The following is a 67853-nucleotide window of genomic DNA, read 5'->3' as shown; positions in this document are numbered from 1 at the left end:
AATGGCCATGAGGAGGGGCACAAGGGAAAAGGAAAGAAAATTGGCTAAAACCAGACGATGGCAAAAATCAAAATAGAAAACAGAAAACAGAAACAAAAACCAAACACTAATGTATAATTCAGACTTGGCAGGCCATCGAGGAAGCCGTTTAAAAATAGAAATAGCAATATTGAGAACGGATAAGGCAAAGAGGAGGGGCAGGGAGCAATAAAGACTTTAACCAAGACACGTACACATTTTACCTTAATTTTGCGGGCCAACAAGCAACAAGCAGCTAGCAAAATGAGGGATAAGGAAGGAAAACAAACACTTAAATTAAATTGCGAACTGAGCTTAATGCACTTAAAGTAAAAAAAAAAAATGGGAAAAACAAAGAAATAGGGGGCGTGTCCATTGTCAATGTCAGAATAAGTGCGTGGCACTTTAACACGCGCCAAGGCAAAAACTGAGCGGCTCAAGGTGGGGCAGGGAGCTACTCGGAGTGGAGGGTGACAAGTCTTGACAATTGTAAGCCTTTTGCATCCTCTTTTCAACTCATGCAATGGCGCCATTAGTCCGTTTCGTAGTTTAGCCTCACCTTGCCACGCCAAACAGCACACCGGGCGCCGAAAAGTATGCTATGCTATTGAGAAAGCAACGTTTTTTTTCCCTTTTATTTCCGTTTCCGCTTGATTGCTAGAATTCTGTTTGTGCTGACAGGACTAGCGAATACGAATTGCCAATGCCAATGCCAATGTGAATGGAACTCTGAATGGAAATTACCTAATTGTTTTCGATAATGGGAAATATGTTTGCCATATGTGTGTGTAGGTGTGTGTGTGTGTGCGTGTTATGTGTTTGCTTTCATAATTAGATGGCTGCGTGTGGAAAGAAAACTAAACAACTTCTTTTTTGTACATATACAAACTGGGTTTTATTTTTGTCTTTTGCTTTTTATGTATTTAGCAGGTTGTTTTGCTAATTAAGCAAAGGATAATAAAGAAAAAAAAACATTCGTAGGGGGGTTGAATTTCCTAAGTAGGCAGCTAAATGAATTTTTTCCTTAAAATGTCTTCCTTCAAGAAATTGGGCACTGCAGCAATCTCACTTCAATGTTCTTTTTTATTCACTTGTAAGTTTGACACTAAAAACTAGCTTAATTAAGAGCAGGGCACCAAGCCCCGCTTGGAGCGAAGTGTGGGGAGTTCTTTCGTGGGGAGAGCGATGGGCACCATCGGGAGAGCGGCGCGAGGTGAAAGCTTCCGCCTCCTTTAACCCTTGTGTTGCCCGGTTGGGCATAAACATGCTCCCCCCTTGCAGGAGTGCAAGACCCAGGCAGTTTAATGGCACGCTCCGGACAGGGTCCAGCCAAAAACTGTGCGCATCGCAATCGGCCGCCCGCCAACCCCAGGTAGACTCCCTTCTAGCATGACCTCCGTGATCACATCCGCGCCCAGGACCAGAGACACTGACGACGGTCGGTAGAACGTCTCATCCGCCAGGACGATGCCCTCAAACTTTTTGGCGATCTGTGGGTCCACCGGAGCGCTTGGAGTGCGGCAGCACAAGCCATCGACCACCTTCAGGATCGCCTCCAATCGCCATCCTTCACTGATTGGGGACCGGATCACTGCTGCCACCGCTTTCTCTGCCCCTATATTGACGGCTGTCAACTTGAAGGCCGTGGCCAATGACGTCGCCATCGACGATACCGCAGAACAAGGGTCCACCAGGGCCTTCACGTCGAAGGTTTTTCCCTCCGTCTCAATGCGCACCATCGCCGTGGGCATCAGATGCGGATTGCGGTGCTGCAGCAGTGTGGTCAAGGTCAGTTTCGGATCGGAGGCTGGCGTTGGCGCGACCCTTCGTCTGGAGGACTCGGGGGTGACTCGGCGTACGACGGAGCTTGGAGTGCGTCGACGTGGCTGTTCATGGAAGTGAAGCAGCGTGTGGTGATCCTCCTCACAGATTCGGCACTTATCACCGCTTAAGCAGCTTCCTCCGGAATGTTGGTGGGCCAGGCAATTGGCGCAGTACTTATTCGCCAGCACTGCCCTCATCCTCTTCTCCACGTTCAGCCGCAGGAAGCGACGGCATCGCTTCAGAGGATGGATTCCGCGACAGACTCGGCAACGGAAGGACTCAGTTCCTCGCGAACATCTGCGCTCCTCTTTCGATGCCTGTACTGAACGCGGTCTCGGAGCCATGGAAACGGGATCTAGGTTGACGAATATCAGGAAGCTGCCGGGACAAATAATGAAGAAAGCGGATTAATGTAGGACGATAAAACACATATTACTACTGGCAGCTCGGCCCTTCTTCCTTGGGAGGAAGGACCAAGTGCTGGACGCTACTGTAGTTTTACGTAATGGGTTTGAATTCTTTCTTCTGGAGGAAGAAAGATCAACTTTGCGACGGGACGCTTCACAATACCGCGAGCGGTAAGCAGTTCGACGACGCGGACATTGCCGTCACTGCCAGGGTGTGTCTGGTGGATTCGCCCGAGACGCCATTCATTAAATGGAAGATTGTCGTCTTTGAGTACCACCAGATCGCCCACTTCAAGATTTTTAGAAGGGAATCGCCACTTATTGCGCTTATGTAGCTCCTTCAGATACTCGTCTTTCCATCGGGTGCAGAAATGCTGACTCACGGCCTTCAGACGCTGCCACCGGTTAATGATAGACGGTACCTGATCCTTGATTTCAGGTTCCGTCACGGATAGCAATGGACCGCCAACTAGGAAATGGCCTGGGGTCAAAGCTAAAGAGTCGGTGGGGTCTTCAGACATAGGAGAAATCGGCCGCGAGTTCAAACACGCCTCTACCTTAGCCAGCAGCGTAGAGAACTCTTCAAAAGTATACCTTTGGTTGGAAGTGGCCTTGTAGAACAGAGTTTTAAAACTCTTAACTCCAGCCTCCCACAACCCTCCCATGTGTGGTGCCCCGGGAGGGATGAAATGCCAGGACAGATTCTGATGGCTGTAGTGGGATAATATTTTCTGCTGGGTAGAATTTAGGAAATCTTTTTCAAGCACTCTGGATGCACCTACGAAGTTTTTCCCGTTGTCGGACTGCACTTGCTGGGGACACCCTCGCCTCGATACAAAGCGAGCGAATGCTGCCAGAAATGCTTCGGTACTCAAATCCGAAGTTGCCTCAAGGTGAATGGCTTTGGTGGAAAAGCAAACAAAGACACACACATATCCCTTTGATATGCGGCAAGCGCGGCCGGTGAAACTCTTGATGTCGAAAGGACCTGCAAAATCTATACCGGTGGTCGTGAAAGGACGTGCGAAAGTAGTTCGCTGGGCCGGAAGGGTGCCCATTAGCTGTGATTGCAGCCTTCTTTTATAAATCACACAGACTTTGCATGAATTGACCACCGATTTTACTAGATTCCGCAGTCTTGGAATCCAGTATCTCTGTCGGATGAGACGGACTACCAGTTGGCTGCCCCCATGGAGAGAGATCTGATGCGTGAAAAGCACCAACAGCCGGGACAACGGACTTACTACTGGCAACAGAATGGGGTTACGCTCATCGTAACTAAGGGCCGCTGCTTGTTGCACGCGCCCACATGCTCGGATCACACCTGATGCGTCAATGAAAGGATTCAAATTGAGAATGGTGCTAGACGTGGGCAGAGATTTCTTCTGCTGTAGACACCGATGTTCCGTCGGAAAGTAATCACGCTGAGTGACTCGGATCAACGCCTGGAGTACTTGATTGATCTCGCTAGAGGTCACCTCCCCGGAGTAATCGTTTGGCAGTTTACGACACCTTCTGCCGAAACGGATCACATATGCTATCACTCGTAAGGCACGTGCCAGATTGGAAAAACGAGATAATATCTCGTTGGCTGGCTTAGCGATCGCGACGTGGACCTTCACTACCCGCTTCTCCAAGGCAGTGTCTAGTGGGAGTGGTGTCGCTCGCTGCCAGGACTCTTGTGGTTCCCGTAGCCATGGTGGGCCGTGCCACCACAAATCCTTGTGTACCAATTCCTGCGCACTCAGGCCGCGGCTAGGGAGATCTGCTGGGTTGTCCTCTGAACGAACGTGATTCCATGGGGCGTCATTTGTTGCCGTCACAATCTTTGCTACCCGATTTGCGACAAACGTTGTCCATGTGCAGGGTGGCTTATTTAACCACGACAGTACGACGGTGGAATCTGACCAATAAAAAGCCTCCGCATTATCAACTGGAAGTTGCGGAAGAACTGCAGCTGCCAGTTCCGCTAAAAGTGTAGCTCCGCATAATTCAAGGCGGGGCAATGAAACCGTTTTAACCGGGGCGACTCTAGATTTCGCTGCAAGAAGGCAGCATGATATGCCTTGGTCATTGCTAACGCGCACGTAAATTGCGGCACCATAAGCCCGCTGTGACGCATCGCAAAAACAATGGAATTGGATGTCGGAATTTGGGTCATGAAGAACCCATCGTGGAATTCGGATCTGGTCAAGGAAGGAGTAGCTCTTTGTAAAATCCTGCCACCTGTGATGGAGTTCACTGGGCAATTGATCATCCCACCCTAGCTCTTGTAACCAGAGCTCTTGCATAAACACCTTGGCTTGAATCACAAAGGGAGCCAGCCAGCCAGCGGGATCGAATAGCTTGGCGATCTGCCCGAGGACTTCTCGCTTAGTATAAGCTGACTTGACATCTTGGGGTGAGATGACAAAATAAAACTCATCCGTAGTCGCTTTCCATCGGATTCCCAGTGTTTTCGCTGTGCTGGCCTCTTCGATGTCGAGGAAATCAGCATTCAGTAAATGACTCTTTGGAATACAACTGAGCACGCTCTTCACATTCGATGTCCACTTGCGCAAGGGAAAGCCAGCTGAACCAAGAGCGTCTTGAAGTTCATTGACCATTGCGATTGCCGTTGTTTCATTATGAGCCCCTGCCAGGACATCATCGACATACATATAGGACTTGATAATATCGCTAGCCAAAGGAAATTTGGATTGTACATCACTTGCGAGTTGCTGAAGTACTCGGATGGCTAAGAACGGAGCACAGTTAATGCCAAACGTGACGGTATTCAGCTCGTAATCACCAAGTTGCCCCTCTTTATTTCGGAACAGGATCCTCTGAAATGGCGTGTGGATTGGATCGACCATAATTTGGCGGTACATTTTTGTGATGTCGGCATTGAAAACTACTCGGAAAAAACGCCACTTGAGAATCTGAGTAGTGAGATCGGACTGAAGTACCGGACCAGGGTAAAGTATGTCGTTGAGACTTACTCCGTTGGTGGACTTGCTAGAGGCGTTAAAAACTACCCGTACCTTTGTTGTGGTGCTGTCGGGCTTGAAAACCGCATGGTGTGGCAAATAAAAATTGTTATTAGTGCCGTCAAATGGAACCTGACGCATGTGGCCCAAGTCCAAATATTCTTGGATGACGGCGTCATACTCAGTTTTTGCCGGAATATTTTTAAGGAGTCGGCTTTCGTTTTTTAGGAACTGAGCCAATGCCCCTGGTCTGGAATGACCAAGGTTGATGTTGGTTGGATCTCGAAACGGAAGTGAGACCGTATATCTCCCCGCAACATCTCTTCTTGTGGTCTTCTGGAAATTGACCTCGCAAACAGAGTCAGAATCTTCTACCGGTTTGCCCGGTAGATCCTCCACCTCCCAAAACCTTGTGAGAAGAGTTTCAAGTCCCTCCTCTCTGCTAACTGCGACCCTCGTGGTGAACGCGGCACATGAACTGACGGGGACCCCTTGCAACGGGCCTGAAATGACCCAACCGAATCTCGTCTCTTGAGCCATTAAAGATCCGCACACTTCGGTCTGGATGCCGGAAAGAGTCACCGCTGGTATTACATCAATGCCAAGGAGTAGATCGATCTTTGCCTTTAATCTGAAGGAGGGGTCGGCTAGAGGAATATTGGGCATTCCTTCCAGTGTGGCTTGGGCTATCGTACATGACGGCAAATCATCAGCAACTTGGGACAAGACAAACGCTTCTATCTCGATCTGGACTGGAGGTCCATGCGATGACCGAATGCTTATGTGACAGACCTTCAAGGTTCTATTGACCTTTCCGTTAATGCCTGTCACTTCGGCCCTGACAGTTTGGAATGGTAACTTCATGAGTCGGAACATTCTTTCGGATATGAAATTGGCTTCAGAAGCCGGGTCTAATAGCGCCCGTGAAGCATAAGTAGTGCCCTTGTGCCAAAGGTCCACGATCGCTGTACCTAGCAACTTATCTCGTGAGGACCTTGCCTCAGAGGTAAAGTAAGTCCGGACAATATTGTGCGAACTGGGCTGAGCTGGGACCGACGTTGGATTATTCTCCGGTCGGGCGTCCTTGTGCAAGAGCGTATTGTGACGCCCCTTGCACGTGAAGCAATTGTGCTGACTCGGACAATCTTTTACTTGATGTCCTCTTGCGAAACAGTTCAGACAAAGGGACTTTTTCTTTATGTATGCCACCCTCTCTGGCACCGTCATCTGAAGGAAGCGGGGACATCGACGCACCGGGTGATTCTCCTTCATACAGAGATCACAGGATTTTGGTTTGGTGGTCACCTTGGCTTCAAATGTATTAGCCTTTCGGGTGGCTGGAATCGGATTTCGTGGAGGTTTCGATGTGGGAACCGAAATAGCCATTGCAGTTGTATTTTCCACCGCTTCGAGCGTACGGAACCGCTCAGTGAGGAAATCGTCCATCATTTGCCACTCTGGAATGGCAGTCTTGTCTCCCAGAGATTGCTCCCATAATGAAAGGGTATTCTTTGGCAATTTGATGGAACAGAAAAATACGAACATGCCTCCCCAAGTGGTTACTGGCAGGCCACAGTGCTCAAAAGCGCGAATGGATGCCTGCAGAGCATTCTGATGATCCTGTAATGCTTTTCCGGACTCATGGGAAATTTGAGGCAGGTCAAGAAGTGCTCGGAATTGGCTGTTCACGATAAGTCGCTTATTTTCGAAACGCTGTTTAAGTGCATTCCATGCCGTTTCAAAACCATCATTTGTAAGCGGGAATTTTGCTACAATGAGGTTGGCTTCACCCCTCGTTTTCGCTAGGAGATGGTACAGCTTTTCAACAGGGGAAATTCGCGAATCGCTTATGTAGATGGCTGTAAACAAGTCACGGAACGTGGGCCATTTTAAATAATCTCCCGTAAAGACTTCTGTGTCAATGGGTGGCAATCGACAGCCTCGTTCTGCTGGTGCAGAGGTAGGCGCATGACGGTTCGGAGGAGTCGGAGCAGACCTTTCATGGATAAGCTCGTTTAATCGAGCCGTGCATCGCTCGTAAACTTGATAGCATTTGTCATATTTAGCTTGGATGGCTAAATCTTCAGAGTTATCGTCTTTACCATCTATGAGTGCCTCGCATTTCTCATATTCCTGCTCGACCTTCTCCCACAACGCTTGAACTCGATCACGACGGACTTGGAGCGTAAATACGCTGACCTCGGACAGTGACGTGACGTGGTTGTCGACTTCAAACTGACTTAGTTTATCGCAAATGGAACCAAACTTCTTCAAAGCCATGGTGGAAGCAGCTAAAACCCTTTTGGTCTCGGACCGAGTGACTCTTGGGGCGGTTACCAAAATCTGTGGAAGTGGTACCAATGATTTGACCTCTTTTTGGCTTGCTCGTCGTGGCTCTGACGTGGCTTGCTGAAAGGTCGTGCTCGATGGTGCGGACTTGAGAGTTAGTGGACTAGAGAGGGTCTGAAATGCTCGGGAAGGAGGAGTAGTAGGGCTGGTACTCCTCTGGCGCTGACCTGGAGCAGCAATTGAGGATTTGCTCGGGGCTGCAGTGTTCTCAGCTGCTTTCTCGTCTTTTGACGGGCTCGTGCTCATAACCCCAGAGAGTGGCGGTTATAAAGTGGTGAGCTGGCTTGGCACGGCTTGAAAATTAGCCAAAAAGACGAACTGGAACGTTTGGGAAAAACTGGAACACTACCAAACCACTTGAAGAACGGCTTTGAAACGCCTTGAAATAGATTGAAAAAAAAAAAACCAGAAAACGAGCTGGTACGTTTGGAATGACTTGGAACACTGCCAAAAAACCCTAGGAACGGCTTGGAACACCTTGGAATTCAAATATAACTACAAAGATGCGACTTGGAGCGGGTGGAAACACTTTGGAATTGAAATCGAACCAAAGATAAGACTTGAAACGCTTGGAAACACTTTGTAATTGGAATCTAACTCCAAAGATACGACTTGGAACGTGTGGGAATACTTTGGAATTGCAATATAACTCCAAAGATGCGACTTGGAACGTGTGGGAATACTTTGGAATTGCAATAGAACCAAAGATACGACTTGAAACGCTTGGAAACACTTTGGAATTGGAATCTAACTCCAAAGATACGACTTGGAACACGTGGGAATACTTTGGAATTGAAATATAACTCCAAAAAATACGACTTGGAACACGTGGGAATATTTTGGACTTGAAATGTAACTCCAAAAATACGACTTGGAATACGTGGGAATACTTTGGAATTGAAATAGAACTCCAAAAATACGACTTGGAACACGTGGGAATATTTTGGAATTGAAATATAACTCCAAAAAATACGACTTGGAACGCGTGGGAATAGAATAAACAAAAACGCGGAACACAAATTTTTACCAATTAAATATTATTCGATTTTTTTCCTCAACGTGACCCTTCAACCTATATACCCCACAAAGTGCCTGCCAACCTAGGGTATACAGCACAGCTACTTTTGGTCGTTTGCTTTGTGCCGGTCTTTGGCACATGAGCTTGCAGCTGTGCTGGTATACTGCAGTTAAGCGGTACTTATGTATGCTCGTATGTATGTATGTATATAGGCTGCAAGGGATAGCGGGATTTGTTCGCGGTGGTGGAAAAATATATTTGTGTGCGAAAAAATTAGAAATTTTGTGGAATGTATATGTATATGGATATGAATATATATATGTAAAATTTTATGTATGGAAAAATATGTATATATATGTATGTGTATGGATATGTATATATATATGTAAAATTTTATGTATGGAAAAATATGTATATATATGTATGTGTATGGATATGTAAAATGTTGGAGTATATATATATGTATTTAAAAATTTCTTTTTCTCTTTTTTCTTTTTTTTTAAATATGAAAATATGGAATGGCGATATGCAGAGGTGTGAATGGATCGGATTTCTTTATATAAATTAATGTTTTTTTTTTTTTTTTTTTTTTTAATATGATTTCTTTTGCTGTGTCTAACCGATATGCCCCCAACTTTATAGGGTGTCTGGTCACCAGAAATGTCTAAGTGTGGCTTTTATATGTGAGAGGGTGGTTCACTTTCGTTTTTTTTTTTTTAAAAATCTTTATTATTTGTATTGAAAATTTTCTTCTCTTCGTTGAAAACCACCTTTCACTGCGCGCACACTTTTCCCAGGAGTGGACTGTATTTGCACAAAACCTTTATTTTTGGATTTAATGTAGCACTGGATATGTTTGTAATTTTTGTCACATTCACACACTCTGCTTGCATATACATATATATCTTATATGTAGGAGATCACTTTTTTCGTAGGTTTGATTCACTGCATACATACATATGTGTTAATATTTTTTTGAAATTGCGAAAAAATATATATTGGAAATAGGCAAATAAAATATGGCGCCTTATATACTTGGCCTATATATGCCAAAGTGCGAGGAAAAAACTTGAAGTGGGCGAACCAATATGGCGCCTTATGTACTGGACACATATATATGTATGAAAATTTGGGGACCAAAATTTTCTCTCCTTTGAGGAGGAAAAATTTGCGCGAAAGTAATTTTTACTTGGATTAGGAGAATCAATGGCAACAATTATATGTATGTGAGTATGGGTACGGATGCTGGAGGCATGTACATGTACTCATATACCTATAATTTGCAAAAAAATTACTTAGCTTGAAATATGGATGAAATTCCACCGATGCTAGTGGTTCGAGAGGATCTTAGTATCCGGCTCGAAGGACCAAATGTATTCGTAGGGGGGTTGAATTTCCTAAGTAGGCAGCTAAATGAATTTTTTCCTTAAAATGTCTTCCTTCAAGAAATTGGGCACTGCAGCAATCTCACTTCAATGTTCTTTTTTATTCACTTGTAAGTTTGACACTAAAAACTAGCTTAATTAAGAGCAGGGCACCAAGCCCCGCTTGGAGCGAAGTGTGGGGAGTTCTTTCGTGGGGAGAGCGATGGGCACCATCGGGAGAGCGGCGCGAGGTGAAAGCTTCCGCCTCCTTTAACCCTTGTGTTGCCCGGTTGGGCATAAACAATATTATCTAATAAAATATTATTGAATTGCTTTTTATATCCTTACGGAGGGTATAACAAAATTTGTTAGTCTCCATCTGCTTCTATGCAAAGTAGTCTCAGAGTTTGTATTAAAGCTTATTATATATCTAGAGAGATCGATTTACTTTGACATATACAAATCGTACATAAATATATGAAAATAGAGAGATAAATAGTATATATAGTACCTAAAAGTGCTCTGAGCATGAGAAGAATAGTTATAGTTGTCACCAAATTTAACTGAATATTAACCAGAGGGCCGGGGCTAACTTTGACCGCGTCAAAGTTTGTATACCCTTGCAAGTTTTTTGTGTAAAAGGTGTAATGCTTGCGAAAGAACGGCTTAGGAAATAACGAAGTTATTGATCAAAGTCACTGTTCACCACCGATTGTTCCTATGGGAGCTATATGATATAGACGTCCGATCTTAATCAAATTTGGCACAGTCATTAATAGATATGCTAAACTGAGAAATATAAATTTTTATGACAATTGCGTTAAAAGTAACGAAGTTATTGACAAAAGTCACTGTTTTCGAAAGATCGTTCCTATGGGAGCTATATGATATAGTCACCCGATCTTGATCAATTTTGGCGTAGTCGTTTATATGTGTAATTAACTCACCAATATTAAATTTCACGACAATAGCTTATAAAATAACGAAGTTATTAAGAAAAGTCACTGTTCGTGACTTTGTCATTTGTATGGGAGCTATATGATATAGTGATCCGATCCGGCTGAATCCGAGATATACAACGCCTGCAGTATATACAAGCCTACATGCAAAATTTCAGCTCTGTAGCTCTTACGGTCTAGGAGGAGTTTGCGTTGATCCAGACGGACGGACGGACGGACGGACGGACGGACGGACGGACGGACGGACGGACGGACGGACGGACGGACGGACGGACGGACATGGCTATTTGAACTCGTCTCGTCGTGCTGATCAAGAATATATATACTTTATATGGTCGGAGATGCTTCCTTCTATGCGTTGCACACTTCTGACCAAAATTAATATACCCTTTTTGCAAGGGTATAAAAAGAGTTGAAAAGAGAGTAATAAGAACTTCTTCGACTGAGCAAGTTCTAGTAATAGTTCTTAACTTTGCAACGATGTGCGAAAATTAAAGCGCTTAAAGTTCTCTTCCCTTTAAACTGCAATAGATAAGGTAAGCAAGATAAGATATTGTTCATCATCATATAGGAAATGATAGTTAAGTCAATGCAAAAGGGTATACAAACTGCGAAACACTAAACATTTGCTATTGATTTTCCGCGAAGACAGGTTGAAAGAGGATTTTCCGCAAAGTATTTTCACAATTTTCATAATGAAAAACAAAATATGTCTTGTTGGCATTTCTAAAGTTTACATTCCATGATGTTTGTGTGGTAGTTTTGTTGCCCTAAGGCCACATACCGCACAAAACGAAGACCACACAGATAGATAGAGAGAGAGCACAAGTTGACTCTCATAATTTATATTAAGGAAACTTGCATCATGCCCCACTCGTTGCGGCAGCCTCATTTAGACACACTCATATATGTGTGTGTGTGGGTAAGGCAACATTAGCTGCAGTTCGGCTCCCTTCTCTCTTGCACTCTCTCTTCTATTTTTCTCTATTTTTATGTGTGTTTTCAAGGCCCTTCGGCACAAGGATCTAGCAATGAAAAAGCATTCGCCCGACACCCGCAAACCCACACACCGAAACACACACCAGCACACACACATTCCGCCATATAAGTCCACACACATGCTATTACACAACAAGTGCAAAAACTATTTGTATGCAATAACAATTGGAAAGGAAAGCCCGAACAAAGCCAGAATGACGACAGAGACGAACTTCTAATGAGCCTGACCTAGAATTTACCACCATCCAGAAGGCAGTAATGGCATTTCTGGTATAAAGTCTTTAAGCTTACCCAGTTAATAGCTAACGGTTTGCCTCTGGTTAAAGTTAACACTTTGTTTCCTTGTAACAGAGAAAAAACTGAAAGAAAACAGGGGAACAAAGAAAAAAAAACGAGAGAAAAGTTCACACAAAAGTAGTTTCGAACAATGTGAAAAGTTTCCTTTCAACACTGCGATACAAATTAAATGAAAAGTGAACATGGCGACAGGCAAGTGAAACAATCGCACCATAGCCGGAATAGGCAACAAGTTGGCCCGCATCTCCTCCACTTATGATACAGTGGGATTAAAGAGTTTAACTTGGTGCTAAGCTCTCAACTCTTGATTCAAAACGACAGCCACAAAATTCTCTATGATTGAGAACTATCTAAGCTAGTTTATCTTCTCTAATAAACAACTATAAATCGGATTACTGGAATTAAACTTTAATATTTCCCCTCTTAAGTTGTATACAGACTATTTTCGAAATCTATATCCTTAACGTTGAGGTGAGTAGCTTATAAATCGTGGTTCTAGCAGCCTTAAAATCCAATTCCATTATTCTGCAGCAGCTTCGGATTATCCCCTATAAAAGTCAATTAGAAATGCTTTAAGAACATCATTTTGAGCTTTAATTTTTCCAAAATAATCTTTTATGTAATTTTCCCGATTCCTGCCCACTGTCCATTGTGATTGTGTTGTGAAACTCATTTAACCACAGGCAGCTGCTTGAAATTTTCGCCCAGGTCTCTGTCTCTGTCTCTGCCCCATCACCCCAAAGTTGGTTGACTTGGGTGGGGTTTTTGGGCCCAACAGCAAAACGCAGCAAACTGTCATCACAGCAAACGGCTGCTGCTCCTCCAACCTCCAGCTCATCCTCCTCCGGGGTCCAAGCAGTATGCTCAGAATATCCGGACACAAACAAACCAACAACAAAAACAGCAGCAAGGGAAAAAAGATGCCACCAACATGCTGGCCAACAGTTTGTAGCTCATCCACTGTTTGGGGGTCCAGGTCTTGCTTCCGCTTCTTGTCCTCCTCCCCCAGTTCTCCTTTTGGTATCTCTGCATTTAGCGCTTTTCCAGATACCCCGCAGCAAGCGAAGCCAAAGCAACAATTTATGCTTGTTATTTTACTTTGTAAAGCAATTTATATCTCATTTTTTTGTTGTTGTTACCTCTCCCTCCCACACTCCCCCTCGAAGTAGTAGCTGTTTAACTGACACGGAAATGCGTGAGGGGAAGGGGAAACGAACCTATAACTATGCTTGCAAAATTTATGTACATCAAGTGTTACAAGGTCTTTTGCTTCTTATCTATCGGGGTGTGTGTGTTAGAATGGCTCTTTGTCTCAACTTGACGCCTGTAAATGTGCTACGGGTCAAGCTAAAAAGGCCAACACTTAAAACCACCCACCAGTAACACATACCCTCCCCCCCCCCCCCCCCCCCTTACCCCTCGTAAAAGCACTTTGCCACCGTTCTTTTCCCATACATTGTTTTACAATCTCTCTATATGCAGGTCTCTAATCCTGTTAGTTGCGCTTTTTCGCTTCCTTTGTTAAAAGGACTCCCATGGCGATGACCTCCTACTCCCCGCACTCCATTCCACCGCCATCACTCTGCCTTTATTATATTGTGTGAGTGTGTGTGTGTGTGTGTGGTGCGTATTTTATGCTATTAATTTCATTGTTGCCTTTGCTCCCTTTACTACACAATTTCCCACATCAGCACTAAGCCAATAATATGTTGGTTGGCCCCACTAATTTTTGTTTTTATTTTAGTTCCTACTGTCGAAATGGCTCTAAGCCAGACCATGACACAACAGGAAAACACATTATTTAAATTTTTCACCGACAGCTAAAAATGTATCTCAAATTGAATATGATGAACATTTTCTGGCTGAATTAAATTTCTATTAACACCTAACAACTTTTGGAATAAATTATAGACCGACTATGCAAATATATAAAACGTACTTTTGAGTTGTAAATTATGTACTCCTCTTTTCTGCTTTATCTATATGTAATTTCCAACTAGTTTAAGGCTGCTCAGTTAAAAATTTTGAAACAATACAAGGTTGGAAACATTTTCTCATATATTTTTACTTTTCACTGAACTATTAAACGTTAATTTCAATAGTTGGATATGAAAAAACATGAAGTGTTATGCTTAGATTTTTGGTTAATTAATGATAGAATTTTATGAAAAAGAACTTAGTGCCAAGATGAAATTCTGAATGCAAAAAAAACTTATATTAACCTGATTGACTATTATCATTATGTGTCTTTTAAAATTCAATACCAAATTCAATCCAATCCAAACCAATCTAAAAGCCAAACAAAGCGTTTGATTGAACAGAACAACAAAAGACTTAAGTTCTTGAGACAAATAATATAGACATCCGAACCTGCCAGTTACTTGTTTCCACTTATATAAAATAACCTATTGGGTCGCCTGAAATATACTTTTTCTACCCAAATGCAATTAAAGCTCTTTATGACTTCCCAACATAGAATTTTAGCTGCCACCCCGAAACTTGTGCTACTAGAAAAACATTCGATTTCATTCATTTCAACTTATCTTAAGTATAGAAAATGTAAAGTTTCAAGGATACATATCAGACATTGTTGTCCAATTGCCCTCGAATTTTCGAAACTATATAATTTATATTTATTGATTTGAAAGTACAAAATAAAAGGAACCGATTGCATGTTTGCCATCTGTTCACAAATCTATGGAAGCATTAACTAGTCGCACGCAATACACAAAAACACTAAAAAGAAATTTGCGCCCTTTTAAAAAGGGGGGCGTGGCAAACAAGCTGCCGCCAAACCACTTAACCAGCAGTCACATTGAATTTAAAGTATATAAAACCATTGTTCGTTTGTTTTTCGTACCTCATTTGCAGATCTTTTTCTTTGTAATAAGAAGCCAAAAGAAAAGTTAGAGAAATGGATTCCGCCGCCGCAGCAGCTGCCAAACGTGTACAAATCGAAAAGGCTCACAATTTTATGCGTCAATATCGTGATCCAGAATCACGTGAGCTCAAGAAGCTATCGGCCAATCAGTTTATGGATGTTTGGGCACATTACGACAAAGATGGTAAGAGAGCCACAGAAGGAGAAAGAAAGAGAGAGAGAGAGAGGAAGGAAGAAAAAGGGTTGACTTCAATTTTCCATTTATTTTGTGTTTTCTTAGGCAATGGCTACATTGAGGGCACCGAATTGGATGGCTTTCTGAGGGAATTTGTGGCCAGTGCCAATGCCACTGACATCAGTCCAGAGGTAAGTCACATTTGATTGATATCCATTTGATATGCATTGGGACTTCTCTTTCCATTCGACTGACAAAAGGCGGTGACCGACACCATGCTGGAGGAGTTGAAATCTTGCTTCATGGAGGCCTACGATGATAATCAAGATGGCAAAATTGACATTAGAGAGGTAAGAAGGCCAACAAAATGTTCAATAGCTTAGCCAAACGATTTCCCATGACTCATAAAGACATTGAGTTATTTATAAGTCACACTCACAATCGAAAGTCATGAACTATAAGTCATGGGATTAGTGGGTGTAGTTAGTTATTGCTTAATTAGTCATAGTTATCTTGTCACACATGTCGTATGATTAATGTTATTGATTATGTTTCCCAACCATTCGAGTTGTAGTTACGCCCACGCCTTCCTTCCAATTGTGGCCACATGTCGTATGCGTAATGCCTTTTCATTTCTCTTTAGTTTGCTTGGGGAAAACGCAATGTCTTTCGCCCATTTCAAATTGCTTTTTAAATGTCTCACGACCCTGAGACCAATCTCCAATAATTTATTTGACATTTTCCACCCCCTCGAAAAGAAAAATGAAAAAGCAATATAATGAAAAACACAAAAAAAGTTTGTAGCAAGTGGCAAAAAGTTTTTTTCTCTTTCTTTTTCTTGAAATGAGTTTTTAATTGAAGACGTTGCCAGACCTTTTGTGTGTGTGTGTGTGTGTGTGCGCGCGATTGAGTGGAAAGTACATAGAGGCCAAGAAAATAATAAAGTATACTTAAAAGCAAAGTTTATACAAAACAGTTATGATAAATGAGCAAGGAATGAGAAGAAAAAAAACGAAAGAAAAATGTAACCGAGTAGAGAAGTGAAAAAAGTTCAAGTCTTTATCACATTCATCACTCAATTGTCGAGGTAGAACACAACCTCTGACAACTATGACACATTGTCATCTGATGGATTAGCTATCGAAATGGCCCTCAAAAAGTTTCACTCAAAACCTAATTAACCAAAAATGTTTGAACAAGACTTATGTGTAAAATAATGACAGTGGAAAGTTTTTAATGAGATTAAAAAAAAACCCCATAAAGCAGCCAATAGTTGATTAAAAGTTAAAATTCCTAAATTGCAAAAGGGGAGCAAGAGGATCAAGAGGAAACTCAGAATTCAAAGTTTTCTGTGGTGCAACAAGAAACTCTTTTTTGCATCTTAAATTGCAAAAGGCGTAATGCTTCCCTCTCTTTCTCCCACTGTAGTTGTAGTTATTAAAAACTTTTTTCCTTCCTTGCCTGCTTCTCGCTCCCATAAAGTTCAACTTAATCCAATTTAAACTGAGTATAACCCAAAACACAATTCTACAATGCGACAGAAAAATAAATATATTTCTTTCGCCTCTTTTTATTTATTTTTGCTTACACTTTACTTTTACTTTACAGCTCGCTCAACTTTTGCCCATGGAGGAGAATTTCCTTTTGCTTTTCCGCTTCGATAACCCCTTGGAATCAAGCGTTGAATTCATGAAGGTAAAGAGAAGAAAAATGACCAAAAATACAATCGGAAAAAAGGTCCAGCATGTGTCCCCTTAATTAATTTTCTAAACACTCTTCCCCTCGCACTTGACTTGACTCGACCTGTGACTTTGACCCCTGACGCCTCTTTTGATTTTGTTTCCATTAGATTTGGCGTGAATACGATACTGATAACTCTGGTTACATTGAAGCGGATGAGCTCAAGAATTTCTTGCGCGACTTGCTCAAAGAGGCCAAAAAGATCAATGACGTGTCTGAGGATAAGCTCATTGAATACACCGATACAATGGTAAGTTACTAAAGGCAATTCCATTTAATTTTCTAAATGGATCAACTGAGTGCCCAAAATTAACAAAATATTAAAATAAACAGTCAGCTTATATCTATTCTCTTTAAGTGAAATTTTTGTTGATTAAACTTAAATGTAAATAGAACAATGTTTCCCTAACATTTATCTTGGTCTCAAACTTCAAATGATTGATATTAAGTACATTTTCAATGTAAAATTTCTGCGTACTTAAACAGTTTTTAGGAAAAATGTTATACACAAATTTTTTGGCTTAAAACTAAAGCCAAAACATTCAAAAATGTCAACCTTTCTCTTTGTTTTGTTGACCGTTATTAAATTGCTGAAATTGGTTGCATTTATTTATGGCTAAAATATATTGAGATAACATTTAAACTTTTTTATATCTTAGCTGAATATATAAAACTATTTTATGCTACATTTTTTTTATCTATAAATCATTTTAATTAACATTTTTTTAAAATTGGGAAACCATTATTAAAACCATTTCATTTAACATTAATCAACAAATTTTAAAGTTGTTTCTCGTATTTTAGTCAAACAATTTTATTTTTAATATAGATGGTTAGTTTTTTTTGTTTTGTTTTGTTTAGTTTTATTTAAATGCATTTATGACTTGATATATTATATGGAAATTCCATGAAATATCATTAATTTCCGTTGTAGTCTTGGTATTTAAGCTTTTTTTTATCTAATTGAGAACAAGTTTGGCAATTTGGCAGTTAGCTGTCATCCAACGAGAAAAAAAGAGAAAAGTTGGTTTAATGTGAAATCCATCCATCCAGTCTTGGATGGAATCCACTTTTATTTCCTGGACCTTGAAAATTCTCGTATTGTTTAAAAAACTAGATTTTTTAATGATGATGACAATATTGAATTCCTTACACGAAATATAAAATGCAACCCTGAACTACCTGTAATCTATTGCCTTTTTGACATGTTCTTGAATGTCACTGTAATCAGTTGCAGTTGAGTTGCAGCTTACACTACTTAATCACCATTAATGTCAGCTAGCTCGTTCTCGCTCTCGCCATCTCTGTCTCTGTCTTTCATCGTCAACACTCACATTATGCGCTTAACAGTGATCCGACACACAGTTTTGCAATTAATTTATTTTTGCTTTTGTGTTCATGCCAAAAAGCCAAGAGAGAGAGATAGAGAGAAAGAGAATGAACAACTAGAAATTTATATGCAGGCCAAAAATGTTGTTAATTAAAAAACTTGATGGCAAACGGAAGCGCTCATGTGTGAGCTGGGCTGGGTTCATTACGCAGCAGAGTTCATTATGTCATCCTGCCCTCAAAAACCCAAACACGAACCCAAATGCCACCCATGTATTCCGCCCATCGCTCTCAGGCGACTCATTAGTGGTTTTTAATAATAATCAGTGCATACTTTTGGGGGTTCCAAGCATTACAATAAATTATGATAAAATAAAAAACAAACACACACCCATCGAGAAGAGAAACTTCTTTTGCTTTGTCTGGCGACTCATTTGCAAGTCAAATGCGGGTCGGAGACAAGAAATAAACTTTCTAAAGTGCCTGCAGCTAAAAGTTTCTTTGTTTATTGTTTGATAGCACTAAAATCTTGATATTAAAGCGGCAAATTCTTAAATTAAGCACGCACCAAACAAAACTGTAATACATTTTCATTTAACATATATGTATGAGTATCTACATAAAACATACGTGTGGTAATTCCTTCTTTTTTTTTTTTTGTTTTTGCTCATTAATTAAGCAGTAATTGATGTATAAATATTTCATTGATATGTTTTCTGTTTCAGCTACAAGTATTCGATGCCAACAAAGATGGCCGCTTGCAGCTCTCAGAAATGGCCAAGTAAGTAATCAATTTTATACATATCTACTACATGTATATACACACACATATGTATGTATATGTATCTACTCCAGTCTGGCCCCTTCAATCAATGTCGTCTTTAAATGCCTAAATTATTCATTACAGATTACTTCCGGTTAAAGAGAATTTCCTTTGCCGTCAGGTATTCAAGGTAAGTGGGGGTAAAACAAAAGAAAAATAAAAGTATCGTTACCCATTCGATACGATACGATTTGATTCGATCAACCATAATTCGTTTACAACTCGGTTCATGATAGTGCGTGTAAGCTAAGATGGAACTATCGTAACTATCTACACATTGGCGGTCATATACTCCACAGACATAAAGGCTTTAAACCGAAAAACAAAAAAGAAACACTTAGACACACACAAAATAACTAGCACTTAGGTCTTAGTTTTTCTTTTTTTAGTTCTGAACTTAGTACAGATTTACTAAACATAAAATTAGCTTTTGCATTTCTCTTTAAAGCAAGATAATTTTTTTTAACACAAATACAAGAACAATACTTTTACTTTTTTAATTTACAATTATTTTCTTTGATTTTGCTTTTATTTTTTGTCTGTGCTTGAGACTCTAAAAGAGGATCTAGAGATATGGAAGATGAGAAATTGTCTCCCTAAAGTATGCAATTGACGAGACATTCTACTTCAACAGCTTATTGCATACTTTAGCGAGCGAATTCCCACTAATTTACATCCCTAGCTCCCAGCAGTTTTCGAAGTAGGGTCTAAAAGCATTTCACAGATTTGGGTTAAAGATAAAAAGGTTTTGTCCTGATTTAGGTTGCGAAAATAAATCTATTTAGATACAAAATAAAATTTCGTTCGTGACCCACTCGATCGACATAAATTTGTTGCTTTACCAAGCAAAAATTTCTTTGCGATTGTTTTTGGAATATGATATAATCAGAAACAGTTTCCAATTGCAAAGCCATAAAACCCGCAACGGAATCTTCTTACCTTGAAATTCAAGCTGCGTCACAACAAATACAAATGAAGCCATGCCAAGAATAGCTTTTGTCTTGTATACGAAAAAAAAAATAAGAAAAAGAAAAACCACGACGAAATATTGTCTACAATCGTAAAATAAAAAGCAGCCAAGCGCGGAAGGAACCAATAGGTCGGAAGTGGGAGTGGGAGGGCAGCTGAATTGCCAAGCTCAACAGAAATGATGGCAACACGGCGTATGCGTGACGCCAAACACCTGTATAACACTGGAATGCTCCATAGAAAGCCATAAAAAGCGTGGGCCGACCAAATCAATTTCACTTGAACACAATTCCTCGCTACCTCTCCTACATTTACTAAACACCGCCGGCCTCTTCTCCGTTTCCCACCCCACTACTCTTACTCATCTCTCCTTCAAATTGACGACGTAGACGCTTCCGTTTTTACCTTTTTCCATACGTCAGACGATTTAATGCCACTCGAATTGGATAATAAAAAAAAAAACAACAAACCAAAAAAAAAAGCAAACGAAATGCCTAAACGAAAACAAAATGGCTAAAACATTTGAATGGAAATTTTCACCTACGTACAAACAGACGAAAATTTCTACATATACATACAAATGTACATGAGGATGGCCCCTTTTTTTGCCAATTAGGCGACATTTTGTGGTATAATTAGCAAACAGGTGTTGCCTTCTAGTCAAATCAGCGAAAGAAAAACTTTATCCAACCATTTTGTCTCCAGAGAAAGGGAGAGAAAGAGGCGGGCCGACAAAACTTCACTGAGTAATTGCCTTTTGGAGATTCAGAAAATACACAAGGCGAATTTATTTTGATATTTTATATTAAACAAAATACGAAAAAACAGACACACAGACAGACAAATCCCAAGCTGACAAAAATTAATGTGCCAATTGGGGTTAAATGGAGCTCGGAGCTTGTATGAGGGACCCACTCAGAATGGCTGGTTGGCTGGCATTCCATTCAACACAAAACACACGGGCACGTAATTTGGCCTGCCCAACAAAAGCAAACCAACAAAAAAAAAAGACAAACCAAAAAGAAAAATATTCAACTTGAACCAAGTTTTGGGCCAAAAGTTTGTGTCCTAGTCATATTGCCGCAAGGGCCTCTTTCTTTCCCTCGTTCTTTCTTTTCGTTTATTTCTGAAGCTTTTAGCATGCTCAGCAGGATTTTTGGCTAGCAATTGGCATGAGCAATGAGCAAAACCATCGAGTTGGATATTTTCTATTGAAGACTCATTCCCTAAATTGTATGTCAGATGAAACGACGAAAAAAATTAATATAAAATTTGCTTCTTTTTTGTTATTTTATTTTACTATGAAAAAACTTATCAAAAGAAAGAATAGAAATCGAATAAGTATTCAAAGATTTTGTTTACAAAAGTTTTCATTTGACAAATTCTAAAAGTTATTTGGAAAACTAGTCGATTTAAAATAGATTTCCATTGTAAAGACATAAAGTTACATAAAGTTACAGAAAATGGCTACAATTGAACTAGGCGCTTTTTTACTCCAGAATTTCCTTTTTAAAGCTATAATCAGATAATTAGAGGAAAACGCTAAAAAATAGCGTGAATCAGCAAATTTGAGCCCCTTTTCAACTATAAAAGAATCGCTTTCTTTCTATTTCTTTCCCTTTAAGTTGTCTAAATAAACAATGCAATATTGAGCAAATTGTAATATGATTTTATTAGAAACAATTTGTAAAGGATTTTCTTTGTTCGGAGCTCTCTTTTTTGTGCTGAAATAGCTTTATTTTAAAAAGAAGAAAAAACCAAATTTTTAAGTTTTTTTTCAGGAAAAATCCACTAATAACTGGAATTCTTATTCCTAAATTTTTAAATTTAACAGAATTTGTCTTTAATTTAATTAAATTTTCTGTGATACTTCGTTCCGTTTCGGCAGCATTTCATTTAAATAGTATTATGTACGCCTGAGTGCCCCTGGTAACGAAATATATTTCGTTTGCCAAAAAAGGAAAAAAACGAGGAAAAGCAAACTCTTTTCTTTTTGGTCTTTGTCTAACAAAAGACCAACCTCAATTTGGTTCTTGTCGTTCACGTTCTCGTACTCCTTGTTGTTGCTAGACTTGTGTATGTACATACACTGAGTTTGTTGTTCTTGGTAATCAAGTGGCTTCCACATTAGAACACAAAATTCAACATAGGAAAGGAAAGGCAGGCAAGAGAAACCGTTCCGAAATGCCAGTTGCAAGTGCTTATTGTTATTTGCTGTAAATGTACGTGCCACAGTCGCATTGACGCTGCTTATTGACAGCATTCACATGGGGCACATAGTGCGATGGGGTTTGGGTTGGGTTGTATATCTACAAATGGGGAAAGGTTGGGTGATGTTTGTGGTGGGCATGGCATGTTAGGTAAAGTCTTAGAACTTAAATTTTCCAATACTCCTGTCACAAAATGTTGTATCTACTTTCTTGCACTTTCTCCCCCGGTTTCCATTTGCCATTGAAACTGACTTGTGCAACATTGCGTATGAATAATTTCAATTGACGCTCTTGCCATATGATGTTAGCAACTAAATAGATGTTTATGCCACTTCACTTGCATACACTTGAAAAATAAATTAGTCTGATGGCCTAGATTTAAGCGAAAACCAAATGTTATTCCCTTGTCAATTATTAAAAATAGTTAACATCCAACATTCGAGGGATTAGCATGTCTCCGGCCATACAATTCCCATAGCCGCTTATATTTAAGGGGTCAACGATTTTTTTTATTATCTTCATAATTTCATAGTTTTTTGTTTTTGTCATAAACTGTCGCATTAGCCAGAAGTGGAGCCCACTCTAGGGACCACCCTTTAAATGATTGGTTAGAATAATTCTTTTATTCTGGGAAACCCATTATTCAAACCAACTAAGTTGCTCACATAGTTCATATTGATTTTAATGTATCTTTAATTTCAAATCAGATGTTTGGAATCATAACAAGCCAAAACTAATCTCTTGTTACAGTTCAATAAAATATTTACGAACTTTTGTTTAAAATTAACAATATAATAAATATTGTAAAAATATCTTTGTTTTTTTTTTAATAAAATTGCAATTAAAGAATTGCCCAAATGTTTAATTTTCATAATTAATATTTCATTATAAGTGAATTCTAGTAAAAAAGCAACTGATTTTATAATTACCCGTAAAGTAGGCAACAATAAAAATATAAACTTGGGATTTTACTTAGTCAAACAAGCCAACAATTTTTTAACAATTTAGCTTCTTTAACCGCAATGAAATTGAAAAATGTTGATGCCATTTTATAAATAAAATACTAGAGCTCACTACTGCCTACCGACAGTTATTAAATAGCTAGTTAATACAAATGATTTTTTCTGCTAAAAGTTACTAACTTAATGCAATTCAAGAATACTGCTCTGCCTGCTTCGAGGGTGAATCTATTCTCAACACTAAACTGAGCCATTGGTTCCTTGAGTGACTCCCTTTTTAAGATTCAGAAAACTTTAGAGATTTATTGCTATTCTTTTAGTAAAATATCCCATTGAAATAGTTTGTTTTAAAATGTTCCCCCAACCTATAAGTTAAAAATTATTTAGATTGATGGATATTATAAGGCAAGCCACAATTGATGTGATACCATGTCTAGCACACACACATACACATTTCTTTTGTTCCTGTCTTTTGTGGTAAAAATGCCCCAACACACAATCCTAGCCCCCTCTCTCCTTCTGACTGGTATTAATGGCTGTCATCACAGCTGTATAACAATTGCGTTGCCATCTTTGGTTTCCACATCATTGTATCAACTAGATTTTTTATCTCACTGGGTAGATGTTTCGATTTGCATTTCTCTCATGCTTCTCTCCGTCTCGTTTTTGTGGTCTAAAGTCAAACAATGGCTTAGAAATGGCAATTGTCAGAGACTCGAGACGAGTGTGCGTCTGTGTGTGTGTGTGTGTGTGTGTGCAGTGTGGCGTATGAGCAATGTGCAGAAATGCATTCAAGTCGTTGGCAACGGCACGTAGCTATTGCCATTGCCTTTGTGACATTTTATTTGGCTTTTATTGACACATGTGAAGTCGCTACGCCCCGTCAAGCCCACATAGTAGTAGTTATAGTTGTGGATGTAATGTAAGTTGGCATTTACAATGTCAGGATTTAATCTCATATTCCCATGTAACCGAGGCACAACAAGGTTGCCCATTATATCACTTATTCCAATTCAGTGAAATACAATTATGATATCGCATCATTATTAAATATATACGCATATATGTATATGTACTCTCTGAATGGTAATAAAGTGTGCAGGACTAAAGGGATGCCATCTCATCTCATCTCATCCACACCTGACCGGAACTTTGTTGCCAGTATTCGTGCTTACTTATTAGTGGCCGCAAGTATGCCATAAAAACAGAAAAGAAAGAGCGAGAAAAAACACTGAGAGAAAAGGCGCAAGCTTAAGTGGCCATAAAATTGGCATTTCCAGCACATTTAGCTTGGAGGTGCATATTATGTACCTCTAACATTTTGTAAGCAATAAAATGCATCAACTTTTATACTTTTGCTGCTGCTTCAGTTTTCCCCTTTTTATGTACCTACATTATTATAACCACAAAATGGTGACAGGCTGAGAGTGAGTTATGTATGTGAAAGGACTCGCCTTCTGCTGCAGGTATGAGCTATGAGCAATTGCTCATTTGGCCAAAAACTTGGCCTCAAAAGTTTAGTCAAACACTGGACTACATGCAAAAGCATTTCCCTCTTGAAAGTCTAGACCCAGTTTCCCGAATTCAATTTGTTCTTGGTCTAGTGTCTGAACAAGACTTTCATTTGCAGCTGCTGCTTCCGCAGAGCGTTTGGTTTGGTTTGGTTTTTTTTTTGTGCCTTTTGCGGCGGGGGGTTGTTTGGCTTTTGGCCAGAATGGCAAAAACCTTTATGCTAATGCACATCACGTATACGCCGCATGCACCGCAATGGCCAGTGACATAATGTGCAGCAGCAGTAAATGTCGCAGGACAACGGACAGAGCGAGAGAGAAAGAGTGAAAGAGGAGACGTCGTTACTACTACTCGTAGCATATGATAATGGCCCACGGCTGACTAAACATTGTACGGCTTTCATTTTTTTTTTCTGCCTCTTTAATTTTGTTGCGCAACAACTGTCAAAAGAGAACGAGAGAAAGTGAGAGAGGGCGAAATTTGTGTCGGTCGAGGCTAGGTGAGACCTTCTTTTCCTTTTTTGCGGATATCAACGGATATTTCACTTAACTTTCAACCCCACAGACAGCAAAAAGGTGTTGCATTTAGGTGATGCTTCTCCATTTCACTGCAAGCAAGTTAAGTGAAAACGTGTTCGAGTTTCTGGCACAGACAATTTTGCGCTTTTTAGTTGTATTTATATATATATATTTTTTACCATTTTTTCTTCTTTTCACCTTTCAAACACTTGCACCACGCTAGGTGATAGAAAATACAATTCAATTTCAATTTAACTAGATTTCATTTAGCGTGAGCAACTAAAAATTAATTGCAGCTATAAATCTTCTGTTTTTATGCACACACACACACATACACTCTGTCACTAACACACACACAAACCAGTATTGGTCATGCATAATGGTTAGCTTATGTTTTACTAGACGTATACTTAATATAACATTGAACAAATTTTTAAGTTTGCTGCATTTTAGCTGGAACTCTTAGCTTACTAATCAATCAAAAGCCAAAACAACTAAAACCTAGACTAAACATTTAACTAACTACTAAACTAATATTTCTATTTACATTTTTAAATAAAACAAACTGGCAAAATTTTAAATAATTCCTCATATCATGATTTATATGGTGAACCATTTATTCTTAAAAGATTTGGTATAGAATTTTTTATTTTGTTGCTCCAAATCCTTTTATACTTTTTGATCTTATTATTATCATTAAGAAGAATTAACTTATATTAATTAAATTGATTGTTTTGGGGTACTTTTTTGATTATTATCAAACCTTTTTAAGATATTTTTAAAATTTACATGCTTTTCCTTAATACCATTTTTAATTTCGATTTATAAGATTTCTCTTGCGTTCTTGACTAACTTGTAAATCGAGAATTTTATATTTTAAATCTACTTACTTAAAATTTAAACACGCTGCAAATATTTAAACTATTTCCATCACAAAACTCGGAAAATGAATCTGATTTCCATTTAAAGTTTTGTCAGTTTGTTTAAAATCAACCAAATAGAAATTTTTAATTATAAAAAATCAATTTTATGTTCAATTTAAAACTTTTTTAACTTTCTGATTTACTTTATCTCCTCTCCTCCCACCTTTGCCTAACCTGCGAAACCTTGCTCTTTATCTCTCTCTCTCTCTCTCTCCCACTATTGCAACTTTATGCCTTAACAACTTTAACTTGTCCATAACATATAAAAAAACAAAAACTAAAAATCTACATCTTATATACTTAACTTACTTACATATATTTTCTATATAATCTCTAACAACATAAAAAACCAAACACTTGTACCTACATTTTTGTTTCATATCAACAACAAAAACAACAACAACAATATGAACAAATCAATATAATAATAACAACTATCTACAACCTACAACAATAACAACAACTAAAATATATATTTAACTAAAATCTACTATGCACGTGATGTAAACTTTTTGGCTGCCACAAAACTTTTCTTACTTAAAAAAACAAAAAAAATGCTATTAAAACTAAAAAACCAACTTTAAAACAATTCAACAATCAAATTGACCAATAAAATAAAAATATTTTGGTCATTGCTGTAAATAAAATCGACCTGCAAATCAATTGCACTGGCTACAATAAAAAAAAAACAACCGACTACAACAACTCTTTGTTATAACAATGCAAAATACACAACAACAACAACAACAACAAAAAATAAAACATTTGCCAAATTAAACACAATCAAAAAATAAAAAAAAAGGAGGGCATTGATGTAAGTATTTATTTTTCAAACAAACAACCAAAATGTCCCAACAAAACATCAGTAAAAACAACAACAAGAACAACAGAAACAACAAAAGAAATAAAAAGAGAAAAAAAGAGTGAATGAAAATATAACAGGGAAAAACACTTTTCCGCATTTTCCACATTTATGTACAAACAACTCCCTGACCAGCATTCAATTAAATTGCTTGACTTTGTTTCAATTGTTTTCCCAATTTTTTTGTTTTTTTTTTTGTTTGTTTTCTCTATTTGTTCATTTAAATGTGACGATGAAAATTTGTGTTAACGGTTTTCCCTTTTATATTTGCTGGCCAAAAATCGTAATAGAAAATACTTAACCATAAATACACAAGAACCTATTGATTTTCATTTGGCTTGAGGTTTTCTTTTTCAATGAAAATGCTTTGAATACCATTTGAATAACAACTTGTGTTTGGATAGCTTTTCCAATTGCATGTTTTTTTTTTTTGGTTTTTTCTTTTCTTTTATTATAGAATGAATGTTTGATGATGCTTGGCTTAACAATTTTGATCCGTCTATATTTATTTTTACCATAAAAAACAGTTTACACAAAGATTCAATCAAGGAAAAGCTAAGAATTTATATATAGAAATATTTTAGTTTGGGTGAAAGAAACAATTTTATGTTGCTTATTGCTTGTTGCTTGTTTAAGCTAAATTGAAATTGTTTAACAAAACTTGCAAATTGAGTACGGAAATCGATGATAAATTCCATTTCAGGCACCTGCCTACTTAAAATGTTTACTCTACTGCAAGTTTACTTTAGGTTAGCTAAATACCTGATATAAATGTTTTTGCTTCCATTTTAGACCAACTTGTAAGAAGTTTGATTTTGTTCATAACAATTCTTAGTTAAACATTTCATTGCCTTCTGAAAGTGCAAATCAAACAATCGTTAGATTCGTTTTGAAATTATTCTATCGGATCATACTCTATTATATATTTTCTCTACCATTTGTGGAACCAGAGCAACTAAGACTTATTTATCTATATCTAAGCTAAACACAAATGCTGTATATAAGTAATTGACAGATTGAAAGATATATGAAGGCATTAGCAGACAGCTTAACCACTAAAATTTGATTAGCAACACAAAAGTACTTACTAATTGTTGCCTTTCGTTAGTGAAACCAACTCAAAGGACCTTCAAGTCCTTGCTGTTTTGCTTAATACAATCTCTTCTTATTGGACAATGTCATGGGAAATTATTGGCATTTTGCAAATAGTTTATTCCCCAGCTCCATTATGATGGAATGCAATTTGTAAACTACAAGTTTCTAATCCATAATCCGCTTTCATCTAATTTCATACCTACCTAAAGCATTTCACTTTGGCCATCCTGAATTAGACATTTGCTTAATCAACACATCGATGGCCGTCTGGCCGGCTTTTGGTCTGTCTAGCCAACTGAATTCAAGGCAAAGTTCCATCATAAATGACAACTATGTATGTGTGTGTGTGTCCTCATAATTAGACATTTGTGGGCGTTTGTAGGCTCCACTTTGGCCCATTTCATGTACGATAAGTGCATGTACGTGAGCAGCTTTAGACTAAGTGATGAGGTCCAGAAATTATACGTCGATGTGTTCCTCAGGATGCCCTTAGGGTTCGCCCCGCTGTCGCCCATAACAAAAACCTTTTGCATAATTTAGTCATTGAGGTGATGGTAGTGGGTGATGGTGGGTGCTGCTTGTTGCTTGAGGTTTGGGGGATGGCTCGATGGTATGCGGGAATAATGGCCGCCTGTTTTTTGTTTGAAATGGCTTTCAAAAAGTGTTGAAGTATAAAATAATTACTTCATTTTATCATGGGGTGGCCAGAAACGTGCCCAAAGTCGACCCAAACGGAAACGGAAAAAAATGGTGGCTTAAGTGTGTGCAATTTGTCAAAATATATACAGCATACTTTGTGGCCTACATGTGTATGTGTTGGTATGAGTGCGTGTGTGGGCGTTAAATTCCATTCGTGTGAGATTTGCTGTAAATTTGATTAAAGCCTGAAAAGAAAAGGAGAAGATTTAATGGATTTCTAATCCGGCCACAAGAAAATCCTTTAAGACCACCGCAAAACGAAAATGCTACGCTTACGCAATAACATTTGTTAACCCGTAAGACACAACCCGTACCCGCCCCTTACCGAAAAGAATATGCTGCATGTCCTTGTGTGCATTACCGCAGGATTGCCAAGCAAGGCAAGAGAAAAGTCTGCTACGTAGCTAGAAATGCAATCAATAAATCTTCCCACGCTACGCTCAAAAGTATGCTACAATATATGTATTAACTAAGCATAGGGCAGACCTTCGTCTCTTCACCTTCGACTTGGTTCACCCTCACCTTCCAGTTTACCATATTTCAATTTAATGCATATTAATTACTCAAATATCAAGCTTTTAAGCCAAATTGAACGCATTTTCGTTTTCATTTTCAATTTATGTCTCGCTCCGTCTCTCTGTCTCTCTGTCTCTGCCCACATTAACATAACAAATGTTTTTGGCCATCCCAGGGGGAATTTCGCTGTTTGTTTTTTGCTTTTTGATTCTGTGTGGCTTTTTTTCTTTTTCTTCTCCTTCTCCTTGATGATTGTACACACAAATTGGTTGTAATGTTTATTGAGCCAATATGGCGTATGACATATATGAAAATGGAAATTGGTTTTGCTGTAGGCACAAACATAATGCCACAGGGATAAAAACTTGCTTCGCATAATAAAAAGACTTAAAACGAAGGAAAAAAAGTGAACCAAAAACAAACGAAACAAATATATACATATATGAAAAATCCTTAAACTGATTATGGGGAGACCAAAAGTCTCCTTCTACTACGATTATCATTTCCCCCCACTCTCTTTGCATGATGATGGCATGTGTTTGACAAACTCTGTAAATAACATGACATTAGTGAGTGCACACACACACACGTAAACACGTAGTCTAGAAAATACATTGACATCTACATACACACATATAAGTAATTGCAGATTACAAAATATACTTTACCTTATTATTATGTAAAGTGATCCACATGAAAATGAAATGTTCAAGTTTCAACTTTTTTGTACACAAAAATGCATAAGATAATAAAGACAAGAAAGTTGAAATTTAAACAAATCGCTGTAATAATTGTTTAATCCTTTGAGAGCATTTTTTGACGGTTAGGAAAATAAAAACAACTTTCCCTTTTTCTTCTCCTTAAAATGGAAGTCCTTTGCAGACAAACACCGTCTTTTAGTATTATTCTAATAAAAAAATCGGTTTAAGCCAAGATAAGATAATAAACTCAGCTCGATTCTGTGTACAAAAAGTTTACCCAACCCCAAAAAATTCTTTTAAAAGGAAAGAAAATTACAAAAATTCATTTTTTGACAAGTTTCTACAAAAAACTAAGTCATAAATTACAAATCAATCAATTTTTCTAAATATGTTTAACTGGGAAAAAGAAACATTCAACGAATCGTTTTATATATCGGAAACTTTTTGAGAATATTTTCAGAAACATTCCTTTTCTAAGGCAACCAAAGTTACCTTGTTTTGAAATTTGATTTTCCTAGATGCATATCTTGTATGATAGTCATAGATAGTTTTTTTCGTTTCACTTTACATGCCATTTAGCAATAATTGGAAAATTTTTCGAAAATACAAATTTTAATAGAATACTACTTTCTTAGATATGCAAGAATTATAAGAATCTTAAAAAGTGCTCTTGAGAACATGTTATATATATTGATATACCTATATATTGTTGGAGTTATTTAAATATATTTAAAATGTATCAATTCAATAAAATTTGTCTCATTTGCCTTTTCTTCTTACTCTTTATTTGCTCTTCATGTATATAGGGAGCCACCAAGTTGACCAAAGAGGATATAGAAAAGGTGTTCTCACTCTACGATCGTGTAAGTTTTGATATATAAATTAAAGATTTTCCTCTTTATTAATAACGTATTGATGATCCAAATAGGATAACAGCGGCACCATTGAGAATGAAGAACTCAAGGGCTTCCTCAAGGATCTCTTGGAATTGGTGAAGAAAGATGATTACGATGCCCAGGACTTGGCTGCATTCGAGGAGACAATTATGCGTGGTGTTGGCCATGATAAACATGGCAAAATCTCACGCAAAGAACTAACCATGATCCTATTGACTTTGGCCAAAATATCACCAGATGATGAGCAGTAAATGCTATTTTAATCTTGTTACTTGGCATAAATAGATATTTTTCTGATTACCAATTTGTGGTAAATGAAATGCAAAAAAAAGTCTTGGAGTATATGAAAATTGATTACTTTAAAAATGAAACAACAACAACAAAAAACATGAGGAAGCACAAGTTATTCTCATCTAAATGAATTGAAAAAGAAAATAAAACAAATACTACAAAATAAATGTTTCAAAAAAACAAATGTTTATGCATGTTAAGCTTTTGAAAGTCTATTTCCTAAATGACACACAAACAACACAAAATGAAACATAATCAAGCAAAATTAAATTTCGAATAAAAATATTATTGTGTGTGTACTTTGAAAAATAAAAGATAAGGATCTTATGATCTAAATTAAATATATATATATATATATTATATAAAAGATAACTTGAAACCAGCCATTTATTGAAGCAAAATAATAACAAAAAAGTTCAGTACATCGATTTTATTTAATACTAAATTTGTTTTTTAATTAAATTTTAGCTAAATGTAAGATCAAAAACCCCCAAACCAAAATGGCAAATGCAAATGCAAAAAAAAAAAGAAAGTTTATTTAAAATTACATATAATTATATATAAATTAATACATATGCATTATATGTAGCAAGAATTTTTAGATAATTGTTGTTAATAATTGTGCGTAAAACAAATAATTATATATACATAAACAAAACCAAAAAAAAATACAAAATCTACTTATATATTTTTGCTTAGTTTTCGTTTTTATTGAAAATTTACTTCAAAATATTTTTGGTGTAATGTATGTGTAATGAAAGAAACAAAAGTAAATTGTAGTATATAAGTTTTACTTTTATCAAACAATGGCCAAGAAAAACAGAAAAAAAAAACAAAAAGGAAATCCCTTGCAATCAAGAAAAACGATTTTTGCCACTCGAACACGATGCCAGATGACTGGGTGAAAAAATAAAAAAGAAAAACCGTCAGCATGCCCTCACAAAAGACATGAACATGGCCAGAAAATCAAATGGATGAAACGATGGAGGGAACTGAAATGCTATTACACTTATGCCAAATGCATGTAGTCGTGATTTAGAGTAGTCCTTCTTGTCGTTTGAGTGCCACTCTCAGCAGACATGTTCTGTTCGAAATCTATATCTATTTCCACCTGAGGTTCTCTGCCCGCCAGCACACATTTCCGTCTGGGCAAACGGTTAAGTTTTTTTGTAGCCTACTTGTAGGCGACAGGCCAAAAGTTGAAACAGTCACAAAACAGAACAAAAATGCTCCAATTTTTACTTTTTAAAACTTACTTACCTTAATTGGAAATGAAAAGCCATGAATTTTCTTTTTAACTCCTCAAGGTGCTATCTCTATTATAGATAATTATCACAGAATTTTCAAATATACTTTCAATCGATTCTGTCCAAGTTTTGATTTCAACATTTTACAACTAAGCTTTAAACACAAGATAATCTTACTTTGGATTTCCATTTTCGAAAGAAAATGAATTATCCTAAAATCTTACTTAAGCTCGAACAAGAACAACAAACAAACAACAGAAAATGCCAAGTAAAAAATATGGAATATATATATATATAACTAATCTATTCTACTTATGCTATATTTAAGATATTATTGTAACTACACAAATGAAGAAATCAGCTTGACTTTCTATATATACAAAAGAAAAAAAATAGAAAAATATTCTCTAAAACAAAACCATGCATATAACTATATATATATACTTATAAATATAAATAGATAAATCGATCGTATATGTCAAAAAAACAACAACAGCAACACACTCTATGGAATGAAAAATGTTTTAATAAACTAAACTACAAATACTATACGTCTAAACACAATGCAATTTTTCAATATTTCTCTAGGCTTAAGCGTTTCCTTTTCTTTTTGGCCAAACGTTTATTGAGTTTGTCCTGCAATTCCAAGAGATCATTCAGTTCTTTCAGATAACCATTGACACTCATCATTTTGGTATTCAAGTCGGTGGATAATAGGGTTTCACCCGTTTCTGATTTATCATTATCTTCTAGACTCACCATTTCATTAACATGATCCATGGTCTCTTTGATTTGCAAGCAGAAACTAGGACAAAGGAAAAGCATTTACATAAATCATGGGAAGATATAGACTGAGAAAAGTTTCCTTACCAGTTGGGATGCTGAAATTGATTAGTGATCACAAAATCTTTGCAAAAACAGTTATCCAAATGCCAAAACCTATTGAATATCTGCAAAGATTCTTCTTTTGGCCATGGCCATTCCTTGATTTCAGCCACTTGCAGCTTAGGCCAATCCAGAGTCTCTGTATAGCAATATCTCAGATCATATTCATAACGATGATCATTGTTCCGTGGCAAAAGAAAATTATTTTCACTATCGAAATGTTTCGCAAGGAAGGCAGTGGCTGGATTGGAATCAACCTTAATGCTGGGAGTAGGTAACATCGCATGAAATGAAAAACCCGAAGGATTTGCACTGAGCGTACGTGTAGAGCCATCTGCATAAGTGATGCGGGTTTGGCTAAAGGAATAGAGCAAGTTAAATTAGATCCTTGAAGTCCTAGTCACCAACTTACCATTTATTTATGTTGACAATCAATTTAGTTATGTGTCCAACGGAGGACATGTTGATTTATATTTTGAACAAAACAATTTAAACATTCACAAGACACACACACACTCACACACATACATAGATTAATATGAACTAAACGAAATATATATTTCCATCTAACAATAAGTGAAACAAAAATCAAAGATTACTTTAAATACAATTTAGATTCCCATTTTCTATTAACTCTCCACATCGAGTTTCTGCTGATAGGCCAATCTCTGCAAGATTGTGGGATGGGTGTGATGCCAACGAGCATAGCAATTATCATAGACGGGGAAACTGAGATGATCCGCATAGATTTTGATTAGAGCCTGCCTCAGTTGAATGGAATAACCCAAATGATGGGCAAAACGATCGGCTGTGTATTCGAAACGGCGCAGATTCCACAGCATTAGGAAATTGGCCAACGTTAGATACGGCGTTAGGGCGAAGCGCAGAACTATGATGAAGCCAACAATTATGGGACACACACCAGGATGAAAGCGTACGGCCTCGTAGAGTTGGGGACAATGGAAGAATAGACCAAATAGCAGCATTGTGAGAAAGAAATGAACTTTCATGATCACTGTGGCCTTGTAGAAATGTCCGTACTTCCAATGGCCCAGCTCATGGGCAACCACTCCGGCCACTTGCTGATTGGGTAAACCTCTGCCCAACTCGTATGGCTGCAGTTGGGAGGGTTCCAGACCCTTATTGTACAGCAACGTGTCAAAGATCACAATTCTCTTCAGGCAACAGCTGCCATAGAAATATGCGTTGCTATATTGCATCGTCTTGGTCCGTATGATGAAGACACGGTCCATGGGGAATCCCGTCATATCGCAAACCTTCTTGATATCCTGATACAGAGGACCTTGGGGCAATCTCTCTTGTCTACCAATGCAGGGAATACAGCAATAGGGCAGCAAAAAGACCAACATCAGAGTGCACAGAGCCCATATTAACCAGAACCAAAGGAAAAACCAATAGCCAACTAATGTCACAAAAAACACAACGCCCATGGTGAACGGAGCGAGGACCAGTTGACTCAAGAGAATCGCTATGATTGAAATGCAGAAATACAAATAGCAGGGAAACCTTCTTTGCGATCCATAACGCAGCTCCAGAATGCATTTATCATAGGCCAAAGTTGGCAGAAATCTCAGGCATATATAGATGGTCAAATAGAATACAAATATCGGCGAAATAAAGATCTCATTTTTCGTAAGATGTTTCAGAGTCTTCACAGCCAGACCCCAGAGGAAGGGATAGAAACCGAAGTAAAGCTCCACAGCACTCAAAATCATATCAATGACATGTTTCCATATAAAAAGTTCCGCCTTATGCAACTCATAGATTCGGGCACGATGATAAATCTCTGGAGGTATAACCATTCGCAGTTCTTCAGGTACCATTATAGCATTCAGACAAACCAGTTTCTACAGAGAGAGAGGGAGAGTTATTAGTTTTGAACAAGGATTTGTCCTTCTTTGACGCCATCTTTCACCTGTCTCATCGTTAGGATTATCTCCCACATGTGATCTACAACTAATATAGCTATTAAGAGCCATAGTAGGACTTCGGGGTCCACTTTTGGCCAATTGTCATAGAATGCCATCAAAATATATCATGTTTCCCTGGAAACAAAAATGTATATAAACAAATAAATAATTACTAAACTCAATTGAATTTAAAATATATGTAGAAACATTTGATATATTCGATATTCTCAAAGGGAGCTGAGTTTTTTTACTACGGCTATGAGTTGCAAGTGTCAAAAATTTCAATTTCGAAATGAAATGTCAACTAAAGCGTTCTCCTCTCTCTAGACTCTCCAACCGCTCCAAACGATCCAATATGGTGGGGTGTGTATGATTCCAGCAGGAGTAGCAGGGATCCGTGATGGGATATGTCAAATTGTCGGCATACAACTTGAGTAGAGCCTCCCGCAGATCCCGATCATAGCCCAGCTCATAGGCAAAGCTATCGGCCTGATACTCAAAATGCCGCGTATTGGTTAGTAAAACAAAGTTGGCCAAGGTCGTATATGGTGTCAAAACGAAACCAAACATGACCACAAACCCGACTATAATGGGTTGGACGCCCGGCTCAAAGCCCATTGCCTGATAGATGGGTCCATGGGAAAAGCACAGGGCGAATAGCAGAAACGTCAGCAGAATGTGAATTTTGAAGAGAATAATGGCTCGATAGAAATGTCCATGCATCCAGTGACCCAGCTCATGGGATACAACGGCAATCACTTGATTATCCCGCAGACCCTTGCCCACCTCATGGGGCAATAGATCGCTGGTATTCCTTTGTCCTCGATTCAGAAGCAGCGTATCAAATATCACTATCCTCTTGAGGCAACAACAGCCATAGAAGAAGGCATTGCTGCCCGTGTTGGGATCATTGACCTGTATAATGTGCACCTGCTCGATGGGAAAACCCACTGCCTCGGTCAGACGTTCCATTTCCGTGCGCAAAGCTGATTCCTCCAAGGGCACACGATGTCCTATGCACGGATCAATCAAGAATGGAACAATCAGTATAAGAATAATTGTGAAGACTATGGACAGGAGGTACATGCCCAATAGGGCATAGTTTCCAAAGGCAATGAAGCTATACACAATGGCGAGCACCAAAACGATCATGACCATTAGCCATAGAATTATTTCAATCACCTCCTTAAGGATACGTTTCCCCAGCGGGGGATAATATTTCGTTTGGACACTGGGTATACAATATGTCTCATATAGATGTCCCGGCAAAGCCTTAATTGTCATATATGTGCTTAGGAATAGGATAAACAAAATGCTAACCACTGTCTCGTGCTCCATCCAAGGGGCTACGGCGCATTTCGTGGCCAAGTTCCATAGCCAGCCATAGAAACCGAAATATAACTCAATTACGCCAATTGTGATCACAAAAACCAAAGTATTCACCACGGTAAACCAACTTTTATGCAGTTTATATTTGCGCATCCTTTCAAACAGTTCCTGCGGCAGGTAAGGACTTATCACCTCGGGCACTTCCACCACCCGATATACCATTCGTATCTAAGGAGCAAAAACATACACATTTCAAAGTTAGTCAAATTTTTGGTTCGGTACGATTTTGGGGGGGAACATTTCACCTCACGTAGCAGCAGATAGAGACTCCAGAGATTGTCTACAATTAGAATGGTTATAATTATATGGAGCAAATGATCGGGATCGTTCCAGAAGTTTGCAGACATTTTAGCTGCCCCACAATTGGAAATTTGACATTTTATGCTTTTATGTAAGCATATTTCGGAATTTTGAATAGAATTGATTTATAATTATAATTGTGTGTGTGTGTGTTTGTGTGTGTTCCTTTATTTGGACTAAAAAATGGGAACAGTATACAATAATTATACTTTGGTCTGCTCTTAGTATCTACTTTAACTTCTTCTGCTCCTTCAATTCTTCGAGACGTGCCAAACGTTGCAGTAAAGTGGGATGTGAGTGATTCCAGGTGGAGTATAACCAATCGTAGACGGGAAAACCCAAGTTGTCCAGATTTAGTTTGATCAATGCCTGTCCCAGTTGATCGGCGAATCCCAGTTTGAAGGCAAACTCATCGGCCTGATATTCATAGCGACGCGAGAGAATTGTCATGGCGAAATTCATGATGGCATTGTAGGGAGCCATCACATAGGTGAACACAATCAGCAGGCCCACCAGAATCGGACGAACGCCCGGCGCAAAACCGACTGCCTCATAGAATGGTGCGTATTTGAAGAGATAGCCAAAGACCAGGAACATAAGCAGCAAATGAACCTGCATAATGATAATGTTCTTGGTCACATGACCCAATTTCCAGTGGCCAAGTTCATGACCCAGAACGGCCAGAACCTCTTGATCTGTGCACCCCTTGCCCTTCTCATCATCTGACAGCTCAGAGTCATCGGATTTGCCCTTGTTGAGGAGCAGGGTATCGAATAGGACAATTCTCTTTGAGTTCCACAGGCCATAGAAATAGGCATTGCTGTGCGAAGAACGTTTCGAGCCCTCGACTACATAAAGTTTTGTAAGGGGAAACTTGAGGGAGGCTGCCAAATCTTCAATAGACTGTCTCAGTGGTCCCGCTTCCAATGGCGTGTACTTATCGAAGAGCGGTGCAATAAAGATGGGATAAACGGTGAGCAATACCAGGGAAAGTATGCCCGTGAATAACCACAGCCAGATGAAGAAATTATCACCACCACGCTGGACTATGAAAATAATGGCCGCGGTGATGGGAACCATTAAAACTTGCGTGACAAGGAAGCCTTTCAACTGATCCCAGGCAAAGAATCCGCCTGTCTGCTTATTGAATCCGTGCGTCTCCTCCAGTACAAAGGTCTTGTAAATCTTAAAGGGCAGAGCCTTGAATGTGCTCAACACATTCGAGATGACCACAAAGACGCAGCTAACCACAATCTCGTTGCTCACATCCCATTGCAAATAGTTGACAATGTCCAATGAGTGTTGCCACAGTATGGCAATCAATCCTATATACAATTCCACACAAAGCAATAGAACATCCATCAGCAATGCCTTGAAAATGCCAAAATTCTCCTGATCCTGGCCATATTTTCGCGCCTTATGGAATGTTGTGTCACTCATATGGGAGGTGAGCTCCCCGGGTACTTTCAATGCATTGCGATAGACTTTCACCTGAAAATAGAGCAAGTTAAATAAATGAAATGTCAATGATATTGGCGTTTCTAAATTTATCTTTGCATTTGATTAAACAATTTAATTGCTTGATGACGCGCCGCCTGACTTGGCATATCTACCCTCTCACTCACACTCTCCCGCTCGCCCCTTACACATGTGCCGGCTATTCGTATTATTTACCTGTCTCAATGCAATATATATCTCCAGAACATTTTCCACAATAACTAAAGCCAAAATGCTGTACAGCACCGTATCTGCCTCCAATGAAGTCATAGCGAAGCTACAATTAATTTTAATTCATCCAAAAAATGCAAAAATTTGCTGGGGCTGAAAATGAGAGCAAACACGAATAAGCCAGGTATTAGAGATGGTCACGGGCGTCAGAATAGAGGCCCACTTCCATCTCTAGCAGTATAGAGTAATCGATAGGTTTGGTCGTAACAGCTGTTTGCCGGTTTTAAAATTTAAAAAATAAACATTTGGTAAAAAAATGTTGTTAATAAAACGATTTCACAGCAGCTTTCAACGCATTGCTCACGTGGGAAAAGCTCAGACAGGAGATTCTTTTAGCGTAAAGGTAAATTTAAATGGGGAAGTCCCTTCTTTCATTGACGTGATGTTATCTCAAAATGATTCATTAATAGGGCTGGATTAAGAATATACGCCGGCTAAAAAATAACATATTCCTGGATATCAACGATGGATCCACAAGTGGTAGATTCCAAATAGTGCTTCCACGTGATTCCCACACCCAGAAACTTACCTCAGGCACCGTTGTAAGTGCCCAGGGTAAGATTCAAGTGGCTCCCAATGGCCACTACGAGCTGCATGCTGATGCAGTGGAGTCTTTGGGTAAATAGCAGATTGTTTACTCCTAAATTGATGCTAAAAGTATTAGCTTGCCTTTTCCACAGCCGATGGACAGCTGCAAGATGGCTTTCCCTTTTCACCCAAACAGAAACATCCTCCAGAATATGTGCGAGAGCATTTGCATCTACGATCGCGCATTGATTACTTTGCTGCCCAGATGCGTTTACGTCACAAAGCCCAGAAAATCATACATGATTACATGGATGAACTGGAGTTCGTGCAGATCAATACACCTCTCTTGACCACCAACGATTGTGAAGGAGCAGGCGAGGTAAGACCCCATTAAACGGGCATCATCTATATGGTTACATAAATATTTCTCATTGAATTTAGGTTTTTCGGGTTCAGCCAGATTCTGAAGATTTACTAAAGCAGATGTCGCGTCCCAATGTTCCTCTGGATCAGAGTTACTTCGATCACAAAGTATTCCTCACAGTTTCTGGACAACTTCACTTAGAGGCCATGTCCTACGGTCTGGGCAACACATATACCATGGCTCCTGCCTTTCGTGCTGAGAATTCCAAGAGTCCTTTGCATTTAGCCGAATTCTACATGTTTGAAGCCGAGCTAGTACATCTTAAACATCTGGAGGAACTCTCCGGATTCATAGAAAAGATGTTAAAGACCACTACCAACCGCCTGATTGAAACTAGTGGGCAGGACTTGCAATTCTGTCAAGCTAGTGCAGATGCCAAGCAGGATTTACCATGGCTAAGTGTCCCATGGCCTGTTCTCACCTATGACGAAGCATTGGACACTTTGATCAAGCACAAAGAATCCTTTACGACTCCAATTAGCCAAAACGAAGGTTTCACCAAAGAGCAAGAACTGTTTCTAGTTGCTCACTGCAAGGCACCAATATTTGTGATAGATTGGCCTGTCCAACAAAAACCCTTCTATATGAAAGTCTCTGAGTCAAATCCTCAGCGTGTTCACGCTCTGGATCTCTTGATGCCTACGGTGGGTGAACTGTGTGGCGGGAGTTTGCGTGAGGACGATGTCAGCAGATTGAGTAGTCATCCGCAATTGCCCAAAGATTTGGCTTGGTATGTGGAACTGAGAAAGTTTGGCGGTGTTCCCACCGGTGGATTTGGCATGGGATTCGAACGTTATCTGCAACTACTTACGGGCGTAAAGAATATACGAGATGTTATACCCTTTCCCCGATATCCACACAGTTGCAGAATGTGAATCAATTATCTATTTGTACATAAATATAAAACACAAAAAAACGCTTTAAACGAACATTAATAATTAAATAAATGTAACAGAAGTACAATAATTAATAATCATTGAATATCAAATAATAATTCATAAAACTTTGTAAAAGTAAATCTAAATTGTTATAAAAAAAGAACTCTAATCTACGTAGGTGTCTATATATTTTTGTGGGATTTTCAGCCTGGACTTTGCAGCACTTGACTACTCTCTCTGTCCCCCTTCTCCTCTGCATATCCTTACAACTGCCCCAACATTGGCTTACGCCCTGGCCACGCCTCCTTGGCATATTTCTTCTTTTGCGGGCCCAAGGCGTCTCCTTCGCCACTTGAATCAGCATCCTCCACAAACCGACGAACTGAAAAATGATAGCAAATTATAGGAGTCCTTGGGATGTTAGGGAAAATTTTTAAAATACATACCATTCGCATTTGCTATGGCCAATTTTTGGGCTATTGAAGTGGTCGCCACTGCTGGCTCTTCGAAAACAGGCGTTACATCTGGTGCAGGATTAGGCAGAAGCAGGCCCAGCTTGGAGCCAATGCTCAAGGGTGAAATGGGTTCATGGCTATCATATGTAGTAGCTGGTATACCCTGATATAAATTATTAGGCGAATGAGGTGAATGCGACAATTGCCCGGTGCTGGAGTTGCTGTCTTTCTGATTATCTCGATGTTGCTGCTGCTGCTGTTGGTTGTGTTTAATCTCGACGAGACTCTGCTGAAACATCTGATGGGCAGTGCTGGTATGGCCACCACCTGCATGGATACCCATATGATTGGGCTCGAAGCGTGCCCGTTTGGCTGGCAGAACCGTTGTCTGCACTAAATTACGGAATCTGCCCACATTCGGATCCACATCCTCAGGATTAATGACGATCTCTTCATCATTGAAGGTAACATTGCGACGCTTACGTCCAGGTTTACGTATATTATTGTCATCGGCAATACCCAGCATAGAAATACGTCGATTATGAGCAGTATTATATTCGGTGAGATTCTACAAAACAAATTTGAGAAAGTTGATCAAAAAAGACTTTCAGATGTAAGTCAAACTTACATCCAATTCCGTTTGGCATTCTGGCAAACCCAAGAGGGCACCATCAGTGGTCTCGCTCAATGGCAGATCCTCCATTATATTGCTATGTTGACCAGCTGAGGGTCTCTCACGCAAAATATAATTCCTCGTCGACGCGCCAAAATGAAAGGTGGAATTGATTTGCAGCTGCGTGGGCTTATGAGCTTCCAGCCTCAAGGTCCCTATGAACGTGCCATGCGCTGTAATTGAGTAAATTGATATTAAAATCCGCCAACTGATCCTTATCGATTTTCACTGACTGGATCCGAGATCCACCAAGTAGGCTATGTTTAGATGCTTGTGATACACAAAGGCCGCATGGACCCGAGAGCAGGAGGCGTGATCTATGCAGAAATCATTCATCTGACTATTCCGTCCAAATAGATAACATCGCTTTTCGTCCACCATCAATTTCTGGACTAATTTTTCTTCTTTCAGGACATCCAAATGTAGCCCAGTAGGCGGTTTGCCTGCCCTGTAAAACCATATACAAATTGTATTTTACAGCTATTGGTTTAGTTGTTGTTCACCTACCAACTGGGTATGTCGTAGCTATTAGCCATAAATATAAATATTTATTTATTATTTATTATTAAAAATTAATTTTCAATTTGTTTATACAGAATTTTGCCGCAGAAGAAGAAAATTGCCTAAAAAATACCAAAACAACGCGGGTGGAAATTAGAGATGGACACAAAATCAATTGCTGTTAATTAACAGGCTCAAAAAAGATAATAAGAGACAATAACAGTCTGTTGCCATTCAACAGAAAGATTTATTTTGATTTCTAAAAATAACAAAATATAAATTTAACACACACTGCAGCGGCAGGTGGTTAATATTAAGTGTTAATTTAATTAAAAATTCCAAAACGGAATTTGCAGAGTTTTTGGCTAACTTCCACTTGTTGTAACCCATTAGAATTCCTGGCTTCAAACTGGATTTGGAGATCATCAACATTAATATAACTCGTGACGTGATTCATATCGCAATTAAAGCTGTATAATTAGTAACAAACATATCATATAATAATGGCTACCACAAACGTGATAGCCGATTTGTGCATATTCCTGCTCACCTGGAATGTGGGTACACATTCGCCCAAAGATTTGTCCCTGACCTCGCTGCTGGCCTTGAACGGAACCACCCAATGCCCGGACAACCAACTGCCCGATATTTACATCATTGGCATGCAGGAGGTCGGCACAAGTAAATTAAAAATATTCCAAGATGATCCCTGGGTCCTGAAAATAGCGAGTTATCTATCGGATCGGGAATACGTGAAAGTGGAGAGTAAACAGCTCCAGGGAATACTGATCACCATGTTCAGCCTGCACAAACATGTGCCGCACATGAAGGATATCGAGACGGATGAGACACGCACTGGCCTGGGTGGTCTCTGGGGTAATAAGGGTGCGGTAAGCATACGTCTAAGCCTCTATGGAACGGGAGCCGTATTTGTTTGCTCCCATTTGGCTGCCCATGATGATAAATTGAAGGAGCGCATAGAGGATTATCATCAGATAGTGGACAATCATAAATACAAGACGCCTGGATATCGTAGGATATACGATCATGACTTTGTTTTCTGGATTGGCGACTTGAATTTCCGTCTGTCGGGCGATCTGTCGGCCTGGGATGTACGCACATCTGTGGAAAATGGCAATTTCGCTGAGCTCCTGAAAGATGATCAATTGCGTCTGCTGCGAGAATCCGGCAATGCCTTCAGTCTAATGGAGGAGCAGTTGCCCAACTTTGCACCAACATTTAAGGTTGTAGAACTAAACAAATTACACTTCAACCCACTTTTCTTATTGCCTTTTTTAATGCGAGAATCTTTTCTATCTTTTTCATTTTCCCCCCTTCCTCCAGTTCCAAGAGGGCACCAATGAGTACGATTTAAAACGCCGTCCCGCCTGGTGTGACCGCATATTACATCGCGTGCAACGAAACATTTACCCGGCCATTACTCTGAGTGCCAATCAGTTGTCTTATCAATCCAACATGGACTACACCCTCTCCGATCATAAACCTGTTTCGGCAACCTTCAGCTATAAAATCGAGACCGCTAATCTTACCTACACAGATGAAGAGCTCCATGAGATGACTCACGGTGCGGCAGAGACCACCACAAGAACTAATGTTAGTCTTCTTATCGCTCTAATTGCTTTTGTAGTTCAAATTTAATTTGATTTTGTGTTTGCTTTTTGTAGTTGTTTAATGCCCAGTTAGAGGATTGGTAGTAGTAGACCGAACCTTCAATGGCCACTTCCCAAATTGATTAATTAATTAATTGTTTAAATTGATTTCTTCCAGTGAAAGAAACACTCTAAGCTAATGATATCAAGTACAATTTATGGTTGAATCTCAGCTAGTCAATCAAAATGCGAAACATTTATACTCTTTACATCAAACAAGAAAACAATTATCAATTCGATTGTGATACATAAGAATTATATGTTTATACATACTCTCGAAACTGACCTCAAATATCAAGATTACATCCTTAAGATCAAGACATTAATTGTTAAAGATTATATCAAATTATTTGATAAAATAAAGCAATATATATATACATATATTTTTGAGAAACAAAGTGACCATATTTAGTCATGATATGTATTATTCATCATATTTATATAGACAAACACATCTCACTCATTGATGTGCCTGCCCATCTTATCAATTATATCGACGACACTCTCCAAACCTAAAACTCTCATCACATTTTTTAACTAATAAACTGACACAAAACAAAGGCCAGATTGTTGATCGAAAAAAACTGACAAAAACAGGTTAATTTTGGTGATTTTTTTTACACAAAATGCTGACGCTATGCCGAGACAAAGAGAGAGACAAGGTGAAATAGAGAAGGCATTATATCACGCTCATGCTAGATAGGAGGAACTAACTACCCAGAGGGCCGTGCTAACTTTCGGTCTTTGGAGAAGTCGGTATACTCTTAAGCGTTAACTGAAAGTGAAAAATCTTCTATGGCAAATCATATAGCCAGCCGATTCGGATATAACTCCATGGAATTATAGCTTATAGAATGTTTATTGATAAGTAAGTACTAAGAAATGTTAACTCTTACAATAAACGCTTGAATAATAATAAAGTTAATGGCCTAAAAAACTTAATTTTTGACGGATCTTTACTGTGAAAGCTGTTTAATCAAGTCACCCGATCAGAGATATACAATTTGTATACTATTTAGAAGCCTAAGTACAGAATTTTTCCCTTTAACCTTAGGGATCAATAAGATTCTTGATTCAGATGGGTGAATAGACAGATAATCAAACAGAAGGACTACATTGTTATGTCCTCCTTCGAGATCTCACATTCTGAACAATAACAAATATACTCTCTATAGTTGAAAAAGCAAACTCCCATGTCCATAGCTTTGTACTAAAATAAATATACCCCTTTTTTAAAGGGTATATCAAACGAACTACCACCCAATCATCAGATATAGGGGGATTTTTTTCACTCATAGACGAATGTTTAAACCTCACAACATTTCTTTTAATTGAGGAGCTTTAGCAAAACTGCAACTAGTTTATATATCTGATCTAATGTAGAATATATATCAATAGTTAGACACGTGGAATAAAAACTTCGGTGCAAATTTCACTTAGTTAAAGTTTTCTTCTCTAATCGGTATAAATTGCACTTGGGAAAAGTTCCCCTTCATTGATTAAATAAAACGAAAGCAAATAAATCAATCATTAATAATTGCACTTAAAAATTACAACAACAACTAAAAGAGAGCAAGCTACATACATATATACAATAAATTTACGCAATTTTACCGTTAGATTTTCTCGGTGCTTTACCCCCAAGTAAACAAACATTACTCGGCAATTGTTTATAGAGCAGTAGCAACAATAATAAAAAAAAAATAAACTTGTTTAACATATTCAACTGATAAACATTTTGATTCTCATATTCAATGTTAAAGCTTTCGATTCCATTTATAGTTCTCTAGAGGAAGTTAAATGTTTCTCCCTCTCCCTGTCTCTCTCTCTCTGCATCTCTCTCTATCTCTCTTTGCGGTTTGTTTTTGTTTTCATTTTCGCACAAAGGCCAAAGAGTTGAAAATTATTTGTTAATTGAATTTGTTATTAATCGCAAATTTGTTAAGTAAATATTGCTCTTTATTTTTGCTCTACGCTATGGAAATTTTGCAAACATTTTCATATTCAACTTTCAGAGAGATTGCCGTGTTGTTTCTATATTTTAATGACTGCCGAATTATGTGACAGATAAACTGATTAGGTAAATTTATGACCCCGCACTAAAATCTGTAGGCTTTATTGATAAGAAATTTAACAACCTCTCCGACACTTTGAAAAAAATGAAGTGAAGAAACAACAGCAACAAAAAGTAACTGATAGCCAAAAATTGTTGGGGGTTTTTCTTAAACAATAAACCTAATGACTGATAAAGAGGTCGATGAGATTTTTATCGTATATTTGTTTTAGGTACATAACTACATAGTATAGTATATATATTTTGTATAGGAACCATATGAGTTGTATCTATCAAGTGCCAAAGGTTTTGCCCTTTTTACTGCTTTGGGTAACTTTTTTGGCCCCAGGTGTTGATTAATCATGCAATATTACAATTAAAAACCTTATCAAAGGACTCTCCCCAAAGATAAGAATATTTTTTTCTAATATCATGCTTACTTTTTAAGCTACAAATGGACATGGTTAAAAGTCATTGTAAGGGGATCCAATTATATAAACATATATAGTATTTGATGATTTAACGTATTATTTCTATAATTAGTAACAAAGTATTTTCATGAGATCATCTTTTTGTAAAGACGACAAATCTTTAAAGGTTCAACTCTAAAAAATTATTAAATTAAGTTTTTAAATATTCGGGGCTTTTTTTAAGGTAAGTATAATTCAAAAATTGCTATAGTTGGAATAATTGCTAAAATTGCATACAAAATAAGTTGAAAATTATAAAAATCAAGAAAAGAAAAAGTACAGAATAAAATATCCTAGCATTATACTTATCTTATACTATCAGTAATGTGTTTTTAAACAAAAAAAAAATCAAGGGGTTTTTGTTAAAATTTTCTCCCCTCATTAAAGTAGTATTAAATAGGTAAAAACAGGGTACATAAATGTTTAGTATATATATTATTGCATATTATACGCATATCTTATTTAGCATGGAATCCTAACACTTAGTATATCACCTTTATAGGTAAAATGTAAAGAAGAAATTTGTCTATTTTCGGGTTTTGTTTAGTCCTTAGAACAGATATTCGGCTAAGCCAAACATGGAGCTGAATATATCAATGGAAAGATTCCTTTTGGAATTCTAGTTGCAACGTAAGTTTATTGATTTAAGCAACAAGGCTGTATTTATATTGCAATTTATGAATGAAATAGAAAAAAGACACCCACAAAAACTTTGACTTTTAAAGTATTCTTTCTTTCTCTTAAAAATTTATAAAATATTTAGCCCCCATTCACTTTTTCTGCTATAGATAGACAGACGGATATTAGCCGAAAAAGTAGTTAGCAATGATGAAAACATATATCGACATTTAAACCTCAAATTCCATAAGCATGTCCCAAAAAATCTCTCTAGAAATATTATTTTAGGTCATTGGAAAAATGCGTTAAAAAATTGAATTTTTTACAACTAAATTATTTATTTTTCTTCAACTTCCTAACAATCTATAATAACTAATTATTAACTTTGTACAGTTCATTTGAGTTATCTTTATTGATTCAGGTCTCCCCTCCTTTGTTTGCTTTTTGAGAGATTACGCCTCTGCCCACTACCGCAGAAGGCAAGCGAAAAAGCCCCCGATTTTGCTAGAGAGTTTCTTGCGGCGAGGTATAAAAGCCACGGGAGCCGAATGAAAGCGTTCAAAAGCATTAAACCAAGCAAAACGATCGGTCACATCGGAACCGAACGGAACGCGACGCGGCACCACACAAAGCAAAGAAAAAAAGACCCGGTTATTCCCCCAACGGAGGAAGTGTTCCTCAATCATTTATTGACAGACGGCGGCAGCGTTTAGCACCAACATATTTGGATATACAATATTAGTAATCATTGCGGGTGATTTACATAGAAGATGGGCGTACGAGTGATTGAAGCAGATGCAGCATCAGCCTCATCCGATGAGGAATGCTCAAAATGTCAGAAAAAGCAGCACCAAGAGCAGCTGGAGAAGGAATCACCGAAAGCAAATAAAAGCAAAAGGAATACACAAAAGTTACCCCAAGTGGGTAGCACATTTATAAGCAAGGATCTGGTGGGCAATTGCAAGGAATATCGCATTGAACATAATACCAAAGATCTGCGTATCATTGGCAATGGCAATCGCATTCGGATTGTAGAGAATTCCGGCAATCTGGATATTATTGGCAATGGCACAAAACTGAAAATACAAAATAACAAAGGCTCCATCAAGTATACAGGAAACGATGGTAGAATCTATCTGGGCAAAGAGTCCGCTCAGCAGACAGTCAACTATATAGGCTGCAATGGACTACTTAAAGTGGTCAAGACTTTGGATCTTCAAGGGGGAAAAGAGAATGGCAAGCCAAGGTCAAAGGCAAAATCAAAGTCTCCACCTTCGTCACCAAGTGCGAATGTGGAAATCGAAAATAATCTAGTGATCAATGGTCTCCATGGAAATATTTTAGTCAAAAATGCCATTAATGTTAGCATCTAAGCTAAGGAAACTGAAGGAAGGAAAGAGTCTAGGACCAAAGATGATATGAATTTCAAGAATGGGTTCCTTTAACAATCAGATATATATATATAATCTAAATTAAACCAAAATTCTGACTGACCTAACCTATAGTATTATAATGTCCCATAATCATTATATTTATTATAAAACAAAACAACAAAAAAAAAAACACCAATCATATCATGAACAAATGATTAAATTGTTCATTCCGTGAATGAATGATCTAAGCTTATATATATGTAGAAAAAATAACAGAAAATTAAATTCAATTTACACTAAAACAATCATTATTGTCTTCTCCTTCATTGTGTCAGAAAGAAAAATCCCCTACCCAAAGTACTCCACATTTTCATTTGGTAATTTACCCAATAGCAACTTGTGTAAATAACTCAAAATGTGTTGTTTCTTATTATTTTAAACACTTGAGTTGAAAGACAGTCGGTCGCCTTAGTAACAATGAAGTTATTTTCTTAGAATTTAATTTATGGTGGTTTCCTTGGTTCAGTTAGTCATCATTATAGTTTGACCTGACCTACTTTACAATGACGAATGTCAACCGCAGAAAAAGTACTCCGCCAATGAAACTTTATCAACAAAAAAAAAACAATATTTCGCTTTTACTTTGAAAAACTGATGCCCTTGGAAATGACCAAAAATACACAAAGCCTGTTCGAGTGCCGCATTTACAATTTTTTCGGGGGTTTTTAAAGTGGAATTTAATTAAACAATTGATAATTTGTATGGTTCACGTTTCTCCGGTTCTGAAAACGAGGAAGCGATAAGAAAGTGATACTGGTTGGGGTAATCTGGATTGGTAATTTATGTTTGGGGCGTATGTTTTGGAAAGTTAAAGACGTGGATATTAGAGTGAAATGAGCTCAAGGTTAAAAATTACGTAATTTCATGTTTTTGTAGTGATTTAATCACAATTAGGAGCCACTAAACACTGGAAATCTTTGCTAGCATCTTAAACACAAAATAGGAAACATATTGGATCAAAAAGTATAGTTTAAACACTTTTAAGATAAACAATCATGCACATTTAAGAATTTTATAAAAGGTTGTCTTAATTTGTTTCGTATTCTCAATTCAGAGGAACATAAAACACAAAGCATTGCTCGCAAAGAACGTAACAATACGTGTAACAGTTGTAAAACTTAAATAAAATAATTGGTTCGACTTAACAAGTATTTGTCTATTTAAATGTTTTTTCAACTGAAAGTCAACATTTTCGTTAAATGTCAAAATATTAGTCAGAAATGTATTGTTGTTCTCAATACAAATCGAAATTTAAAGTTATGCTCGTTGCTTAACAATTTGTACAATTTTAAAAGGAACCAATTTAAATTGTAACGCTTTTCGTCTTGTAATCGATAATTTACGATATATATATATACTTTTCTACAACGTGTTGGTATTTGTCAACACTGTTCAGACAAACAACAACAATAACCGCGACAGCAACAAATAATTTTAAGCGGCAATTGTAAAGTTTTCTAATATCATATCATGTTTGGAGCCACACAATCCACAAATCGGATGAATGACTTCGAGGTGGCCTCGCCGCCGGACGATTCGGTGTCCGCCTTGGAGTTCAGTCCGAGCACAATGCAAATGCAGAAGAATTTTCTCATTGCCGGCAGCTGGGATAACAGCGTGCGCTGCTGGGAGGTAGAGCAAAATGGAGTTACGGTGCCAAAGTCTATGAAAACAATGGGTGGCCCAGTGTTAGATGTAAGCTGGAGCGATGATGGCAGCAAAGTCTTTGTGGCCAGCTGCGACAAACAAGTGAAACTCTGGGATTTGGCATCCGACCAGGTGATGCAAGTAGCGGCTCACGATGGCCCAGTAAAGACATGCCATATGGTTAAAGGTCCGAATTATACATGCCTGATGACCGGATCCTGGGATAAGACACTAAAGGCAAGTAGAAGTAGGTGTCCTAAGCATTAGCGTTGTCTAATTTTACTCTTTCCACGTTTTTAGTTTTGGGATACACGTTCACCCAATCCCATGATGGCTATCAATCTGCCCGAACGCTGCTATTGTGCCGATGTAGACTATCCCATGGCTGTGGTGGGCACGGCGGGTCGTGGCCTAATAATTTACTCACTCCAGAACAGTCCCACAGAATACAAGCGACAGGAGAGCCCGCTGAAATATCAACATCGCACCATATCAATTTTCAAAGACAAGAAAAAAGAGCCCACTGGCTATGCCCTGGGCAGTATTGAAGGTCGCGTGGCTATACAGTATGTTAGCCCAGTCAATCCCAAGGATAATTTCACTTTCAAGTGCCATCGATCAGCTGGATCATCGGGCTTTCAGGATATTTATGCTGTCAATGATATAGCCTTCCATCCCATCCATGGAACTCTGGTTACAGTTGGCTCTGATGGCACATTTAGTTTCTGGGACAAAGATGCCCGCACCAAACTAAAGTCCAGCGAGGCTATGGATCAATCAATTACGAAATGCGCTTTCAATGCCAATGGACAGATATTCGCCTATGCCGTTGGCTATGACTGGTCCAAGGGACATGAGTATTTCAATCCGGCTAAGAAACCACAGATCTTCCTTCGTTCCTGCTTTGAGGAACTGAAGGCGCGAATTAACTGATTTCCAACCATTACACCTATGGATAGTTCTAATCTAACCCTTAGTATGAGCATGAACTGCGATTAAAGTTAATGAATTACAGAGTTAAATTTTTGTATTTATTAAACATTTCAACTAATGATGCTTCTTGTCATCGTCGTGACCATGATCGCCATGCCCGTGACCACCTTGGCCCTTGCCAATGCCCAGAGCATACTCGACACCAATGGTGACCAGGAAAGCACAGAATCCCACTCCCAGGCCGCGGAAAAGCATAGTGTTCAGGCGGGATGCATGAGTGCCAAAAGCCTTCGGCTCATAGCGCCAAGCCTCGTTTCTAAGAATGAATTGAGAAAAAGTCAATTTCAATGTGTCCCATCAAAGATTTTATGAATCTTTCTACTCACCTCAGCCAGGGATCCTTCAGGCCCTGACGACCCAAAGCTTCTTTAACTTCAAGCAATTGTGGTACATTTTCCACCTTGTAGATGGAAGGATGTGGCACCTTGTAGGGTTCTCCGTGATGTCCGCCCATTGTTCAACTGAAAAATATTACAAATAATTTATAAATTTTACTTGGTCAGCAAGGTTACATAAGGTTGTTTATGTTTAATAGTTGTCCTCGATGTTTAGCACGGAAAAAAAATTCTCACAATCACTTATACACAACTTTAATGTGTTTTACCCTTTAATACGTTAAAATAGTGTGTAAATTGGACATAAATTGCAAAATTAACTAAATTCCCAAATAAATAATAAACTTACTTCGAGCTCAGTGTGACCACAGCCTTCAAATATAAATGATGTGACCAGACCAACCAAAGTAAGTTATAATCGACAGCATTCTCTACTATTATCGTTATCGATTCAAGACATCAAGAAAGTAACGGAAAATTCATGTGTTTATTTCTTGAAATATTTTTTATTAATTTTCGAACATTTTGTAATTGTTTAAACGTGCTTAAATGAAAATATACATAAATTCTTGTTTTTTATTTCGTTTTTTGCTTTTTCTTGTAATTTACTAGTTATATATAATAAGTAATAGTAATAATTTGTAGGATTTTACATATTAATAGCATTTCTCTTAAATTATAAAATGTTTGTTTTTAATGTTTTCTTTTTTATGGTTTTTTTTTTAAGTTTTCTTGTGTTTTTTTCTTTCTGGTTTTTTTGTTTTAATCTGGTCACTACAATTAGGAAAAGGAAACGGGTTTTAAAGCATATAGTATATATATGTAGATTATAACAAAATACTGTTCCTTACACATTTTTTGTTTAGTTTCTTGTCATTTTGCATTGTAAATTGTAAGATCTAGGTATAAAAACGTCCATCCAATATATATATACATATATATTAGACATTATATTCAAGAAGAATTAAATCAAAACATTTGTAGGCTAAAGTTTCTGATTTTCGGAAATGCAGAAAAAAGCATGAACAATAACTTTTTTTAACTACATTTGTTTTTTTTTTCATGGAAGCAACTTTTTCAAATACAATTTTTCACTTTTTTTCTTAAAGATTTTTCATTGTTTTTAGTTTTTTTTCTTTTTCTTTTGCTTTTGTGTTGTTTTTTTTTTAGCAAATGCTTCTAAAAATCAGGGGAATTTTTCGTAAATTTCTTTTCCTGGTTGGTTTTAAAAGGGCTTTTCTTTAAATATATATTTTTTTTTGCGGTTTTTCATTTCTTTTTTTTTTTTTTTGTTGTTTTGTTCAATCACATTTCGAATTTCTATAGATTATTAGATTACTTTTTTTTTGTTTTGTTTTAAAATATGTTGCAACAACAATTTAGGTATTTTGAAATCAAATTGTACTTTAAACTTATCATCCCGTCCCCATTTCATCCCATACCAGCCAACTAACGATTTCGCCGCCGTTCTCCAGTGTTCGTGCTATTGCATTTAGAGCCTCTCCTCGGCTAGAATTTCGTTCAGTAAACGGTTGAGACTGTCCAGTCCAGTGATGAATCCGCCATCGGGCCCATGATGTACTGGGGCACCGCTGGGAGTGGGTAGCATGCTGCCATTGCGTGGAACGAAAGCTGTATGGGCAAAATCAATTAGCCGTACGTCTACAAAGCACCGCGAATCATCAGTGGGTGGTGCCGACATGTCTAGGGATTTGGAGCCAGCCTGCAGAGCAGCATTACGTGGCGCTGCGACTCCACTACTATTATTATTTTCGCCCTCTAAAGAGTCCAGGAGCATGCCAGCTAACATAGAATTGGTTAGATTCTCATAAGTCTTTTGCACACCGCCGCCGGATCCGGTTCCTGTTCCACCAGTTGTGGAGGAGGTGGAGGCCTTCGAGGGTGAGGAGACTGCCGACACTGGCGTTGAATTAATAGTGGACTTTTTGGCCTCATGCGACTCGCAGTCGCCATCCTGAGCCGCATAGTGTTCGTCGTCGTCCTTGCAACGCAAACGCTTGGCTGCTCCTTTCACCGATTTGATGGATGAGGCGCTTGAAGAGGCGGGTGATACCAGAGATTTGACACTGGTGTTGATGTTGGCAGGCTGCAGATCGACTCCATTGCTGGCTGCATCAAACGATTGCTGGGACTTGTAGCGCTTGAACATGGCCTCAGTGGGTCCCATAATGCTGCCCTCGTAATCAGAGCTGGCATCATCGGAGCTATTGTTGCATGTCTGGCGGCCACTGGCAACAGCTTTGATTTGCTCCGACAGGCCGGAGAAGTCATCGCTACTATTGCTGCTATAGTTCATCCACGAGTCACCGGAATGTGGCGATGAGGTCGTCACGCTGGGCAATGCTGGCTCTGGATCCAGGAATACTGTCTCTTCGGAAATTGGAATGAATGCAGGTGTGCTCTGTTGGCTATTGGCCTGGCCCTGGCCCTTGCCCTGCTGAGCAGCAGCAGACCTTGGCGAAGCAGCCTTGGTGGCGGCAGCCATAACGCCACAAGTGCGTGGAGGTGGCATGGCTACTGGATGCGACGAATGACCATGCTGTTGGTCCTCTTCTTCCTCCTCCTCCTCCTCCTCGTCGGTGGTTGTGGAACTTTGCTTAACCCCACGAGCTGCCGCCTCAGCAAAGCCACGCTTATGGAGATGACGACGAGTGGCCAGATTTAGACGCGAATTGGAATCGTTGGACGCATCCGCATCATAATTGCAGGCATCTCCACCAGTGCTGCTATTAGTGGCCGATGCATTGCCACTGTCGGCAGCCACCAAATGCAAATCATCATCGGTATCATGCGGCTCCAATTCATCGCCTGCATCATGACCCGCCTCATCCTCATCCTCAATATCATCCTCATCTATGCTATTATCGGGATGATAATCAAAGGCCGGGCCTGTGGCCAAGCTGGCTGCCGATTTCGGTGCCTCCAGCCAGTCCTCCGAATCCATAGCCGGTGGATGAGCCATGGGATTCTCCTCGAAACCCTCATAGACAATCAAGAGAGAGCTACAAAGAAGAAGAATGATTTGAGACAATGCGTAAGGAATCGAGTAAAAGCGGATCCTACTTACCAGGAATAGAATCTATAGCTAGATTGCTTCTCAATAACTCTTCTCAGTTGAAGCAAACGCTGTAGAATCTTGCGGATCACTCGAATCCTCAAGCGAAAACCATTGTAAAAGAAATCATGGAGAGCCTGCTTAAAGCCTCCCTCGTTCAGCTCCCTGCCCCAGTACTTGTCACGCTTTGCATATTGCTCCAGATCGGCCTGATAGGTCTGCATGCCACAGAGGCGCACACCCAGAGATCCCGATGTGCTGGCCGCACACTTGGCCATCTGTTTGGAACGCTTCTCGGCCGAGGCATCGTCGCCATGCTGGCGAGTGCCCATCTTCAGATCAAGTATGCAAGGATTACGGAATTGCGATGTAATATTCTCAAGCATAAGGAAATCTGCAAAACATTTGATTAATTAGTATTTAGTATTTAGTTGCATATCTTAAAAAGAATCACTTACATTGCTTATTGGAGTTATCAAGTTGAGAAATACTTTTAATAACATCGGCTGCTTGGCCATTTTTGTGCACCTTCATTCTGGAATAGTTAGAAATAATACAATCAGTTTTACAACCAAAGAATGTATATTACAGATACCAAGTACATATACGGCCATCTGATTTTCCAGAGTTTTTATTTTCGGTATCAGTATTTTTTAATGGGGACTTAATAGGAATTCCACTTTGTATTTTGTTTGATGGTAAATTAAACTAATACAGATTATCCGACTTTATCTCTTCAAGCCGGATAAACAGAATTTCGAATTATATTTCGATTTCATGTTGGACCTACCTTAACACATCGTCACGTTTACGCTTGGAGGCACTCATCTTACGGCCGGAAACCGATGGCGCCGGCGCTGCCTCCTCACGGAAATTGGGTGAATAGCGTTTCTCCAATTTGGCTCCACCCATGCTGGTTGCTTGCATAACGCCTGAAAATATAATGTGGAACCCGTATTGAAGATTAGTGGATATTGATTGGATAGTTAATCTACCTTAATGCATCAAGATTTGATGTCAAAAATTTCATGTAAAATTGAGGTTAGGTTCAATTCTTTTTTTCGGGTTAGACAATTAATGTGATTAAGAGAAATATGAACGAGACTATTACGACTGACTTACGGGAATTAATGTACATATATATGCAGAGATAACAAGAGAGAAAGAGAGAGAGAGATGACACAAAAGCAGACAAAGGATTACTAGAAATGCGATGACTTGGTTAAGGATAAAGATCCTCTCAATTGATCTCAATTCGATATAAAGATCAATTGAGTTCGATTAGTATGCCCAAACAAAATGTTGGCAATGAATATATGAATCAGACGGAAAACAAATGCTTGTTAATTATTTAAATTTAGGAGAAAAAAAAAATCTACATCTGATCTATGCAATATTTGTGCAATTACAGACTTAAGTAACAAAATTAAAAATAAATCTAGTTTTGTTTTTTTGTGTGCAAATATAGAGAAAAACGATCCATCATCAAGTGTATTGGGGCCCTAAATCTTAAAACTCACTTAGGAAAAACCGAAATAACTTAATTGTGTAACAAATTTTGTAATATATATTAGATAAATATATATATATATGTATATGTTTAGTAGTAGTATTTAAGGCGATTTATTCATACAAACCCTTGTCGGCCATTTCGGTCTTTGGTTTCGGTTTCGGTTTCAGTTTCGGTTAAAGCATTTCTAAATCGGGCTTTCTCGTACTGTGAGAGTCTCGCAATAATTAAGGTAGACAGACAGAGCAGAGCAGAGCCAGAGAGAGCAGAGAGATCCCGATCAGAGTAGTTCGGTTTCAGTGCAGAGTGATTATCGATCTGATGGATCGATAGATTGATCGATCGATGTTTCTTTCGTTTGTGTATGTGTGCATAGAAATCGTTTTCATATCGACGACACAACAACAATAACCGAGAGCACCGATTTCTGAACAAATATTTGTGTATATATATATACATATTAAGTATAGAGATAGAGAGAAAATGAAAAAAAAAAACTCGACTTATATAGAGAGATATATGTGGTTTATATATGTATAGTAACTGATATTTTACGCTTTTTTCTTTGGTCTTGGTTTTTTGTTTCGATTTTGGGTTACAACACAACACTCCGGCGGGGAATTTTTGGTTACGATTTGTGTTCGGTTTTTGGGGGTTCAGCGGGCGGGCAGATCGCAAGCGGGTCTGTCAGTCGAACCTTTGGATAATACGAACATAGAGCGCAAATGTAGTGGACAAAAAGAGTGACACGCCTCCAGATATAGCCAAAACTATATATAAATCGTTGTATAGTATGACCATATCAAAGGCGTGCCCCCATTAACTATTTTTTGTGGTATATATATCAAAGGAATTGGAATTGTAGAATTTTCTTGCATTTCTTTAATACTTTTCTTTTCGTACTTTTTTTTTAAACTTTTTTAAAAATTGTACAATTCTTAAAAGATTACTTTTTTCTTCTTTGATATATTTATTGCAACTGGATAAAAAAAAATTTTTTTTTTAAGTGTTTCAATTGTTTTCTTGTTTTTTTTTTTATTTTTTAGTTTCATGTGCGACTTACCCATTGTGGTCGGCTTTAGTTTTAATGTTTTTTTGTTACTAGACTACAAAAAAATGATGATTTCGATATCGAAAAGGCATATATACTCCCCCTTTCGCGGAGGAGTCAGTTATAGATAGAGAGATAGATAGATATTGTTACGTCGGCAGCTATAACATGATTTTGTTTTACGGATTTTATTATATTTCTGATATTTTTGGTAACTCAAAAAGTTCTTGTATTTTTTTTTTTTATTACAAATCTGTTAAAGCTATAGCTATAGCTATATATTGTATATGTAGTTAAGTTTCAGTTCAGTCTTTTTGGTTTTTTTTTTTTTTTTTAAAATTTTGTTTTTTTTGCTTATTTTTTTTTTTTGTTCTTTTTTTCTTTTTTTTTTATTTGATCATTTTCAAAGCACTTAAAAACTATAGATAACACATATATATAAATTTATGGTAGAAAAATTAGATGTATATAGTCTAAAAATAAAAAAATTATTTTTGGTTTTAGCTTTTTTTGTGGTTTTTTTTTTTTGTTTGGCTAAGGACGATACAAGAGGAGCGCATAATTTTTCATCTTATTATTTTTTTTTTGTTTTTGGCGAGTTAGTACAAAATAAATAGGTTTTTTAATGTTTTTTTTTTTTAAACTCAAGACAAATGGACACAATGCTAAGCATATTATATATTTATTTTATTTTTTTTTAGTTGTTGTTGATTCGATTGTATGAAACGAAAGATCAAATGAAGCGCTTCGATAGAATCGATAAATTGTTTCGATTTTTAAATTCGTTTTTGTGTTTATTTTTTTTCAAATGTGTTTTCTTAGAAAACAGTCGGTATCTTACCTTTGTATTTGGGCACAAACTTCAGTATGTCCTGCGGAATGTTCTGATAAAAGTCCAATTCCCGCAAATTCAGAGGCTTGATCACCGTCGACTGATTGAGCAGCAAAAGGCGAGTGTGTCCTCCAACCTGGAAATCGGCGAGATAAAAGACAATTAATACTTGATAACAACAATTGAGATACTTTCTTTCTGTATTATGCCAAGTTATCTTAAATTTTCGAGTCAGCCTATTTGTTATCCTATTTTTAAAGGTAATTCTAGGCACGAGGTTGCTTAAAAATCTACTGATTATCCTCTGAAGAATTAGCTAAGATTATCTGAAGGAACATTTCGTTTCTTGTAGTTCTGTGTGCAAAATTATTAATCCACTTAATGTCATTGTTTTCGAAAAATAAAGTTCTTGTCGCGTGGCCATAACCCCCACCTTCTATACATTTGTATAATATAGATATCTATATCTTATCACTCAGGTGGGTCTACGTCATTCGACGGCATCAAAGAGCATTTAGGGGGCTATTTACTTTTTAAGTCCAGCGAAAGTGCTTTGAAATTATAAGTGAAATATCAGTTAATAACTTTATCAAGCTCATATATCAAGAGTGTGAACATTCAATTGATTGATAAGAATGTCTGCAAAAAAAAAAGGTTGCGAAACTCATTTGTCTATAGTTTATAATTTATCAAAGTTAAAAAATTGATATTGACCGATCGCTTCTCTGGGCTTATGGGTAGAGATAACTCTATACTATATAGAGTGAACACTCTCTCCATTTCTCTCTGTTGAGTCACATTTATAAATGGAAACGCTTTTTTGGGAACTCTTTGAAGTGTGTCCTCAATTTTAAATAGTAGGTGTTGAGTTATTTAAAAACTTGTTGTTTTTTGTTCTCCTTTTGTTTGTTGATATGTTTATTGATAATTGACAATCGGTTTGTGGAATTTACTTGTCATTAATTTCTTGATACTTTGGGCAATGGTTGGGATTCTCGACTAACTTGAAATACCAACAAATTACTGTCACATTTTGTGTGCCATGAAAGGCTGGAAGCGCTGGAAACGAGGTTTTGGGAAACGGAGGACAACAACATCCTCAGGGACAACCGCAGTGCAACGCGGGAGTTCCTTATCTAATGCGAGTGTCGGTTCATCGGGGGCTGGGACACCACGTAAAAGCAAAAATGGGTCAGGAAAACATCGCAAGAAATCCGTAGTCAATCGCAAGCAATCCCATCCGAATAGTTCTAGCAAGAATTCACGTGTCAACTCGCGTGGCATAAGCCAAAGTCAGAGTGTAATTGCGAGTGGGGGAAGTCAGAGTAGTCGCCTCCAAGAAGCAGCAGTTTCGGCCGTGTCCTTTAAGAATCCATTTTTTGTGCGTAGAAGCTATGGGCCAGAAGGTTATCCAATGGTATGCGATGCGACCCACGAAGGACGCATTATTCTGCGAGAGGAATTCAATCTGCCCGTCGATATACTCTTCAATATGCTCTTCTCCAACACGTCGACGTTCCTCAGAAATTTTCACGAGAAACGTCAGTCCAGAGATCTCAATATGGGCGAATGGATAACCGTCCCGAATGGGGATCGTGAACGCACTGTCAAGGTCACTGTGGCCCTGCAGGGCAATGTCGGTCCAAAGACCTCCAATGTCACGGAATACCAGACAATACGCAAGTGCAGTGAAGCAGGTAAATTGTACTCAATCGATGTGAATTCCACCAATGCGGGCATACCCTATGCGGATGCTTTTAATGTCGAAATGCATTTTTGTATGAAGTGCACAGTGGAAAATCATACGGACGTTGTGATCTTTGCCCAGGTGAAATTCATCAAGTCTGTGTGGGCTGTGATTAAGACATTCATCGAGAAGAATACTTATGCCGGACTCGAGGAATTCTTTCAGTCCATGCAAAAGGAATTGCATGAGGAATTTAACAATACTAAAAAGTCATGAGAACAATTTCAATCCCAATCCCACTTCCAATTCAAATATATGTTGTGCTCTATTCTTAAACCGATTGTCAGTTGAAACAATATAAAAAAATAAATATTGTCTAATGTATATAAAACAAACCTGATTGGATAGCGGGTGTACTGCCACTTCATCCTCAACATTATCCAAAAGATCCTTGCCAAGTTGGCCACTCTTCGAGGAGGTCTGAGAGCTTTGTGCCGTTTCCGAGCATTGTCTTAGCCAAGTTGGTGGTTGAGATGTTGTTGTTGGTTTAACCGCAGCAACCGCTGTTGGTGTATTATTGCAAGTGCTGCTGCTATTGTTGTTGATGCTGGAGCCAGAGCCGGAGCTAGAGCTGGAGCTTGAGTTAGAGCTTGAATTGGAGCTCACTGATAGCTGCTGAAGATTAGCAGTTACCAAACTGCTGCTACTAGTTGCTCTTGGACCAACGACAGCAACATTTTGTTGCGGTGTAGTTGCTGTTGCTGCTGCTGCTGCCGACGAGGATGTGGCTGATGTTTGTAGAAAACTTGAGCCGCTGGCAAATTGCAGCTGGGATTGCAATTGGCTTAGGCTAGTTGAGATTTGGGCAACAAGTTGATGTTGTTGTTGTTGCTGTTGTTGCTGCTGCTGCTGCTGCTGTTGTTGTTGGTGCTGCTGCTGCTGCTGCTGTTGGAGTAAATCACGTCCATGGATGCGTTGTTGTTGTTGTTGATGTTGTATATTTGGAACATGTTGCTGATATGACGACAAGTCAGAATCTCCCATGCCCCAATCCCCCAAGAAATATACCATTCCCTGCCACACGAAACAGTTTAACGAATTTGTTAATTTTATTTAAAAAAAGTCACTTTTTTGCAGGAAACAAATCCTCCTTTCTCCTCTAAGGATGCGTTCTCCTTGTTGCTGTTGTTGTATCTGCAAATAGATAAAACAATGAATTAGTCATTTTAAGTAATTTGGGTTAGTTAGACTAACTAAATAAGGGTAAATCCCCTCGGCAGTTCCAATGATAACTTTAAATGGAGGGAAACTGGTTTTTTTTTATTACATGGAAACAACATCAAAGAGAGAGAATGAGAGAGAGATAGAGAGAGAGACTAAGTTCATTGTCATTTCCCCCTTTAACTGTTAACATTAACAAAACAATAACAATCAAATGAAAATGTAAATTTTCAGTTCCGGTTATACTCAATTGAATATCAATTACAATAATGCAAAAAGGGGTTTTCATTAAATCTAGAGAGAAGTAACCAGATTGCGATCATTCAAATAGAAGCTTAAACAAATGGTATGACTTGAATCTATATCTTAGAACTTACATCGTCAAAATGTAAGAAGAATGAACTTACTTTTGATAATTCTATGTTTTTGTTAAATTTTTCGACTGATCGATAGTTCTAGAAGAATTGACAAGTTTGATATAATTTTTTGACTCTCTTGATGTAGAGAGAGCTGCATGAATGATAGAAAAATCAATCAGAGTTAACAATTCAAATCGAAATGAATGAATTGAATGACTTTGAAAATCGACTTCAAGTGAATGAACATTCAAACGAAACAAAACGAATTGAATGAGTTAGAAAGTAAGACCAACTCATTGTCGAATCCCAATTCTGAGTTTAGTATTTATTTGTATTAAACTTGTGTGGTCGGCAGCTCAGTGGGATCTACTCAGACCACAATAATGTTGTTATCGAGTTCAAAAGATGATTTTTTTTTTTCCAACTAATGAAGTAATATTGAAAATTATATATTAGATTTATGTATTTCGTGGCAATAAGGAAATTCTTTTAAATTAAAGTTTGCAAGATTTGTCCCAAAATGTCCCCAAGATTTGTCACGCGCACTAAAATTTTATATATTCGGGCTAACCCGAAAAATTATTTTAAAAATGCACATTTAGTTAAAATAAATTATTGCCAAACTTGGTTTGAATGGCTTAGAAAATGATTTATTTACTAATACATTTTAAAATGTTCTAAAAATAAGTTCCCCGACTCCAAATATTTTTATCTTCTTTATTCTACCAACTATTAAGTTATTGAAATAGAGAATTGTTTCTTTTGATCCGCCGCTGTGTAGAGTATAGCAAAGTGGATGCCCTCGCAATGGGTGGCTTTATTTTTCAAGCTGATCCATTTTAAATTTATACATTTAAATATTTAAATACAATAATTCATACGTTTAGTTAAAACAAATGCAATCCCTTTGCAAGGTAAATGATCTTTCTTGTCACATGAGAGCGAAAAGAAGAGAGAGAGAGGGTTTATTTTTACAAAACACGCAAATGCCTAAAGATTGCCATTAATAGATCAGCTTTTGTTTTTGTTTTTTCTTCTCTTAATACACACAACAACAAGTCCAAGTAAAGATAAACACTGAATACCCAACAGACGGACGATCAAAGATCATTAACCCTCTGGGATATACTTATAGACAATGGTTTAGTTCATTGGCTTCTCTCCTCTCCTATGTCTGTCCCATTCTCTCCCATTCTGAATATCATTCTGAAGAGAAGTTTGTTCCCATATAGTAAATTGATCCCATTTCAAGCTCAATATATAACAATCTCCAATGAAGCGTGTTGTTAATTACTTTTTGAGGGGATTTAGCCAAGCGTATGACACGTGTAAATGATTGAACTAACTAGGCAGAAAATGGGAGGAGTAGTGGGAGGAGGAACACCTGGAGGAAGTTTATTTTCTATTGAATTGAATGGTAATTGGCCGCCCACTTTTATCGCCTTCTGTTTTGTTGGATTCCCTTTAAAAAACAAAACACAATAGACCTCAGACAGACGCAGATGGTTTGGTTAATTCTTAGTAATTAACTTAACAATTCATTGCAGTGGCACTTGGTTTATTTCTCTAATCTAACTTAGATAACTTTAAGTAATTATGGAGAATGTGTGTGTTCTGGGATTCACATTTGGTTGACAACATTTTGAGTGATTCATTCCAGAAAACGAGAAGCAAAATGAAAAATAATTGCAGTCTTTTTTTTTTGACAATTTCTCAAAGTCATACGGAAACATTTCTATGTGTATTTGCTTAGTATATAAACTATTCAAATCATTAATTAAATCGGACGATGAACGATGAGCATAGAGCAATAGAAACAGAAATACTATATACTTTGATTCGTGTCAATTGCGCTGCAGACACAAATGAATCAGCAAAATATATGGTAGTCTTATCAAAAAGATCGATGGAAAAATTGTAAGTGGGGCAAAATTTACTTTGAGTAATCTGTATGCAAAACACTTTTCCAATGTTTGGCAACTTGTGGGGGGGTTGTGAGGTGGGGAGAAAGGCGGTTGGGTTCTATCAACAGACACAAACAGACCTAGCAGAACTCACCCAACACAATGAAGGAGAAACTGGGTCACTCTAGTGAAAACAGCTGCAGTTTACCCAAGGAGAGACAGAGAGAGAGAAAGAGACGGCGCCTAATTGTTTAACTTTGTTGTAAAGTGTAACGACTCTATTAATATTAATATTATTGCCAAATCACAGAAATCAGCTGACAGCTGATCTACTCGCCTACACCAGAAAGACGCAAATATGAAACGTCTGGTCAGCAACAACAACAAGAAAATAATCATAACTGGAATTTCTGTCGAGCAATGACAACAAAGCCACACAATCGCCTATATAAATATACATATATGCATATATACATATTTATAGATATGGCTTACAGACTTATACACTCTCTTACGTATCTGCATATACAAACAATAGCCAAGCAATTCACACGATAGTTTAACTTTTAATCAGACTAAACGACTTTCAAATGCTCTTTCATACTTTAACACCTCCACAAAAGATGACACAAAGATCCAAAGGATATATACATCTTCTAGACGTATCTTTTCATGAATTGATGTGAAGGTTATTGAAGGTTTGCCCCATCTAACATTGTATTTTAGCCTTATAATATTATTTTTCTGCCCTTGCTAATTAGACATCAAGGAAAATGCCAGGGAAATCGTTTTAATCATTGTCTCTAACCTAGTAAATCAAGGAAATTATAGGAAAAAACTTATTCAGAAGATCTTTTATTGAATATATGGAGCTAAAAGCGATAAGAATTGATCGATAGCCTCTCTCTCTCTCTCTTTGAGGTCTTTAATAATGCGATATGTTTAATTCCAAATCAGATTGATTGATCGATATACTTTATAATCTATATATGGAATAATTGAAGTGAAATTGGTATTGAGATATAGCATAGACGGATCTAGGGAGAGTCCAAGCAGTATTTCGAGTACTTCATACCTTCTTTCCGCGCACTTTGTACCCGCAACCAGTGAGTATTCCAAAGAGCTGAGAAAGGGGTGAAACACATGTCTCTGTTATCCATATAAGAATCCTTATCGAAAAGAAGGATCTTATTAAGTCTACAAGTCTTTAGTTTGGAATAAAACTAATATCGATTATAAGTTAATCATTTTCTTAATACGCAAAACTTTCTTAAGGGCATCTGAAGATGTATATAGATATAGAATCGCAGTTTATAATATGTATCTCGGTCACCACATATAAAATTTAGATAATATGTGTGAATTATTAAATAAATATTTGCCTAAATCAATAGCCAAAGCCACGATACTCAGTCTCGAAAGTGGCAAAAAGAAAAAAAATAAAAACAAAATGCAAAAAAAAATCGAAAAGAAGAAAAATAAACAAATTGTTTTTTTTTTTGGCTGGGTAAGGGGGGGTTTATTTTGGCATGCGAACTGCATTTGTAAGTAACAAATGAAAACAACAACGAAAAGAAATAAATAAAAGTAGGAAACTGAATGTAGAGCACACGACTGGATTTTCAATGAGGAGGAAGAGTAGGAGGAAGAGAAGGAGGAAGTGCTCCCATTAAATACAACAACAACAACAAAAAAATGTAAAAAGGAATAAAGAAAGAACCAAAAAGAGGCTCGTCGTCGTTCCACAGACCCAATAAATGAGATGAATATATATCTTTCTCTATATAAATATATACAAACAAATTCCAAGTCTTGAGTTCCACAACATTTCAAAATGAACTCTGCCCTCCTCTTCCTTCTCTGTCACCATAAAATTGATAAGCCAAAAGAAAAAAACAAAAAACAAAATAACGAAAAAAAAAATTTTGCAATTCGCTTGGCAACAACAAAAACAATTACTTCAAAGTTTAATAAACCAATGAAACGAGGGGCGAACAACAACTACAGGAAAAACAACAAATTATTGTTTATAAAAAATAAATATAAACAAATACGCATAGTTGATGGGGATTTTTTTTTTTGAGTTCTAGCGTTGTTTAGCAGAAGAAAAGTGTTTGGAAGAAGTTTTCCATCCAATGCCATAATCACATTCTTATCTCTCAAGTATTATCCACTTAAAAGTGGCAAACAGAGATCAAAAGTCTAGACAAGTTTAGATTTCGTAACCAAAAACGTGAAATAAACAATTATTAATAAGAAGACTAAACATGGAAATGTTTTCTTAACAAAAGGATCAAGCTAAACATTTATTAATAGAAAATCTTGAGATCTAATGGAAATTAGTAGGACTCAAAGTGTTGCTCAGGCAAAAGAATATAATTAGTCACCCAGTGCGTAGAAAATGCGCTCTAAAAATATTGAACTGACAATTTTTAGAGGCCTCATCAATCACTTGATACATAGAGTATAAGGAAATGTTACTATAGAGGCTACTAAATTGGCTGTGGACTAGTTATGATGACTTTAAAATAGGATCAATGATGACAGGAAGTCTTCTTATTGCTAAGAAATACTCAAATTGTCGTCATCAAGACAATATAGGGAAAGACAAAAGTCTGTCAACAATCTCAAGTACGTATGTACATACTTATATATATTTCTCTAGTGTGAATCACAGTTAAACCAGTTTATTATTATCAAAAACTTTTCTTAGATAATAATATTAAAAGGTCAAGTTGTCTGTCTTATTCTTTCCAATCAATTATTAGTCACTTTTCATATATAGAAAAATTCGAATTATCCTGATTTAATTTTATGTATTCTTTATTTAAGATCTATTCTTAGTGGGACACTTATTAATTTGTTATTGTCAATTATATATTTTTAATGAATTTGCGTTAGAAAACCCAACCAAATTATATTCAATGTAAAGTTTAATGTCTAAACATTGTTACAAAAGAAATATTTAAATAAATTGAATGGTTCCAGAATATCAGAACAAAAGATGGATTATCTAGAATGAATATGATCCCGATTGACCCTTATAAATCGACTCCTACTGTATAGGTACATATATATATATATGTACATTCAAACAGAAACGATGTTGCCCTTTTCAGAAACGAAATCGAGTTCAGCGAATGAGAGTAAAAAAGAAAGCAAAATGTCAAAGCGATAAAGCAAAACAAAATTCCCTCAAACAAGTGTCGAGGGCTAAACTGAACCGATTCAAGTTAAAATAACTCAAGTATAGAGTGATTTATAGTACTTGAAAACTCAACTAGTTATTTTAATGTTTATATTGTTAAACATTTGTAATGGCAATTAGTCATACTTAAATAAATTACAATGGAAAACTTTTCGCCAAAAAAACTTTCTGTAAGGGGAATTTTTTCGCTACAAGCGAAACCAGTTTTGATTTAAAGATATAAATGTTTTTGATCAGGTTGATTATGGATTGCAGGTACCAAAACAAAAAGCAGCTGTATCTCACCCGCACACACACATATACTCACACAGACACTATGTTTTAGTCAGCTATACAGAAGCACAGCCACATAAAAGAAACGTAGATAAAACGTATTCACAACAGAAAAAAAAGAAACAGATTAACACAAAAGAAAGATAATGAAAGAATGCAATAAATTACTGAACAATGACGTTGTTATTGCGGTGAGAGAATCTCTCACCATGACGTCACAAATGTAAAACAACAATGTACAAACACAAACAATAGAAATTCCCATACAGAAAATCAAATTTTAACCAAAAAAAAAACCATATATTTCGTTACGCAGTTAAACAAATCACGTTGTCATCTCTAGCTACCCCGAAGTGAGTAAAACTCACTCGCGCTATCCCTCTCTCTTTCTCTCTCTCGCTCTTTGGCTATTTTTACAGTACACATACACAGAAACGGAGAAGAAAAAAAAAGACCAACAAAAAAAAAGACCAAAAATTACAAAAACGATTAAACTTCTTTTGGCTTTTTACCTTTTGCTAAAGATCAACTTTGTGATATTCTTCTATGAATTTCCAATTAGTTTTCATTCAATTTGGCATTTTCCATACACGTATGTCACACACACGCACACACTTTACACAGAGATCTACACGAATCCACACACACACAGATAAAACTTCTCAATTAAAATTGGATTTTTTTTTGCCTTTTCTTACACGCGCGTTTTTTTTTCTTTTCTTTTTCCTTTTTGCTTATTTTGCACTTTATCACACACACACGAGCGTTGTCCGCTAAGCACGTCCGTTCGAAGCGAAGTTTGTAAAAAAACAGCGACCAGCAAATAGTGGGAGGGTACAACATTTCTTCATTTCCCATCTTGGAACCTCTATTTGAGCATGTTTCCCACTATTTTATGCCTACATTTGTTGGGCTCGCCGTCGCACAGTGGAACAGAACCGTGCATATGATCATCATTATGAAGAGCACGACAGCGGACTATAGGAATTTAAAAATGATTTTTGCTTATTCGTTTAAAAACGTGACATGACATGATTGTTGTTGTCTCTAAGAAATAAATGATAACTAAGTAATATAATATTTTGATAAAACACCACATTTTATAGCTTGAATAAAAAACTTAATAATTAACACTTTGGTTTTCTATTCTTATCCAATTCATTCACGATTTCTCACTACTTGTTTACGAACAATTGATAATAAAATTTAAATATTTGATTAATATGTGGTTTACATCCCACAGTGCTCTGACTGCGCAGCTGCAGTTGTTT

At 37.7% G+C, this 67853-nt stretch overlaps 14 protein-coding genes across 19 annotated transcripts; 6 read left to right on the top strand and 8 right to left on the bottom strand.

Moving 5' to 3' along the window:
* Positions 1-1272: 1272 nt before the first annotated feature.
* On the bottom strand, positions 1273-9982 carry LOC124460010. The gene is made up of 2 exons (XM_047010025.1): positions 9881-9982; positions 1273-2220 (listed from the first exon to the last, which is right to left on the bottom strand). Exon 2 carries the CDS (start codon positions 2184-2186, stop codon positions 1320-1322), a length of 867 nt encoding a protein of 288 aa, XP_046865981.1. The 5' UTR covers positions 2187-2220; positions 9881-9982; the 3' UTR covers positions 1273-1319.
* Positions 9983-15075: 5093 nt separating this feature from the next.
* LOC6639669 (calbindin-32) lies at positions 15076-31576 on the top strand. Of its 2 annotated transcripts, XM_023181859.2 has the most exons (10): positions 15076-15269; positions 15366-15451; positions 15521-15610; positions 16869-16955; positions 17110-17250; positions 19055-19110; positions 19237-19282; positions 27046-27057; positions 30923-30979; positions 31045-31576. In XM_023181859.2, exons 1-10 carry the CDS (start codon positions 15119-15121, stop codon positions 31261-31263), a joined length of 945 nt encoding a protein of 314 aa, XP_023037627.1. In that variant the 5' UTR covers positions 15076-15118; the 3' UTR covers positions 31264-31576. The 2 variants fall into 2 exon arrangements, with proteins under 2 accessions (XP_023037627.1, XP_002062666.1); XM_002062630.4 differs by lacking the exon at positions 27046-27057.
* A 1478-nt stretch (positions 31577-33054) lies between these two features.
* LOC111519816 lies at positions 33055-33946 on the bottom strand. Its single transcript, XM_023181882.2, has 3 exons — positions 33848-33946; positions 33421-33792; positions 33055-33355 (listed from the first exon to the last, which is right to left on the bottom strand). The coding sequence occupies exons 1-3, from the start codon at positions 33895-33897 to the stop codon at positions 33124-33126; spliced, it is 654 nt and encodes a 217-aa protein (XP_023037650.1). The 5' UTR covers positions 33898-33946; the 3' UTR covers positions 33055-33123.
* A 41-nt stretch (positions 33947-33987) lies between these two features.
* Positions 33988-35550, bottom strand: LOC6639697 (CAAX prenyl protease 1 homolog). Its single transcript, XM_023181884.2, has 2 exons — positions 35372-35550; positions 33988-35303 (listed from the first exon to the last, which is right to left on the bottom strand). Exons 1-2 carry the CDS (start codon positions 35480-35482, stop codon positions 34065-34067), a joined length of 1350 nt encoding a protein of 449 aa, XP_023037652.1. The 5' UTR covers positions 35483-35550; the 3' UTR covers positions 33988-34064.
* On the bottom strand, positions 35549-37134 carry LOC6639698 (CAAX prenyl protease 1 homolog). Its single transcript, XM_002062633.3, has 2 exons — positions 37001-37134; positions 35549-36923 (listed from the first exon to the last, which is right to left on the bottom strand). The coding sequence occupies exons 1-2, from the start codon at positions 37100-37102 to the stop codon at positions 35667-35669; spliced, it is 1359 nt and encodes a 452-aa protein (XP_002062669.1). The 5' UTR covers positions 37103-37134; the 3' UTR covers positions 35549-35666.
* A 69-nt stretch (positions 37135-37203) lies between these two features.
* On the bottom strand, positions 37204-38911 carry LOC6639628 (CAAX prenyl protease 1 homolog). Its single transcript, XM_002062634.4, has 2 exons — positions 38730-38911; positions 37204-38546 (listed from the first exon to the last, which is right to left on the bottom strand). The coding sequence occupies exons 1-2, from the start codon at positions 38820-38822 to the stop codon at positions 37284-37286; spliced, it is 1356 nt and encodes a 451-aa protein (XP_002062670.1). The 5' UTR covers positions 38823-38911; the 3' UTR covers positions 37204-37283.
* Positions 38912-38967: 56 nt separating this feature from the next.
* LOC6639630 (probable asparagine--tRNA ligase, mitochondrial) lies at positions 38968-40660 on the top strand. The gene is made up of 4 exons (XM_002062635.3): positions 38968-39126; positions 39194-39401; positions 39464-39690; positions 39753-40660. Exons 1-4 carry the CDS (start codon positions 39040-39042, stop codon positions 40608-40610), a joined length of 1380 nt encoding a protein of 459 aa, XP_002062671.1. The 5' UTR covers positions 38968-39039; the 3' UTR covers positions 40611-40660.
* A 24-nt stretch (positions 40661-40684) lies between these two features.
* Positions 40685-42309, bottom strand: LOC6639631 (nuclear inhibitor of protein phosphatase 1). Its single transcript, XM_002062636.4, has 5 exons — positions 42249-42309; positions 41975-42189; positions 41697-41914; positions 41060-41636; positions 40685-40995 (listed from the first exon to the last, which is right to left on the bottom strand). Exons 1-5 carry the CDS (start codon positions 42275-42277, stop codon positions 40877-40879), a joined length of 1158 nt encoding a protein of 385 aa, XP_002062672.1. The 5' UTR covers positions 42278-42309; the 3' UTR covers positions 40685-40876.
* A 48-nt stretch (positions 42310-42357) lies between these two features.
* LOC26529371 (phosphatidylinositol 4,5-bisphosphate 5-phosphatase A) lies at positions 42358-44310 on the top strand. 3 transcript variants are annotated; one of them, XM_015179006.3, is made up of 3 exons: positions 42358-43486; positions 43587-43856; positions 43928-44310. In XM_015179006.3, exons 1-3 carry the CDS (start codon positions 42746-42748, stop codon positions 43955-43957), a joined length of 1041 nt encoding a protein of 346 aa, XP_015034492.1. In that variant the 5' UTR covers positions 42358-42745; the 3' UTR covers positions 43958-44310. The 3 variants fall into 3 exon arrangements, with proteins under 3 accessions (XP_015034492.1, XP_023037573.1, XP_023037574.1); XM_023181806.2 differs by having other exon boundaries at positions 42359-43486; positions 44031-44310; XM_023181805.2 differs by having other exon boundaries at positions 43587-44310.
* Positions 44311-47617: 3307 nt separating this feature from the next.
* LOC6639886 lies at positions 47618-48701 on the top strand. Its single transcript, XM_002062637.4, has one exon. The coding sequence runs from the start codon at positions 47824-47826 to the stop codon at positions 48424-48426; it is 603 nt and encodes a 200-aa protein (XP_002062673.1). The 5' UTR covers positions 47618-47823; the 3' UTR covers positions 48427-48701.
* A 1021-nt stretch (positions 48702-49722) lies between these two features.
* On the top strand, positions 49723-51155 carry LOC6639765 (protein Rae1). Its single transcript, XM_002062638.4, has 2 exons — positions 49723-50370; positions 50434-51155. The coding sequence occupies exons 1-2, from the start codon at positions 49957-49959 to the stop codon at positions 51064-51066; spliced, it is 1047 nt and encodes a 348-aa protein (XP_002062674.1). The 5' UTR covers positions 49723-49956; the 3' UTR covers positions 51067-51155.
* On the bottom strand, positions 51143-51860 carry LOC6639767 (NADH dehydrogenase [ubiquinone] 1 beta subcomplex subunit 3). Of its 2 annotated transcripts, none has more exons than XM_002062639.4 (3): positions 51811-51860; positions 51453-51587; positions 51143-51382 (listed from the first exon to the last, which is right to left on the bottom strand). In XM_002062639.4, exons 2-3 carry the CDS (start codon positions 51578-51580, stop codon positions 51181-51183), a joined length of 330 nt encoding a protein of 109 aa, XP_002062675.1. In that variant the 5' UTR covers positions 51581-51587; positions 51811-51860; the 3' UTR covers positions 51143-51180. The 2 variants fall into 2 exon arrangements, with proteins under 2 accessions (XP_002062675.1, XP_046865979.1); XM_047010023.1 differs by lacking the exon at positions 51811-51860 and adding an exon at positions 51731-51749.
* Positions 51861-52596: 736 nt separating this feature from the next.
* On the bottom strand, positions 52597-67264 carry LOC6639632. Of its 2 annotated transcripts, XM_002062640.4 has the most exons (7): positions 67095-67264; positions 60014-60811; positions 57940-58066; positions 55328-55469; positions 54996-55072; positions 54550-54931; positions 52597-54484 (listed from the first exon to the last, which is right to left on the bottom strand). In XM_002062640.4, exons 2-7 carry the CDS (start codon positions 60686-60688, stop codon positions 52954-52956), a joined length of 2934 nt encoding a protein of 977 aa, XP_002062676.1. In that variant the 5' UTR covers positions 60689-60811; positions 67095-67264; the 3' UTR covers positions 52597-52953. The 2 variants fall into 2 exon arrangements, with proteins under 2 accessions (XP_002062676.1, XP_015034456.1); XM_015178970.3 differs by lacking the exons at positions 57940-58066; positions 60014-60811; positions 67095-67264 and adding an exon at positions 56175-56475.
* Positions 58828-60012, top strand: LOC6639635 (protein Aster-B). The gene has a single exon (XM_002062641.4). It carries the CDS (start codon positions 58973-58975, stop codon positions 59891-59893), a length of 921 nt encoding a protein of 306 aa, XP_002062677.1. The 5' UTR covers positions 58828-58972; the 3' UTR covers positions 59894-60012.
* Positions 67265-67853: the final 589 nt, after the last annotated feature.

Source organism: Drosophila willistoni (genome assembly GCF_018902025.1).
Source record: "Drosophila willistoni isolate 14030-0811.24 chromosome 2L unlocalized genomic scaffold, UCI_dwil_1.1 Seg196, whole genome shotgun sequence".
Classification (NCBI taxonomy): domain Eukaryota; kingdom Metazoa; phylum Arthropoda; class Insecta; order Diptera; family Drosophilidae; genus Drosophila; species Drosophila willistoni.
Note: the sequence above shows the minus strand (reverse complement) of the source record. Positions and strands in the feature narration are given on the sequence as shown.

Coding starts and splice junctions, on each gene's coding strand:
- LOC124460010 (XM_047010025.1), bottom strand. CDS start 2,186: ATGGCTCCGAGACCGCGTTCAGTACAGGCATCGAAAGAGGAGCGCAGA.
- LOC6639669 (XM_023181859.2), top strand. CDS start 15,119: ATGGATTCCGCCGCCGCAGCAGCTGCCAAACGTGTACAAATCGAAAAG. Junction 15,611..16,868: donor GCAAAATTGACATTAGAGAG/GTAAGAAGGCCA, acceptor TTTACTTTACAG/CTCGCTCAACTTTTGCCCAT. Junction 30,980..31,044: donor TGTTCTCACTCTACGATCGT/GTAAGTTTTGAT, acceptor TGATCCAAATAG/GATAACAGCGGCACCATTGA.
- LOC111519816 (XM_023181882.2), bottom strand. CDS start 33,897: ATGTCCTCCGTTGGACACATAACTAAATTGATTGTCAACATAAATAAA. Junction 33,793..33,847: donor ATTGTCAACATAAATAAATG/GTAAGTTGGTGA, acceptor CTATTCCTTTAG/CCAAACCCGCATCACTTATG. Junction 33,356..33,420: donor CAATTTCAGCATCCCAACTG/GTAAGGAAACTT, acceptor CCTTTGTCCTAG/TTTCTGCTTGCAAATCAAAG.
- LOC6639697 (XM_023181884.2), bottom strand. CDS start 35,482: ATGGCATTCTATGACAATTGGCCAAAAGTGGACCCCGAAGTCCTACTA. Junction 35,304..35,371: donor TAATCCTAACGATGAGACAG/GTGAAAGATGGC, acceptor CTCTCTCTGTAG/AAACTGGTTTGTCTGAATGC.
- LOC6639698 (XM_002062633.3), bottom strand. CDS start 37,102: ATGTCTGCAAACTTCTGGAACGATCCCGATCATTTGCTCCATATAATT. Junction 36,924..37,000: donor TCTATCTGCTGCTACGTGAG/GTGAAATGTTCC, acceptor TTTGCTCCTTAG/ATACGAATGGTATATCGGGT.
- LOC6639628 (XM_002062634.4), bottom strand. CDS start 38,822: ATGACTTCATTGGAGGCAGATACGGTGCTGTACAGCATTTTGGCTTTA. Junction 38,547..38,729: donor TATATATTGCATTGAGACAG/GTAAATAATACG, acceptor CTCTATTTTCAG/GTGAAAGTCTATCGCAATGC.
- LOC6639630 (XM_002062635.3), top strand. CDS start 39,040: ATGTTGTTAATAAAACGATTTCACAGCAGCTTTCAACGCATTGCTCAC. Junction 39,127..39,193: donor GAGATTCTTTTAGCGTAAAG/GTAAATTTAAAT, acceptor ATTCATTAATAG/GGCTGGATTAAGAATATACG. Junction 39,691..39,752: donor ATTGTGAAGGAGCAGGCGAG/GTAAGACCCCAT, acceptor CATTGAATTTAG/GTTTTTCGGGTTCAGCCAGA.
- LOC6639631 (XM_002062636.4), bottom strand. CDS start 42,277: ATGGCTAATAGCTACGACATACCCAGTTG. Junction 42,190..42,248: donor AGCTACGACATACCCAGTTG/GTAGGTGAACAA, acceptor ATGGTTTTACAG/GGCAGGCAAACCGCCTACTG. Junction 41,915..41,974: donor CTTGGTGGATCTCGGATCCA/GTCAGTGAAAAT, acceptor ACTCAATTACAG/CGCATGGCACGTTCATAGGG.
- LOC26529371 (XM_023181805.2), top strand. CDS start 42,746: ATGGCTACCACAAACGTGATAGCCGATTTGTGCATATTCCTGCTCACC. Junction 43,487..43,586: donor ACTTTGCACCAACATTTAAG/GTTGTAGAACTA, acceptor CCCTTCCTCCAG/TTCCAAGAGGGCACCAATGA.
- LOC6639886 (XM_002062637.4), top strand. CDS start 47,824: ATGGGCGTACGAGTGATTGAAGCAGATGCAGCATCAGCCTCATCCGAT.
- LOC6639765 (XM_002062638.4), top strand. CDS start 49,957: ATGTTTGGAGCCACACAATCCACAAATCGGATGAATGACTTCGAGGTG. Junction 50,371..50,433: donor CCTGGGATAAGACACTAAAG/GCAAGTAGAAGT, acceptor CCACGTTTTTAG/TTTTGGGATACACGTTCACC.
- LOC6639767 (XM_002062639.4), bottom strand. CDS start 51,580: ATGGGCGGACATCACGGAGAACCCTACAAGGTGCCACATCCTTCCATC. Junction 51,383..51,452: donor CTGAAGGATCCCTGGCTGAG/GTGAGTAGAAAG, acceptor ATTCATTCTTAG/AAACGAGGCTTGGCGCTATG.
- LOC6639635 (XM_002062641.4), top strand. CDS start 58,973: ATGAAAGGCTGGAAGCGCTGGAAACGAGGTTTTGGGAAACGGAGGACA.
- LOC6639632 (XM_002062640.4), bottom strand. CDS start 60,688: ATGGTATATTTCTTGGGGGATTGGGGCATGGGAGATTCTGACTTGTCG. Junction 58,067..60,013: donor TACACCCGCTATCCAATCAG/GTTTGTTTTATA, acceptor GCCGATTTCCAG/GTTGGAGGACACACTCGCCT. Junction 54,485..54,549: donor AGCTATAGATTCTATTCCTG/GTAAGTAGGATC, acceptor TCTTCTTTGTAG/CTCTCTCTTGATTGTCTATG.